The sequence below is a fragment of the Moschus berezovskii genome, chromosome 16 (assembly GCF_049115385.1).
Source record: "Moschus berezovskii isolate FMDL1 chromosome 16, NW_MosBer_1.0, whole genome shotgun sequence".
Lineage (NCBI taxonomy): Eukaryota > Metazoa > Chordata > Mammalia > Artiodactyla > Moschidae > Moschus > Moschus berezovskii.
Genome location: NC_142475.1, coordinates 85,141,615 through 85,208,160, shown reverse-complemented (window position 1 = coordinate 85,208,160; position 66,546 = coordinate 85,141,615). Strand labels below are relative to the sequence as shown.

Genomic DNA, 66,546 nt, shown 5'->3' with positions numbered 1-66,546 from the left:
CATGTACTCCAATGTTCATTGCAGCTCTGTTTATAATAGTGAGGCAACCTTGATGTCCATCTGCAGACGAATGGATAAGAAAGCTTTGGTACATATACACAGTGGAGTATTACTCAGCCATTAAAAAGTGTGCATTTGAATCAGTTCTAATGAGGTGGATGAAATTAGAACCTATTATACAGAGTGAAGTAAGCCAGAAAGAAAAACACCAATACAATATACTAACGTATATATATGGAACTTAGAAAGATGCAAATGATAACCCTGTATACGAGACAGCAAAACAGACACAGATGTATAGAACAGTCTTTGGGACTCTGTGGGAGAGGGTGAGGGTGGGATGATTGGGGAGAATGGCATTGAAACATGTATATTATCATATGTGAAACGAATCACCAGTTCAGGATCGATGCATATTACAGGTTGCTCCAGGCTGGTATGCGGGGATAACCCGGAGGGAGAATAAGGGGAGGAGGGAGGGGGAGGGGGGTTCGGGAAGGGGAACTCAGGTACACCCGGGGCGGCTTCATGTCAATGTATGGCAAAACCAACCAATATAATATTGTAAAATAATTCAGTTCAGTTCAGTTCAGTCGCTCAGTCGTGTCCGACTCACCGCGACCCCATGAATCACAGCACGCCAGGCCTCCCTGTCCATCACCAACTCCCGGAGTTCACTCAAACTCATGTCCACAGAGTCGGTGATGCCATCCATTCATCTCATTCTCTGTTGTCCCCTTCTCCTCCAGCCCCCAACCTTTCCCATCATCAGAGTCTTTTCCAGTGAGTCAACTCGTCGCATGAGGTGGCCAATAGCCTCCAAAAAAAAAAGAAACCCTGCGATGGTCCACTTTCCCAGGGGCAGAATTTCGCTGGAGTCTGGTCAAGCTATGCTCCACAAATAGAAACTCAGATCTTGGAATTAACCATTCAGTTATTTGTTCAACAAGTAAGTTCTCTTCTTGAATAGAAGAATGGCCTTACAATGACTCATTTGCCTGATAATACAGCTCAAGAATAATCAATAGGGCTTGTTCTTAGTCACCTAGCTAGCACGAGGGAAGAATTCTTCTGTCACTTCATCCAATGCTCTCTATTCTTTCAATACTATTATTAACATTGTGTCACATCTAACTGCAGGATAGTTGTCATTATAAGGGTTTTGAAAATGTTCCTTAGCTAGAAAATAAGAACCAAATTGCCTCTCAATGCATAATAATAGTATTATCAAATGACATTCTTTCAATTTAGAAATACTTAAGGCTATAGCCTTTATTGTTTTTCTATCTTCAATTCTGGGAACATATCAATTTATAATACACTTTACAGATTACAACTGGCTCATTAACAATTTAGCACATACTCGGGAATTCTCCTGAGAAGGAGTCTCTCAATTTTACTGAATGTGAACCTCACAGTTGATGAATCTATCTAGACATAAACCAGGGCAGTATTCCTCAATCTTTTTTTCACTATTGGCTTCTAAATGTGTTTTTGGGCATTCTGTTCCCTTATTTATCTGCCCTTTGAAAATAATAATCCTACAAACATATTACCTACTTATGTGGGTTATTATGTATATTCATGTGCTATATGTAAAAACAATAAGAAATTTAAAAATGGAGAAATAAATTTTTACTAAAAATTAATGACATAAACACATAAATAATATTTGGATCTATTGTGTAAGGATATTTTAGTTTAATTCCTGGAAACTATTGTCATCTAATCGGGAGAGTTATTGCCCCCATTTCAAATGAACATTTTTAAATAACCTACTTATTTTAAAAAAGGGGGAGGGCATAATGTAGTTATATAAACTCAGGCCAAACTGAAATTCTAGCTGTGCTTCAAACATTTGCACTAATCTATATCCAGTTCTTCTCTCCTGTATCAAACTCTTATAAAATGCTTTTCTTCTTACTCATTATTAACAAAATTGCACTTTTAGTTTTGCTGCTTGCTAGTTTATTATCCATCTATTCACCACTGGAATTTCAGTTCTGAACAAATATAGCCCACATTTGCATTACCCAGCTCTCTATAGTTAAGCTCTAAAAGAATTCGTATGCAATTCAAGAGACACCAGTTCGATTCCTGAGTTGGTAAAAGCCCTGGAGAAAGGATAAGCTACCCACTCCAGTATTCTTGGGCTTCCCTGGTGTCTCAGATGGTAAAGAATCCGCTTGCAATGCTGGAGAGGTGGGTTCAATCCCTGGGTTGGGAAGACCCCCTGGAAGAGGGCATGGCAACCCACTCCAGTATTCTTGTCTGGAGAATCCCCATGATCAGAGGAGCCTGGCGGGCTACAGTCCATTGGGTCGTAAAGAGTCGGACATGATAGAGCGACTAAGCACACAATATTCGATACCCATCCTTCATAAATCTTTGGCACACTGTATGGATTGAACTTATTTTTTATAAATAAGTCAAAAAAACAATGGGAAAAGCAGTATGGAAAGAGCACCTATTTAGCTCTTGAAGGTGCTACCTCATGTCCAAAATACCAGTGTCCTCAGTGACTGAGTTCTGTTTTACTGTAAACGTCTTTTTTGCCCGAGTGTCACTTCCTTTGAAATTCAACCATTTAAATTTTGTTTTTGAACCAATTCCATAGCATGAGAATATGCTATGGATGTGCATGAGGGATAAAATATCTGCAGGAAAAAAAAAAAAAAAAGAGGGTCAGATGACTTTCCCTTAACATAAGAATAATCAAGAGAGTGAAAGTAACCTAGAAAATGGGGCTAAAGGGGATAAAAGTCTCACCAGAAAAATATGGGAATAAAACCTCTAATATGTGGTCAATGATCCAATCTGTGTTTTGCCACTTTCACATCATGATAATAAGCAGTATTGTCAGGTGGGTGGTATAGAGGAAGCTGCTCTAAAAAGCTTAATATTGTTGCTTAGCTCTATTGAGTCTCATATTTTTCTTTTAGAAAATGGAGCATAAATTTCTCCAATAACATTTGCTGGTAAATGAATAAGTAATATAAAGAATCTATCAAAATATATGCCTCATAGTTCCCTCGAACAATAATGAACTCTTTCCCTTCAATTAATGCCTAATATTTTCAGTGAATTAAAAGTCCAGATTAAACCAAAATATCCTTACACAATAGAGCCAAATATTATTTATATATGTCATTAATTTTTACAAAAAAAAATTATTTACTTCTCCATTTTATAATTATCAGAAATAATCAAGTGATAGTTGATCTTCAGGACAGATTCTTGATAGGGAGTGCAAAGTAGTATCTAAACAAGCTTTAACCATACACTCAAACCAACACAATTCTATCCACTGAGAACAGCAGACTGCCTTGCATTTTCTCCTTCAGTTCTACACACTCCACGTTTCCTATTGACAGTTTATAAAGCATGTTTCATTAATCTTCTCACTCCTCCACTGAGTCCCTACTGCAGCCCCTAAGATACACTCGTTGGCTTTAGTTTCCCCTTTAAATCCTCTGTTTGGTATTAGAGTAGAAACAACATCTACTCAGTAGTTTTCCCATCCTTAGCCCTAGGTTACCCACCTCTCCTCTCTACAGCTACAAAACAAAATGAATCATATATCATTTCATCCAGATTCTGTAGAAATGTTCCATTCTCACCTACAATTGCAAACTTGAACATTTTAATAGATTAGATGCTAATTTTCATTCAGTTCAGTTCAGTTCAGTTCAGTCACTCAATCGTGTCCGACTCTCCGCGATCCCATGAATCACAGCACGCCAGGCCTCCCTGTCCATCACCAACTCCCGGAGCTCACTCAAACTCATGTCCACAGAGTCGGTGATGCCATCCAGCCATCTCATTCTCCATCGTCCCCTTCTCCTCCCGTCCCCAACCTTTCCCAGCATCAGAATCTTTTCCAGTGAGTCAACTCGTCGCATGAGGTGGCCAAAGTATTGCAGTTTCAGCTTTAGCATCAGGCCTTCCAATGAACACCCAGGATTGATCTCCTTTAGAATGGACTGGTTGGATCTCCTTGTAGTACAAGGGACTCTCAAGAGTCTTCTCCAACACCACAGTTCAAAAGCATCAATTCTTCGGTGATCAGCTTTCTTCACAGTCCAACTCTCACATCCATACGTAACCATGGGAAAAACCATTGCCTTGACTAGACGGACCTTGGTTGGCAAAGTAATGTCTCTGCTTTTTAATATACTATCAAGGTTGGTCATAAGTTTCCTTCCAAGGAGTAAGCGTCTTTTAATTTTATGGCTGCAATCAGCATGTGCAGTGATTTTGGAGCCCCAAAAAATAAAGTCTGACACTGTTTCCACTATTTTTCCATCTATTTCCCATGAAGTGATGGGACCAGATGCCATGATCTTTGTTTTCTGAATATTGAGCTTCAAGCCAACCTTTTCACTCTCCTCTTTCACTTTCATCAAGAGGCTTTTGAGTTCCTCTTCACTTTCTGCCATAAGGGTAGTGTCATCTGCATATCTGAGGTTATTGATATTTCTCCCGGCAATCTTGATTCCAGCTTGTGCTTCTTCCAGCCCAGTGTTCCTCATGATGTACTCTGCATATAAGTTAAATAAGCAAGGTGACAATATACAGCCTTGACGTACTCCTTTTCCTATTTGGAACCAGTCGGTTGTTCCATTTACAGTTCTGACCATTGCTTCCTGACCTGCATACAGGTTTCTCAAGAGACAAGTCAGGTAGTCTGGTATTCCCATCTCTTTCAGAATGTTCCACAGTTTATTGTGATCCACACAGTCAAAGGCTTTGGCATAGTCAATGAAGCAGAAATAGATGTTTTTCTGGAACTCTCTTGCTTTCTCCATGATCCAGCGGATGTTGGCAATTTGATCTCTGGTGCCTCTGCCTTTTCTAAAACCTGCTTGAACATCTGGGAGTTCACGGTTCACATTTTGAGCATGACTTTACTAGCATGTGAGATGAGTGCAATTGTGCGGTAGTTTGAGCATTCTTTGGCATTGCCTTTCTTTGGGATTTGAATGAAGACTGACGTTTTCCAGTCCTGTGGCCACTGCTGAGTTTTCCAAATGTGCTGGCGTATTGAATGAAGCACTTTTACAGCATCATCTTTCAAGATTTGAAATAGCTCAACTGGAATTCCATCACCACCACTAGCTTTGTTAGTAGTGATGTTTTCTAAGTCCCACTTGACTTCACATTCCAAGATGTCTGGCTCTAGGTCAGTGATCACGTTATCGTGACTATCTTGCTCGTGAAGATCTTTTTTGTACAGTTCTTCTGTGTATTCTTGCCACCTCTTCTTAATATCTTCTGCTCCTGTTAGGTCCCTACCATTTCTGTCCTTTATTGAGCCCATCTTTGCATGAAATGTTCCCTTGGAATCTCTAATTTTCTTGAAGAGTTCTCTTGTTTTTCCTATTCTGTTGTTTTCCTCTATTTCTTTGCATTGATAACTGAGGAAGTCTTTCTTATCTCTCCTTGCTATTCTTTAGAACTCTGCATTCAGTTGCTTATATCTTTCCTTTTCTCCTTTGCTTTTCAATTCTCTTCTTTTCACAGCTGTTTGTAAGGCCTCCTCAGACAGCCATTTTGCTTTTTTGCATTTCTTTTCCATGGGGATGGTCTTCGTCCCTGTCTCCTGTACAATGTCACGAACTTCCGTCCAGAGTTCATCAGGCACTGTATCAATCAGATCTAGTCCCTTAAATCTATTCCTCACTTCCACTGTATAATCATAAGGGATTTGATTTAGGTCATACCTGAGTGGTCTAGTGGTTTTCCCTACTTTCTTTAATTTAAGTCTGAATTTGGCAATAAGGAGTTCATGATCTGAGCCACAGTCAGCTCCTGGTCTTGTTTTTGCTAACTGTATACAGCTTCTCCATCTTTTGCTGCAAAGAATATAATCAATCTGATTTCGGTGTTGACCATCTGGTGATGTCCACGTGTAGAGTCTTCTCTTGTGTTGTTGGAAGAGGGTGTTTGCTATGACCAGTTCGTTCTCTTGACAAAACTCTATTAGCCTTTGCCCTGCTTCATTCGGTGCTCCAAGGCCAAATTTGCCTGTTACTCCAGGTGTTTCTTGACTTCCTACTTTTGCATTCCAGTCCCCTATAATGAATAATCCCAAAAAACAGCAATGCCAACGAATGTTAGAACTACCATACAATTATGCTCATTTCACATGCTAGCAAACAATGCTCAAAATCCTTCAAGCATGGTTTCACCATTACATGAACCATGGACTTCCAGAAGCTAGATTTATAAAAGGCAGAAAAATGAGGTCAAATTGCCAACACCCTCTGGATCACAGAAAAAGGATAGGAATTCCAGGAAAAGATATGTTTCATTGACTGCATGAAAGTCTTTGACGGTGTAGACCATAACAAACTCTAAAAAATTTTTAAAGAAATGAGAATACCAGACAACCTTTTCTGCTTCCTGAGAATCCTGTATGCAGATCAAGAAGTAACAGAACTGGACATTGAATGATGGACTTGTTAAAAATTGGGAAAGGAGTACATCAAGGCTGTATATTGTCACTCTGCTTATTTAAATTATATGCAGAGTACATCATGCAAAATGCTGGTCTGGATGAAACACACGCTGGAATCTGATTGCAGGGAGAAATATCAATAACTTCAGATATGCCAATGACACACTCTTATGGCAGAAAGTGAAGAACTAAAGAACCTCTTGAAGAAAGTGAAAGAGGAGAGTGAAAAAGTTGGCTTAAAACTCAACATTCAAAAAACTAAAAATCTAAGATCATGGCATCTGGACCCATCAATTCATCACAAATATATGGGGAAACAATGGAAACAGTGAGAGACTTTATATTATTGGGTTCCAAAATCACTGCAGATGGTGACTGTAGCCATGAAATTAAAAGACACTTGCTCCTTGGAAGAAAAGCTACGACCAATCTAGTCAGCATGTTAAACAGCAGAGACATTACTTTGCCGAAAAATGTCCATATAGGCAAAGCTATGATTTTTCCAGTAGTCATGTAAGGATGTGAGAGCTGGACTGTAAAGAAACCTGAGCACCAAAGAATTGATGCTTTAGAACTGTGGTGTTGGTGAAGATTCTTGAGAGTCCGTTGGACAGCAAGGAGATCCAACCAATCCATCCTAAAGGAGATCAGTCCTGAATGTTCATTAGGAGGACTGATACTGAAGCTGAAGCTCCCATACTTTAGCCAACTGATGTAGATAATTGACTCATTAGAAAAAAACCTGATGCTGGGAAAGACTGAAGACAGGACAAGAAGGGGACAACAGAGGATGAGTTGGTTGGATGGCATCACAGAATTGATGGACACGTGTTTGAGCAAACTCTGGGAGTTGCTGATGGACAGGGAGGCCTGGTGTGCTGCAGTCTATGGGGTTGCAAGGGGTTGGAACGACTGAGGAACTGAACTGAATTGAGCTCTGTACTTCATGTCTGAAGCTGGTGGATAATGCTACAGGTAACACATGAAAGGCAAGGCCTGTATCTACATAGAAGGCTATGAAACACCATAAGCAAAAAATGAAACGAGAATATTGAAAAATAGCAGAGGTATTACCAGATATTCTAAACTATATTACAAGACAAATGGATCATTTTTATGAAAATGTAATTCCAATCAAAATTGATCCACTTAAGGAGATATATTATCACCCAATTGGGAAAGTAAGTAAGATTTGATTCAGTTCAGTTGAGTTGCTCAGTCGTGTCTGAATCTTTACAACCGCATGAACCGCAGCACACCAGGCCTCCCTGTCCATCACTAACTCCCAGAGTCTACCCAAACCCATGTCCATCGAGTCAGTGATGCCATCCAACGATCTCATCCTCTGTCATCCTCTTCTCCTGCCCTCAATCTTTCCCAGCATCACGGTCTTTTCCAATGAGTCAGCTCTTTTTATCAGGTGGCCAAAGTATTGGAATTCCAGCTTCAACATCAGTCCTTCCAATGAACAAGGAGGACTGATCTTCTTTAGGATGGACTGGTTGGATCTCCTTGCAGTCCAAGGGCCTCTCAAGAGTCTTCTCCAACACCGCAGTTCAAAAGCATCAGTTCTTCTGTGCTTAGCTTTCTTTATAGTCCAAATCTCACATCTATACATGACAACTGGAAAAACTATAGCCTTGACTAGACGGACCTGTGTTGACCTGTCTCTGCTTTTTAATATGCTATCGAGGTTGGTCATAATGTTCCTTCCAAGAAGTAAGTGTCTTTTAATTTCATGGCTGCAATCACCATCTGCAGTGATTTTGGAGCCCAGAAAAATAAAGTCAGCCACTGTTTCCACTGTTTCCCCATCTATTTCCCATGAAGTGATGCGACAGGATGGCATGATCTTAGTTTTCTGAATGTTGAGCTTTAAGCCAACTTTTTCACTCTCCTCTTCCACTTTCATCAAAGGCTCTTTAATTCTTCTTCACTTTCTGCCATAAGGGTGGTGTCATCTGCATATCAGAGGATATTTCACCTGGCAGTCTTGATTCCAGCTTGTGCTCCCTCCAGCCCAGCATTTCTCATGATGTACTCTGCATATAAGTTCAATAAGCAGGGTGACAATATACAACCTTGACATACTCCTTTTCCTATTTGGAACCAGCCTGTTGTTCCATGTCCAGTTCTAACTGTTCTTCCTGACCTGCATACAGGTTTCTTGAGGCAGGTCAGGTGGTCTGGTATTCCCATCTCTTTCAGAATTTTCCACAGTTTATTGTAATCCACATAGTCAATGGCTTTGGCATAGTCAATAAATCAGAAATAAATGTTTTGTGGAACTCTCTTGCTTTTTTGGTGATCCAGCAGATGTTTGCAATTTGATCTCTGATTCCTCTGCCTTTTCTAAAACCAGCTTGAACATATGGAGTTCAAGGTTCACATATTGCTAAAGCCTGGCTTGGGGAATTTTGAGCATTATTTTACTAGCATGTGAGATGAGTGCAATTGTGCGGTAGTTTGAGCATTCTTCGGCATTGCCTTGCTTTGGGATTGGAATGAAAACTGACTTTTTCCAGTCCTGTGGCCACTCCTGAGTTTTCTAAATTTGCTGCACATTGAGTGCAGCACTTTCACAGCATCATCTTTCAGGATTTGAAATAGCTCAACTGGAATTCTATCACCTCCACTAGCATTGTTAGTAGTGATGTTTCCTAAGGCCCACTTGACTTCACGTTCCAGGATGTCTGGCTTTAGGTGAGTGGTCACACCATCACGATTATCTTGGTCATGAAGATCTTTTTTGTACAGTTCTCCTGTTTATTCTTGCCGCCTCTTCTTAATATCTTCTGCTTCTGTTATGTCCCTATCATTTCTGTCCTTTATTGAGCCCATCTTTGCATGAAATATTCCCTTTATATCTCTAATTTTCTTGAAGAGATCTCCAGTCTTTCCCCTTCTATTGTTTTCCTCTATTTCTTTGCATTGATCACTGAGGAAGGCTTTCTCATCTCTCTTTGCTATTCTTTGGAACTCTGCATTCAAATGGGTATATCTTTCCTTTTCTCCTTTGCTTTTAGCTTCCCTTTTTAACACAGCTATTTTTAAGGCCTCCTCAGACAGCCATTTTGCTTTTTTGCATTTCTTTTTCTTGAAGATGGTCTTGATCCCTGTCTCCTGTACAATGTCTTGAACCTCCACCCATAGTTCATCAGGCACTCTGTCTATCAGATCTATTCCGTTAAATTTGTTTCTCACTTCCACTGTATAAGGGATTTGATTTAGATAATACCTGAATGGTCTATTGGTTTTCTCCACTTTCTTCTGTTTCAGTCTGAACTTGGCAATAAGGAATTCATGATCCATGCCACAGTCAGCTACTCATCTTGTTTTTGCTGACTGTTTAGAGCTTCTCCATCTTTGGGTTCAAAGAATATAATCAATCTGATTTCAGTTTCCACTATCTGGTCATGTCCATGTGTAGAGTTTCCTCTTTTGTTGTTGGAAGAGGGTGTTTACTATGATCAGTGTATTCTCTTGACAGAACTCTATTAGCCTTTGCTCTGCTTCATTCTATTCTCCAAGGCCAAATTTGCCTGTTACTCCAGGTGTTTCTTGACTTCCTACTTTTGCATTCCAGTTCCCTATAATGAAAAGGACATCTATTTTGAGAGTTAGTTCTAAAAGATCTTGTAGGTCTTCATAGAACTCTTCAACTTCAGCTTCTTCAGCATTACCGGTAGGGGCATAGACTTGGATTACGTGGTATTGAATGGTTTGCCTTGGAAACGAACAGAGATCATTCTGTCGGTTTTGAGATTGCATCCAAGTACTGCATTTCGGACTCTTTTGTTGACTATGATGGCTACTCCATTTCTTCTAAGGGATTGCTGCTCACAGTAGTAGATATAATGTTATCTGAGTTAAATTCACCCATTCCAGTCCCTCTTAGTTCACTGATTCCTAGAATGTCGATGTTCACTCTTATCTCTTGTTTGACCACTTTCAATAATCAATAAGACTTGATTATTTTTCTGTAATTACACATTGTTCAGATTTTTTTTATCACGTTAGACTCTTTATAATTAATACTTAAAACTCTGAAACATCATTCTATTTTGACACCAATATGTCAAGCAATATTAACTAAATAATTTTTGTAATATTCCATGGTGCCTCAGATTGTAAAGAATCTGTCTGCAATGTGGGAGACCCATGTTTGATCCCTGAGTCGGGAAGATCCTCTGGAGAAGGGAATGGCAACCCACTCCAATATTCTTGCCTGGAGAATTCCATGGAAACAGGAGTTTGGAAGGCTACAGTCCCTGGGGTTACAAAGAGTCAGATATGACTGAGAGACAAACTCTTTCAATTAAGAAACTGATTTATAGATACAAAAGTAAGACACGTACTTCAAATATTAACATTAGCTTTCTTTCTGTACAGAGAAGTGAACAAAAAATTTATGTCATATCATGTTCAGTATTTTTCAAAATCTGTAATGTGTCCCATTAATTCCAAAACAAAATTGCACTCTTGGAAAGAGCAACGTGATAAAATTTTTAGATAAAATAAATTTACAGAATTTACCTTAACTCATCATATCAGTTCAATTCAATTCAGTTCAGTCGCTCAGTAGTGTCTGACTCTTTGCAACCCCATGAACTGCAGCATGCCAGGCCTCCTTGTCCTTCACCAACATCCAGAGTTTATTCAAACGTATGTCCATTGAGTCAGTGATGCCCTCCAACCATCTCATCCTTTGTCATCCCCTTCTCCTCCCGCCTTCAATCTTCCCCAGCATAAGAGTCTTTTCATCACATCCAACATAAATTTATAGCCTCCATAGAGGTGTATTACATTCCACAACTATACATATTTACATAAAAAACTGTAATATTCTTCAAAAGTATACTTCAAACAAAATAACAAATTTTGAACTATGAAGTTATGAACATTTTTATTGTGATCAATTGAAATATTCAAATAATAAATAAACAAATAAAAGTTTTCATCATGTTCAAGCTTCATCATGTTTCAATCCTGAATAGAAATTTAATACAGATAATCATACAAGGCTTCCCTGGAAAGAGCAATTTTTCTCTGAAAATAATTGACACATTTCCCTGCTACCTCATGTTCTTGTTCTGGTCCAGAGTTTTTTCCTGGCAGTTTTCATCTCTCCAGTTCTCAGAGTATAGATTAAAGGGTTCAACATGGGAGTGATAATGATAGAAAACACAGACAAGGATTTGTCAATGCGTAAGATACAGGGTGGTCTCACATATGTGAAAATACAGGGCACAAATAACAGAAACACCACAGTGATGTGGGACCCACAGGTGGACAAGTCTTTGTGCCTCCCTTACTGACTAACACATTTTAGGGAGCACAGAACGACCCCATAGGAGATGAGTAAGAGTGAAAAAACGACCACGGAGATTGCCCCATCATTGGCCAGCACTGTGAGGACAGTAATGTAGATGTCAGTGCAGGCAAGTTTTATCAAGGGGTACATGTCACAGATGAAATGGTCAATGACATTTGGGTCAAAATAGGGAAGGTTGTAAACAAACAGAAGATGAAGTACCCCATGCAAAAACCCACCAACCAAAGTAAGTAGCAGCAACAGAATACAAACTCATTTATTTATGATTGTCAAATAATGCAAAGGTTTGCAGATGGCCATGTAGAGGTCATAGGCCATGACCACCAGGAGTATTATATCAGCACCACCAAATAAGTGCCCTATAAAAAGTTGGATCATGCAAGCTTGAAAGGAAATAGTTTTCTCCTCACAGAGGAAGCCTATAATCAAATTTGAGGAACTGTAGTAGAATAAACACCATTGAGAAATGATAAGTAACTAGGGACATGCAGAGTTGGGCTGAACACCACAGTCAGGACAATGAGTAGGTTGCCCATCATTGTTGCCAGGTAGATGAGCAAGAAGACAACAAATAATATTCTCTGACCCTGGAGGCTCTGAGTGAGCCCCAAGAGGACAAACTCAGTTACATTGCTCCTTTGTTCCATAGTGCTTCTTTGTATCTTATGTCAGAGTTTTGGACAAAATTGCCTGTAAATATAATTATTACTAGAGACTTCCTGAAATTTAAGATAATTTGTTTACTCATCCAACTACTGAGCATTAAGCTTTATTATGATTCAGTGGTTTCAGACATTATCATATAAGGCTGATAAAAATATTGTCTTGAATCTCAAAATCTTACAGAGTGGCAAATAATTAAGATACATGTTGGAAAACGACAATTTAATTATTAGCTAACTGTGTTGCCACAAGTCTCTTTTTGTCTGGAACCTTATGAAATTGTATTTATAGTTAATACCTTATATAAAAATTTAAAAATTAATAAAGTTTTAATTAAAATATAAAGAAAGATATTCCTTATTTTATTTTCAATTTATTAAGGAGTGGAAGAATCTTTTTAAGAAATCATTGAAGTTTAAAATACATGTATTTAATGATTTGAATTTTCTCTTTAGGATTTAGGAAAAGGTACAGCAACATCAATTGAAAAAAGTAATTTGGAAATTGATTTGCATTTGGGGGATATGCATAGAATTAATAACTAAAAAAGATAAATAAATGAGAAATTTATGAATAAAAATATAAAACTATAAACAACTATTTAAAGAAAGAATGCATCTAAATAGCCAACAAACATAAAACAAGATGCTGAAGCTCACCTGTGAACAGAAAAGTAGAAATTGCAGCAACTGCTTGCTTACTAAAGTATTACCTTTGTTTATGGAAAGTAAGTAGATCAAGGTCTACAGATGCTACCTCACCTTTTCAATTTTAACAGCTTAACAAAGAATGTTTAGGGAACACAGTAATTGAAAATATAATCAGAATTGCAAATATCTGCCCACGAAAATATCCTCAAATAGTTATACTTGAAATTAGTATCTAAGACAACTTTATTTACTGAAAGAAACTTTACTTCAGAACATTAGAATGTGAAGATAGCTAAAAGAGTATTATAAAATAGTATCAATTTTCACATAGTTTAGAAGTCACAAAAGATTCCTAACACTGCTGATTATGAAAATCACAAAGGAAAACTCTTAAAAGACTGAACTCTCACACCTCCAATGTACTCTTGCAAAATAAAAAGTCTATAGTGTAGAATATTTTATACAAATGCAGGTCTGGGTTACTCGCATAAGAAGAGAGCCATTCAATCCACGTTGTGAGCTCTGGTGTTTTCTCCTTTGCCCTTCATTTCTGGTGCCAACTCTCTGAACACAAAGAGCCAAATACACGTAGCATCACTTTACCTTGAATTGTTTCCATGTGACCAACTATTCATGTGACCGACTCCTCCCATGTTTTCAGAAAATCTAATTCTCCTCAGTATTTCAGAGAAACATTACCTTCAAATTGTTCTTATTTTCAAAATGAATATTAATGTTCTGTTAGCTAATGAACGCTGACTCTTAATGTGAACGGAGGTCCTAAACATTGATAGCTGTCAGAATTTCTCCTAAACACCAACAAATGTTAACTCAACATTTTTACTGGAGAGAAATTGGAAAATTGCTTCTGAATCATTTACATGAAAATGTTGCTGCATGTATTCTACACAAATCACAGTAAAATGGTGAAGTAACATTTTTAGCATTTTGATTTTCAGTTTTAGTATCCTTTCTTCATTGTTGAACTTTGTTTTTTCTGAAGGATGGAGAATGACTCCATATACATAATTTATTATGATTTGAGTCTACTATTTAAATTCATAAAAGTCTGACATATGAGATGAGGCAAAAGATCCATAAACCCCTTATATGCATTTGAAATATGGCACATATTATTGAGTCATTTAATTGTTACATCTACAAGGATAATTCTTGACTAATTAAACTCATTGGGACATTGGTCATAATTTTGATAACACACCATTTACCTCCAGAGATGATCAAGGATAATCACCTTGTAGAATAGGACTTGGGCTTGCCTGGTGGCTCAGACAGTAAAGAATCTGCCTCTAATTCAGGAGACCTGGGTCAGAAAGATACCCTGAAGAAGGGAATGGCAACCCACTCCAGTATTCTTGCCTAGAGAATTCCACAGAAAGAGGACTCTGGCAGGCTACAGTCCATGGGGTTGCAAAGAGTCAGACATGACTGAATCACTAGCATTTACTTACTAAGAATAGGACTTAGAGAACCCTGTCCTCTAGGGGTAGAGTTATAAAAAACAACTTGAAATCATTTCACCAAGAGGGAAAAGCCTCAACAGAAATAAAATGTATGTTAATAAAAACATTCTTGTTTAAATTATGATGACAAAATAGGCAAATCTATTTAAACTTTATCTTTGAAGAAGAAATCTTTCTTGATTTCCAGAAGATGATGGATGCTAATATCAAAACAAGTCATTTAAAACCTATTTCAAATGCAGATACATCTTCCATAGAGTTTGTCACATAGTTTCATAAAGGCAAGTTGATAAAATTGGTGTTAATATGGAAGTGAGGATAAAGAAAACATTTGTGGAACTATTATTCCATTCATCTCAAAGTGTTAATCAGCCTTTCACCAAAGTAGGCTATATATTATTCCATGGCAAAATTTTAATACATTTCAGAGGAATTATATAGTGTAGGTAGATAGATGGATAAAAAGATAGCAAATACATTACATAAACGATAGATTTTAAATTATATTTTACAGATCATATTATATAAACAGTCATATTATATTATTATATACATGTTACTGTATATGCTATATATTATATATAATGTAATTAAACAAGAAAGTCTAGGAAAAGTATAATATTTTCAAATTATTTACAAATTAAACAGGATCCTCTTTAATTCTCCAACATTCTCAATCTCTCTCTCTTTCTTCTTCTTGCTTTCTCCTTCTCTCTCTTTCCTTCCCACTAAGTCTCTGGGTCTATAATACATATTATTCCACTCTCAGAGTTCTAGCTGCCTGGGTGTCATCAAATCATCAACTTCATCTTCTAAATTCAGAGATGCTATCAAAATCTTTTGAGTTAGTCCTCTTTGTACCATAGATGGAAATTCTTTATGCTCATAAACCAGAAAAAATCCTAAACAAAGCTCAACCTGTTTTTTTTAACACCTCTCAGTGATCATTGTCTTCTTTTTTTCTAATTTCTAGTGTTTTGAAAATAATTATTTTATAGTTTTCATATTAAAAAAGCAGAGACATCACTTTGCTGACAAAGGTCCCTGTAGTCAAAGCTATGCTTTTTTTAGTAGTTTTGTACAGATATGTGAGTCAGTCTATCAAGAAGGCTGAGCACTGAAGAATTGATGCTTTTGAATTCTGGTGCTGGAGAAGGCTCTTGAGAGTTCCTTGGACAGCAAGGAGATCAAACTAGTCAAAACTACACGAAATCAACCCTGAATATTCATTGGAAGGACTGATGCTGAAGCTGAAACTTCAATACGTTGGTCACCTGATATAAAGAGCTGACTCTTTGGAAAATACCTTGATGCTGCTAGAGACTGAAGGCAAAAAGAGAAGGAGGTAGAGGCAGAGGATGAGATGGTTAGATAACATCATCGACTCAATGGACATGAATCTGAAAAAATTTTGGGAGATGATGAAGGACAAGGGAATCTGGCGTGCTATACTTCATGATGTTGTAAAGACTTGTACATGAATTAGCACCTGAACCACAAAAAACCATGCAATGTAACATCAAACAATCACAGTTAGATTAATATTTCTCTCTGAGGTGACTCAGGAGCCTTCTGAAGCATCCTAAAGTTAGCAAGTCTAAAGAACTTTGAATTTGCTAAGCAGTTTGACAAAAATATATATAAAAAAATTTCAAAATGTTTGGTCATATAGAATCACTGTGAATATTTATTCACTTTAACTGAAGTAACAAAAGATTTTAAAGCAAGGTGACTCAGTGGTAAAGAATCCACCTACAGTTCTGGAGACCCAGTTCTATCCCTGGGTCTGGAAGATTCCCTTGGAAAAGGAAATAACAACCACTCCGGTATTCTTACCTGGAAAATCCTATGGACAGAGAAGCCTGGTGGGCTATAGTACATGGGTTGCAAAGAGTCAAAAATTACTGAGCAGCTAACACTAACACAGAATACCTAAAGGCAAGGAAGTTCACACAAACTGTTATCAAGAAGCATTCTAAGTACATTTGTTCTACTAACAGAGAGGAACCAATCTAGTCCTGCATGCACCATCCTACTTTTAATAACAAAATCCACTTGCTTAATTAAGTTTAATCTAATCTCAAACAAATCATACAAAATTTCTTTTTTTAAGACTCCCTTTCAATAAAACTACTGCAATTTCATGAATTCATGGAAATCTGCCCCTTATTTTTCCATTTAGGAACAATCACCTTTAGGATAAAATTATCTTTTTTGACAAACACACACACACACACACACACACACACACACACACATATATATACATGCATAGTTTTGTCTGTATATATATAAATATAAAAAATATGATAGGTGTGTGTGTGTATGTGTGTGTGTGTGTGTGTGTGTGTGTGTGTGTATACACACATACACCTATCATATTTTTTCTATCTATCCATCCACCAGAGGACATTTTATTTATTTACAAGTCTTGGCTTTGTGAATAATGCTGCAATAAACATAAGAGTACATATATTTCTTCAGATTCATAATTTCTCATTCTTGGATATATAAACAAAAGTAGGATTGCTGAATCATATGGTGGTAAATTGCTTCAGTCATGTCTGACTCTTTGCAACCCTATGGACTGTAGCTTGCCAGGCTCCTCTGTCTCTGGGATCCTCCAGGCAAGAATACTGGAGTGAGTTGCCAATTCCTTCTCCAGAATCACATGGCAGCTTTATATTTAATTTTTTGAGAAGCCTCTGTAATATTCTCCACAGTGGCTGCACAAATTTAGATTCCCCACCAATAGTATAGTAGCATTCCATTTTCACTATACCCTCACCAAAATTGTTACCTGATATATATCTCACATAGCCATCCTAACAGATATGAGGTGATATCTCATTTTGATTTTGATTTGCATTTCCCTGATGATTAGTGATACTGAGCACTTCGTTGTGTTCCCATTGGCCATTTGAATGTCTTATTTGGAAAAGAATCTATTAAAGATCTTTGCCCATTTGTAAATTGATTTATTTGCTTTTTAAAAATTAATTTGTAGAAGTTCCTTACACATTTTATGTACTAATTTGCTATGATATAAATGTTTTTTCCCATTCCATAGGTCATGTTTTCTCCTTGTTGATTTGCTTCCGTTGGTGTGAAAGAACAATCTGAATTTACAACTTGAGATCCTGGACTTCAAACTAATATCATGATAGAATGAGATTTAAAGACTTGATAGCATTTGCCTCCTCCCCGTGGGAGCCCTGAGCTGACAGTTTGCAAGGCTGACAACTTCAATGAACAGAGTTTGTCTACGTTTTCTTATATCTACACAGAGAGGAAAGTGGCCCAGAATAGTTGATCTTCTATCCTTTGGTATCAAAACACCATTTATGTAATTGAAATCATTTTGGTCACCTCTTAAACATCAAGCAATCAACTGAATACCAGAAAATGACTTCAGTCTTTGCCACACGGAACAGAAGCATTTTTCAAGTAAGTGATGCCTAAATTTCTGTATGGTGAGATACAGACCAGTGTATGACAAGATATAGCCCTGTCTATGGACAGTCTTCATTCCAGTCCCAAAGAAAGGCAATGCCAAAGAATGCTCAAACTACCACACAATTTCTCTCAACTCACACGCTAGTAAAGTCATGCTCAAAATTCTCCAAGCCAGGCTTTAGCAATGTGTGAACCGTGAACTCCCAGATGTTCAAGCAGGTTTTAGAAAAGGCAGAGGCACCAGAGATCAAATTGCCAACATCCGCTGGATCATGGAGAAAGCAAGAGAGTTCCAGAAAAACATCTATTTCTGCTTCATTGACTATGCCAAAGCTTTTGACTGTGTGGATCACAATAAACTGTGGAATATTCTGAAAGAGATGGGAATACCAGACCACCTGACCTGCCTCTTGAGAAACCTGTATGCAGGTCAGGAAGCAACGGTCAGAACTGTACATGGAACAACAGACTGGTTCCAAATAGAAAAAGGAGTACGTCAAGGTTGTATATTGTCACCTGCTTATTTGACTTATATGCAGAGTACATCATGAGGAACGCTGGGCTGGAAGAAGCACAAGCTGGAATCAAGACTGCCGGGAAAAATATCCTCTGATATGCAGATGACACCACCTTTATGGCAGAAAGTGAAGAGGAACTCAAAAGCCTCTTGATGAAAGTGAAAAAGGAGAGTGAAAATGTTGGCTTGAAGCTCAACATTCAGAAAACAAAGATCATGACATCTGGTCCCATCACTTCATGGGATATAGATGGGGAAACAGTGGAAGCAGTGTCAGACTTTTTTGGGGGGGCTCCAAAATCACTGCAGATGGTGATTGCAGCCATGAAATTAAAAGACGCTTACTCCTTGGAAGGAAAGTTATGACCAACGTAGAGAACATATTAGAAAGCAGAGACATTACTTTGCCAACCACGGTTCGTCTAGTCAAGGCTATGATTTTTCCTGTGGTCATGTACGGATGTGAGAGATGGACTTTGAAGAAAGCTGATCACCAAAGAATTGATGCTTTTGAAGTGTACTGCTGGAGAAGACTCTTGAGAGTCCCTTGGACTGCAAGGAGATCCAACCAGTCCATTCTAAAGGAGATCAATCCTGGGTGTTCATTGAAAGGACTGATGCTAAAGCTGAAACTCCAATACTTTGGCCACCTCATGCGACAAGTTGACTCACTGAAAAAGAGTCTGATGCTAGGAAGGATTGGGGGCAGGAGGAGAAGGGGAGGACAGAGAATGAGATGGCTGGATGGCATCACCGACTCAATGGACATGAGTTTGAGTGACCTCCGGGAGTTGGTAATGGACAGGGAGGCCTGGAGTGCTGTGATTCATGGGGTCACAAATAGTCAGACACGACTGAGCGACTGAACTGAACTGAGCTGATTCCCTTCTCTAGGGGATCTTCCACACCCAGGGACTGAACCTACGTCTCCTGCACTGCAGGCAGATATTTTACCATCTGAGCCATCAGGAAAGCACTTTAATTTGCACTAAATATTGTTTGAGGGAAATTCCATGGTGACCATAAAAATACTAAAGCTTGTCATGTTAGGATAATTTATCAAAAAGAGCAGAAAATCCTATGTTTAAATAAGTAAGACAGCAATTAGCCTTTTTCCAGGAAAAAGCATCTCAAGTAGCTTCTTTTCCTACTAATTTAAAGATATTATAATAGCATTCATTTGTTTACTCTTTCTTATTCTGTCATGTTAGTGTGACCAGAGCACTTGACTTAAGATTTTGAAAAACATTCCTGTATTTTCTTTCTTTCTTTTTTTTTTTTTCAATATCATTTTAAGCCTACCAAGGGCTTCCCAGGTGGTTCCATAACAAAGAGTCCACCTGCCATTACGGGAGATGCAAGAGACTCGATTTCAGTTTCTTGGTTGGGAGGATTCCTGGAGAAGGGAATGGCAACTCTAATATTCTTGCCTAAAAAATTCTATAGGCAGAAGAGACTAGCAGGCTACAGTTCATGGGCTACACAAGGAGTCGAACATGACTAAGCACCTGAGCATGCAGGAAAACACAAGTCTAAGAAAGGGCCAAAAAGGGTATAATTTTTCCCTGTAGGTGTAAAGATAATTGCACATTTTCTCCCTTCTAACATCATTAGAATAAAAATCGATCCAAGGCTGATTCTTGCTTATATAAATTCACTGTCATTTTCCACTAAAATTTAAAAGTACATGTACACCCAAAGGTACTACTAAATCACATCACAGAATTAGTATCACGTCCATGGAGAAAAAATATCTTTAGAATCATTTTGTGATTATCATCAGTCTCAATTTATATGTGAAATGAATCACCAGTCCAGCTTCGATGCATGATACAGGACGCTCTGGGCTGGTGCACTGGGATGAACCAGAGGGATGGGATGGGGAGGGAGGTGGGAGGGGGGTTCAGATGGGGAACACATGTACACCTGGGGCAGATTCATGTATGGCAAAACCAATGTAATAATGTAAAGTAATTAGCCTCCAATTAAAACAAATAAATTAATTTAAAAAAGAAAAAAATTAAGAAAAAACAGCAACAACTAGCTGTAGTCTTATTAAGTGTTTCTAGACAAATTCTAAAGGAGATCAGCCCTGGGTGTTCATTGGAAGGACTGATGCTAAAGCTGAAACTCCAATACTTTGGCCACTTCATGCGATGAGTTGACTCACTGGAAAAGACTCTGATGTTGGGAGGGATTGGGTCAGGAAGACAAAGTGACGACAGAGAATGAGATGGCTGGATGTCATCACCGACTTGATGGAGGTGAGTTTGAGTGAACTCCGGGAGTTGGTGATGGACAGAGGCCTGGTGTGCTGTGATTCATGGGGTCGCAGAGAGTTGGACATGACTGAGTGACTGAACTGAGATAAAAATAGAGGGCAGAAATAGGAGGGACAATTCTACTATGAAAAAAGTAATCATTGCAGTCCTATCCTAAAAGGTGATTGGAAGGTCAGAAAGTAGCTACCAGTGGAAGCACTGTTGCAGAGAGCAAAATTAAGTAAAAATTAATTAAATAAACATCTCGTTTCAGAGATGACCTATGTAGAAATCTCTAAAAATTTAGCAAGAATTTTCATTTGAGTACTTATGTTGCAAAGAAGTGGTATATGCACTCTTGTCTTGATTTACATTTTAATAAGAAAGCTTTCAGTCTTTCAGTGCTGAGTATCCTGTGATCTGTGAATTTGTCCTATTCAGCCTTTATGTTCAGGTATATTTTTGTGACTCATTTGCTCTAAAGGTTTTTTTTATTTTTTTAATCGTGAAACGATGTTGAATTTCTATATTTTCAATAAAGAACACAAAGGAGAAATTAAGAAAAAAATTTCCATCTGTAATAGCATCAAAGAAAATAAAATAATTAAGAGTAAAATTAATCAAGCAGCAAAAGTCTTATGTACTGAAAAGTACAAAATGTTGCTGAACAATGTTATAAATGACATTGTTCTTTTTAAATAAAAATAAATTACAAAAATTAAAAAATAAATAAATAAGAAATTTACAAGCTAGATTACTTGTTATTAAGATATCAACACTACCCAAACTGATCTACATATTCAGTGTAATCACTCTCAGAATGTTATTGCAAACAGAGGAAAATCCATCCTTATATTTATATAAAATCACAAGAGATTGCAAATAACCAAAAGTATTAAGCTTTCTGATTCTAAAATATACTATAAAACTATTGCAGTCAAGAGAAAATAGTATTGACATAAAGAGAAAATATATAGTGTGGCATGACCAAGATAGTGGAGTTCCGTACACCAGCTGACCAGCACTGGCCCTGGTACCCTGGAACTCCAAAGTCAGCTGTTTTGTGACCCAGAGCTACACAACAGTGGACCTACCACACATTCAATCAATTCCACTCCTGAGTATTTATCTTAAAAAATGGGAAATATTAATTAGAAAAGGCATGCACTCCTATGCTCATTGGAGCATTTCTTTCCCCAATAGAAACATTGTGGAAGCAACCTAAGTACCTATCAGAGAATATATGTATGTAGGTGTGTGTGTCTGCAATGAAATTTTATATACAAAGAAATATTGCCACAATAAAAATGAAATATTGCTACAACATAGTATTAAACCAGTAATAAGTGATGGACAGGGAGGCCTGGCGTGCTGTGATTCATGGGGTCGCGGAGAGTCGGACACGACTGAGCGACTGAACTGAACTGAACTGAACTGAAGTGCAACAAAGTAGAGAAAGAGAAATATTGTATGATTTTACTTACATGAGGAATCCAAACAACAAAGTAATAGAATAAACAGCTGCTTGAGGGCATGGGAGTGGCTGTGGAGAGAAATGGATGCATGAAATAAGAGAATGGAACTTTCAGGTATGAAATAAATGAGCCATGAAACGACATGCACATTATGGGGAACATAGTCAATAGTCACATTTTTGTATGTTGAAGGTCAATAATACTTCAGAAGAAAATAGACAAACTCATAGAAAAAGAGCTCAGATTTCTGGTTACCAAAGAAAACAGGAGACGGGAAAGGGGAATTGGATGAAGGCAGTCAAAAGGTACAAAATTCTAGTTATAAGATATCTAAGTACCAGGGATGAAATATACAACATGATTAATATACTTAGCATTGTTCTATGTTATATGCAAAAGTTGTTAAGCGAGTAAAGTTTAAAAATTCTAATAAAAGGTAAATTTTATTTCTATTTATTTAAGTTTATATCTATATGAGATGATGGATTTTCATTAAACCCCTTGTAATCATCATTTCATGATGTATATATGTCAAAACATTATGCTATACATCTTTAAACTTATATAGTTCAGTTCAGTCGCTCAGTCGTGTCAGACTTTCCACGACCCTATGAATCACAGCAAGCCGGGCCTCCCTGTCCATCACCAACTTCCGGAGTTCACTCAAACTCATGTCCACAGAGTTGGTGATGCCATCCAGCCATCTCATTCTCTGTCGTCCCCTTCTCCTCCCGCCCCCAATCCCTCCCAGCATCAGAGTCTTTTCCAGTGAGTCAACTCGCCGCATGAGGTGGCCACAGTATTGCAGTTTCAGCTTTAGCATCAGTCCTTCCAATGAACACCCAGGATTGATCTCCCTTATAAAGGACTGGTTGGATCTCCTTGCAGTCCAAGGGACTCTCAAGAGTCTTCTCCAACACCACAGTTCAAAAGCATCAATTCTTCGGTGATCAGCTTTCTTCACAGTCCAACTCTCACATCCATACATGACCACGGGAAAAACCATAGCCTTGACTAGACGGACCTTGGTTGGCAAAGTAATGTCTCTGCTTTTTAATGTACTATCAAGGTTGGTCATAACTTTCCTTCCAAGGAGTAAGCGTCTTTTAATTTCATGGCTGCAATCAGCATCTGCAGTGATTTTGGAGCCCACCAAAATAAAGTCTGACACTGTTTCCACTGTTTTTCCATCTATTTCCCATGAAGTGATGGGACCAGATGCCATGATCTTTGTTATCTGAATGTTGAGCTTCAAGCCAACATTTTCACTCTCCTCTTTCACTTTCATCAAGAGGCTTTTGAGTTCCTCTTCACTTTCTGCCATAAGGGAGGTGTCATCTGCATATCTGAGGTTATTGATATTTCTCCCAGCAATCTTGATTCCAGCTTGTGCTTCTTCCAGCCCAGCGTTCCTCATGATGTACTCTGTATATAAGTTAAATAAGCAAGGTGACAATATACAACCTTGACGTACTCTTTTTCCTATTTGGAACCAGTCTGTTGTTCCATGTACAGTTCTGACTGTTGCTTCCTGACCTGCATACAGGTTTCTCAAGAGGCAGGTCAGGTGGTCTGGTATTCCCATCTCTTTCAGAATATTCCACAGTTTATTGTGATCCACACAGTCAAAGGCTTTGGCATAGTCAATGAAGCAGAAATAGATGTTTTTTGGAACTCTCTTGCTTTCTCCATGATCCAGCGGATGTTGGCAATTTGATCTCTGGTGCCTCTGCCTTTTCTAAAACCTGCTTGAACATCTGGAAGTTCACAGTTCACATATTGCTGGAGCCTGGCTTGGAGAATTTTGAGCATGACTTTACTAGCATGTGAGATGAGTGCAATTGTGCGGTAGTTTGAGCATTCTTTGGCATTGCCTTTCTTTGGGATTGGAATGAAGACTGACCTTTTCCAGTCCTGTGGCCACTGCTCAGTTTTCCAAATTTGCTGGCATATTGAGTGCAGCACTTTCAGTACCCTATGGCAATTATATTTCAGTAAAACTGGAATGAAAAATAACATTGTTGTCATGCTCAGTTGCTCAGTCATTTCCATCTCTTTGCTACTCTCATGGACTGTAGCCCACGAAGCTCCTCTCTCCAAGGAATTTTCCAGGCAAGAATACTAGAGTAGGTTGTCATTTCCTCCTCCAGAGGATCTTCCAGGAATTGAACCTGTCTCCTGCAACTCCTGAATTGGCAGGCAGATTCTTTACCACTGAGCCATATGGGCTTCAATGAAATAAAATAGAAAACCTAGAAATAAACCTGTGTATATGTGTTCAAATGATTTTTAGCAAGGGTAGCCAAAGCATTCAATTAGGAAAGGACATCCTTTTCAACAAATGGTGCTATGAAAGCCTTATATTCACAAAGGAGTGAAACTGAACCCTTACCTTACACCATATGCAAAAAACAAATCAAAGTTCATCAAAGAGACTTAAAATAGTGGGCTTCCCAGGTAGACCTGGTGGTAAAGAATCTATCTGCTAATGCAGATAGATGCAACATTTAGTAGAAAACATATAAGTTCATAACTCTGCAGTTAGTGATTATTTCTTGAGCATGACACAAAAGCACAGGTAAGAAAGGAAAAAATAATAAACTGTACTTTATCAAATTTTAACTTTTTTGTATCAAAGACACTATTAACAGAGGCCAACAGCAGTCCACGAAATTGGATAAAATATTTACAAATATACCTGATAAGAAATCAATATCAGAATACATAAAGATCTATATATCAACAACGATACAAAACCAAACTGCCGGGAGCCAGCGAGGGAAATCCTACCCGTGGCAAAGGTCAATTGGGGAAGAGACCTGACAGGCAAAGGCTAATCAGGACTCAAGGAACCCCCTGGACTTACCTGAGCATCTACCCCAAAAAAAACCAGAGTCTGACTGCTTTACTATCTTACGCCTCTTACAAAGTCCTCTAATACTTACGGGGACTTCCCCCCAACCACCTTTCTCTGAAAACATTAATTCAGAGCTGTAGTTTAAAAGTTCTCCTTGGCTTAATAGGAGTGTTCCAATCCAAGCCCCTCTGATAGCACTGCAATAGCCTCGTGACATGTCTCCCCACTTTTCTTCTGGCCTCCAACAGTTTGTTCTCCTGAAACATCTCAAACGATACTTTTTAAAACTACTTTCAGTTATGTCACTCATTACAACCATGAATGTGACTGTTTACAGGCTCCCAGCCATACAAGGACAGAAAGCCTAATATTCTAAGATACAGGAATTTGTTGAAGAAGTTAAAATCATTAGAATAGTACTAAAAGACATTTCATTGTTGAATCAATGCTTGCTGCAAAGTTTCCATATTTTCTATCTATTGTATCCTTGGAAATATATTAATCACATATAGAGAAAATAAGTAGTAGCCTTTGATTTAACCACATCAGATCTTAAGTTAATAAATTCTTTTCTTGTAGCTCACTACACCCTTGCCTTATAGGAATGTAATCTTGTCATGTGTCTTTGGAGAATAGCGCCTGACTTTAGGAAAATCACCTTGAAAGAATATAAGCCTTTTTCTAGCTAACTAACCTTTGTTAGGAGAGAGGGCCATAAACTGTTAGCAGGCCCCCTGGCCAGAAGAGGATGTAAGCCACCTAAAACTTTTATCACGAGACACACAAAAATAAGCCCTGATCCTGATAAGGGTCAAGATTGCTGACCCCGAATGATTTTGGCTTGACTCTATACCTCCCTTTCTCTATTTTTTATGTGCACAACTTAGGGTATAAAAGCAGCACTGGAAAATAAAGTTTTGGGCCTTGCTCACTGAAGCTTGGTCTCCCCATGTCATTTTTTCTCCTTTTCTCTATTCTCCTTTTTCCAGTTGTGATCCTTGAAGCGCTGGGCCCTCTGTGTTTACTTATCTGCCTGGGCTTCTAAGACCCACTCAAGGGGGTGCCCTGGTGGGGTGTCTCCAGTGATTCAAGAGGGCGCCTGTGGCCTACGTAAACAGAGCAAACCCTGTGCTGGGATTTTATTGGTTTCCTGCGTAAACCAAGGAATCATCAGTCCCTGTCTCTCTCTCTTTCTCACTGACACCAACGCTGTTCATCCCATGGATACCCTGGGTCCATATCAAGGCAGGTCCCCGATACTGGTTGTACTAGTTTGCATAAAACACACTCAATGATTTGTCAATTGGGAAGGTTGTTCAGTTCAGTTCAGTCTCTCAGTTGTGTCCGACTCTCCACGACCCCATGAATCACAGCACGCCAGGCCTCCCTGTCCATCACCAACTCCAGAAGTTCACTCAAAGTAGCTGGTCTTAAATATATGTAAATACAGGGAACAAAGAAGCAGACAACCACAGTGATGTGGGAACCACATGTCTGGAGGGCTTTCTGCCTCCCTTCTTGACTCAGGTTCTTCAAAGAGTGCAGGACAACTCCACAGGAGACGAGTAAGAGCAGAAAAATGATAAAGCAGATCAGTCCTCCATTGGCCAGCACTAAGATGACACTAAGGTGTCAGTACAGAAGAGTTTCAATAAGAGGTACATGTCACATGTAAAATGATCAATGACATTGGGGCCACAGAATGGGAGCCCATAAATATTGCTAAGTTGAACTACCGAGTGCAGAAAACCTCCAATAAAAGACACCACCAGCAGCACAACACACACCCTCTGCCTCATGATCACCAAATAATGCAAGGGCTTGCAGATGGCCACATAGCTGTCATAGGCCATTGTTAAAAGAAGAAAGACTTCTAATCCACCAAAAAAATGATCAATAAACATCTGAGTAATACAGGATTGAAAGGTTATGATATTTTCCCCAAAGAGTAAGTCTGAAATCAGTCTTGGTGTTATAGAAGAGGAATAAGTGGCATCCATAAATGATAAGCTGGCAAGAAAAAAATACAGTGGTGAGTTCAGGGTCTTACTGACAGTTATAGTCACAATAATGACCAAGTTGCCCACCACTGTCAAAATGTAGAAAAGCAAGAACATAACAAAAAGGATTTTCTGTTCCTTTGGATTCTGTGTGAGGTCCAGGAGAACAAAGTAAGTTACATTATTTCTTGGTTCCATCTATTCTGGACAGGAGCTAACTTCACATATTAGAAGCAGTTTACCTAAAAAACAAAGGGGAAAAGTTTTAAATGTACTAAAATTCTGTCTTCTATTTATCCTTTCAATTAAAAAATGTTCATACAGAATCTGCTTGTGTCCAGTGGGTCATAGACATTATGATGTCTGGTTGAATCACTCATAGTTCCTTAGATTCAGTGATCTGACACAAAGTGAGGAATCAGAAAATTGCAGACACACATAATAGGTACCATGATAGAGATACTCTCACAATGCTAAATATCACAGAGGAGAAATACATCAATCAGACTAGAATCAGAGACGTCTTCCCAGAAGAAGCAGTGATTTAGCTGGGTTTTAAAGGGAACGTGAAATAACAAAAAAAAGATGGGAAAGGAATTCCAGGAAAAGTATATCATTTGTAAAGTCACAAAAGTATAACACTGGAAACCCACTGAAGTTAACATAGTCATTGTGAGTAGATCAAACTATGAATATAAAATTACTGCCCAGAATTGTCTCAAAACTTTCTGAGACTAGTTTTTAGCTAGATATTCCTTCTAAACAATGAATACTGAGGCAGTCCAATTTTGTGTCTCCAGCTCCTATCTCTATCCTCATTTTAACTTAAGCAGCACTTCCAATTTTGAATATTTGCAGTTAGACATCAATTTAGCACATATAACGCAAAATTTTCTACAACATAAAAGATGTCCCCCATCTTGCTAAAAGGTATCACCGTTCAGTGTAATTGTTCAGACAAAGCTTTGCACAGTGTTATCATTCTCTTTTTGCTCTCATATTATTTACTGATAACTGTATCAAATATAACTATACTTTCAAAATATGTCACAAATGTGATCATTCCCTTCCCTTCATTTTTCCTGGTCCAGAACAGTAACCTATTGCTACTTTTCTCCATTTTTGGAGGGGAGGGTGGTGGAGAGGGTTGTCCATCAATTTGTTCTGTTGAAGCAGCTGAGATTATATTCTTTAAATCTTGTTCCACTTATATCACTCAACTGCTCAAAATTCTTATTCTATCAAATATAATGTATAACAATTAATATTTACGGTAACAAACACATAATCACATTTTCCCAGTTGATGAAACTAAGGCTAAGAATATTCCTTTAATTTTCTTAAGGGTACACATTTCTACATGATAAAACAAGAATTGGAAACTAAGTTTGATATCTTTCAAAACAGCTTAAATTCTTGCATAATAAAGTACATAATTGTGAGTCATGTTTCCCAACATTTACTGTTAATCTTACCTTGTTGGAGCGTATTCAAAACCAGAAGGAAAAGCATTAAAATCATTCCTAAAGACCTTGATCTGTTTCTTTAATCCAATATGACAAAAGAAGGCAAAAGGTCGCAATATTACTTGAAGATATATTTGATTTCATTCAGCTGTCTGTTCATTTCTTCCATGGATTCTTCCACTTATTCAGAAGAATGTTTTTATTTGCACTTTAGATTGTTTAAAAGAAATTCCATGGTACCCCAAAAATAAAAGTTTACCATGTTAAGATAATTTTCAGAAAGCTATGCAAATTCTAGGTTTATATAGGAAGAACAACAAGGTATTTCCAGCAAAATTTGTTTCTAGTAAAATTTTTCTTAACTTCAAGATAGAAAAAATCAGTGAATTGCTTAACACTTCTCACTCTGTCACATTGGTACAGCCAAACTAGCTGACTTAAGATTTTGATAAAAATTCTTCTGCTGTCCTTCATATATTTTAGTGCAATATTTTAAGCTTAACAAATGACCTCCTGAAACTTTTACATCAGTTCCTAAAAGAACATCATCTATTTTCCCAAAAGAGACAAACATCACTTTTATCCCTTATAACCACATTTAACATTATGTCTTTGAAGTGGAATGTATCTGATATTGATTATTTCTTAATTAAATTCACTGGGACTTTCCATTAAATTTTAAAAATACATTTGTGTGTAAAGATGTGTGATGAGAGTTGTGTCCGTCTTCTTTGTGACCAAATGAACTCCTCTGCCCGTGGGGATTCTCTGGCAAGAATACTGGAGTGGGTTGGCATGCCCTCCTCCAGGTGATCTTTCCACACCAGGGATAGAAACCAGGTCTCCCACATTGCAAGCAGATTCTCTACCATCTGAGCCACCAGGGAAGCCCCTATGCAAAGATACTACTAACAAAAGACAGATATTTAGGGTGGAGCAGCAGCAGCAGCAGCAAACGTGGTACAATAGAAAGACCCTGAGTTCATGTCTTCCCATGGGAACATTGAAATTCCGACTATTTACAGATTGACCATTTTTGAGAATGACCTGATGAGTGGCAGAAAATTTCCACTATTAATAAAGATATAAAAGGGCTATTGCAGGTTAGGTAGGAGTGGCAAATATAGCCTATAGGCAACTCCCATATCTTGGGTAGGCAATATAAAAATGAGAGGATAATCCAGTTGAAGAGGCTCCCCAAAGGAGCAAAGGGGTCTGAGCCCCATATTAAGCTACCCATACCAGAGGTCCTGCACTAGGAAGATGTGCCCCCAAAACATTTGACATTGAAAGCCAGTGGGGTTAACTTTGGTGAGAACCAGAGGCCTTGAGAAATAGAGACTCCAGATTTAAAGGTCACACACAGACAAGACTTCTTTTACGAATAGCTATTTGAATGGAGACTGAGTCAGATGTACTTGAAGACCTTCCCAGAGGGGTAAGAGGAAGTTGGGATTCATATTGGGGATATAGATGTTGGCAGCACCAATTTGGGGGAGGGAGCCCATCAAAAGAACACTGCTAACGGTAAACACCCTGTGGAGATACTCCCTCTGTCTTTTTAGTGCTGGGGGCAGGCCCAGCCAGCAGTCAGGTAGAACAAACCTTAGGAAGCTCCAGGCCAAGCAGCTAGCTGGGCAAGAATATAACCATGCATCAACAGGCTGGCTATCAGAGGGCTCCTTGAACCCCTAGCTGAGATGAGACCCAAGAACAGACACCAGTTAGCCAGCACCAGGACCATCCTCATCCACCAGGGTACCAACCTGGGACAATGTGGGCTTGTCTCTGTCCATCTGTGGGCCAAAACCAGATGAGGACCCCTAGGCCCAGATAGATTGTCTAGGACACTGCTCCACTCACCACTGGATTGGTGACAGCCACAGAAAGCAATGTGTCATGTCCATGAATGTAGGGTATATTCATGATGAAGAAAGATTCTGCATATTGATAAATGATGGTGATTACACAACTGTATGTATTTTGTCAAAACCTTCAGGATGTAGACTAAAATGATGAATGATGTACTGTGAAAATTATTTACTATGTAAAGAAGAGTTTGGGTAAACTCCAGGAGTTGGTGATAGGGATGCCTGGCATGCTGCGATTCATGGGGTCACAAAGAGTTGGACATGACTGAGTGACTGAAAAGAACTGCACTGAAAGATGAAAAACAAAAATATTTCCTATATAGAAATAACAGACACTTAGAAAATGTAATTAAGGTCAATACTATTTATAATATCATCTAAAAATAAAAATGACTACATTTACAATGAAACAAACTAGATCTATATGAACATAAAAGAAGACTTAAATGAAAAGACAGATACAGTATGTAAGAATTCTCAATTATTCAAAGACAAAAAATTTTGTAAAGCAATTCTCATAGAAAACACTAAATTTCCTTAGCTTAGCTTATTGAAATTCAATTTTAAAATATGAACATGCAAGAGTAAACATAGTTCTGTTAAAGAATAGTAATGGAGAAGTCTTAACCTAATTCAGTATCAAAGTATATTTTAAATCAAATACAATTGCATCATGTTAAATAGCACATGAATAGAGATTAAAGGATAATAATAGCAATTTGAATTGGATTCAAGCACATACTCTATTTTAGACTATAAAGTTGGGATATCAAAGACATTGGGAAAATAATTATGTATTGATAAAAATAGCCATCCACAAAAATAATTAAAATTTGGTCACTATTTAACTCCTTATATAAAATTAATGTGTAGATGGTTCAAAAATTGAAATGAAAAACATAAAACAAGAAGACTTCACAAATTGTGTTGAAAACTGTGGAACAATATTTTGGTAAAACTGAAATAGGAAAACTATTTCTAAACAAGGCATAAAATCCAAAGAAAATATTGATAGATTTGACTATGCAAATGTGAAAATATTTCTAGAGGACCAAAATATTCTGCGCAGTATAAATACATCAAGAATAATCACAAGATAGAAATGCAATAATTACAAATACATGGTAAAAGGTATAATTTCTTTAATATAAAATTAAATCATAAAAATCAGTATGGAAAATATCAGCAATCATATCAAATATATAATATTTATTAATAAGCAAATGTTTAAAAAAGGAAATAACTTTAAACAGTTTAAGAGATTCCAAAATTCAATTATATTTGCATATTTATGATTAAAGTATACAAGTGAAACATGACTCCTTTAATCAGATGTGCATGTTTGCATGTGTGCTCCGTCATGTCCTACTCTTTGTAACCCCATGGATTGCAGCCCGCCAGGCTCCTCTGTTCATGGTATTTTTCCAGGCAAGAGTACTGGGGTGGATTGCCATTTCCTCCTCCAGGGGATCTTCCCAGCCCAAGAATCAAACCCATTTCTCCTGCATCTCCTGCTTTGAAAGGCAGATTCTTTATCACTGAACCACTTGGGAAGCCAATCAGATGTCATATACACACAAGTTTATCAAGCCCTGGTTGTTCAGAATGTGGTAAAATGTATTTTTCAGAACTAGGGGCTTCCCTGGTGGCTCAGAGGTTAAAGCATCTGCCTCCAATGCAGGAGACCCGGGTTCGATCCCTGGGTCGGGAAGATTCCCTGGAGAAGGAAATGGTAACTCACTCCAGTATTCTTGCCTGGAGAATCCCATGGACGGAGAAGCCTAGTAGGCTACAGTCCACGGGGTCGCAAAGAGGCGGACACGACTGAGCGACGGAATGAATGGAGGGGAGTAGTGGGTTTGGTACAAGCACGTGGATGGCATTTTGGCAATAACTATGAGCATCAGCATTTTGAATAAATATGCCAAATGAACTAACAATTCTACTTCTAGGTTTCATACTTACAAAATCTCAAAAAAAAATTCATTCTAGAGTTATACATCGTAGAAAAAGATGGGAAAAACCTGAAAATGACTGGATACCTGGATTTTAGTGTTTTTTATGAAGTTAAGCAGTACCATGAAAGTAGAATGAGTTAGCTCTACATCGTCTTGTATGTAAAGATCTTCTGGAGGCTCAGAAGTAAAACAGAAAATTTATACACAGAGACATGAACACACACATGTATGAAATCATGTTTGCATTTGTAGTATTATTTGTTGAAGAATCTCAGGAGTGACTAGAGTAGTATAGTGACTAGATCTGAAAGAAATGGAAGACTCCAATGTGGCAAGTATAGGATTTTATTTTGCACTATTCCATTTTCATTAATTCTAAAGTCTCTTATTATGCATCATAATTTAAATTTTTGTGGTGGATTCATGTCAATATATGGCAAAACCAATATAATATCGTAAAGTAATTAGCCTCCAGTTAAAATAAATAAATTAAACAAACAAAAAGCAAACAAACAGAAAACTTAAAACATGACATTAAAATTTCATCAGTAAAGCAAATGAAATTGAATACAGAGAACAGCCTACATACAAATATTTTAATCAGAATAATAAGAAAAGATACAAGATTCTGACATAAAATCAAACTAAGAATATTAAATTAAATACAAAAATTACTTAAAAATTAGTGTGATTCTATGAAATTTTATTTTCTAATTAATTACAAGTTCTCTACTGACTACTTACTATGATATTCTGGTTCAGTGATAAGCCATCCATTATATAGTTTACATTCTAGTAGGGTAACTGTCACAGAGAACATGAACATATAGTTCACCCTTTAATTATAAAAACTTAATTGTTTAAGAAGAAAATTTGCATCAGATTCATGAAGACTTACATTCTGAGGACTAGCTCTAATGTTAATTTTTCATGATGAATAATGCATTTATTTAATATTTGATCTAACTTTTTTTTCTCCAGAGCTTCTTCGTATCATTTGTTATCTCAGAATTTCTTAGACTATAGATTAACAAATTCAGCATAGGTGTTATGATTGTATAAAACACACTTAGTGATTGTCAATAGAGACGGTGGTAGAGGGTCTTGCATATATGAAAATACAGAGGACAAAGAAGCAGACAACCACAGTGATGTGGGAACCACAGGTCTGGAGGACTTTCCTCCTCCCTTCCTGACTCAGGTTCTTCAGAGAGTGCAGGATGACTCCATATGAGACATGTAAGAGCAGAAACACTACAGAGCAGATCAGTCTTCCACTGGCCACAACTTAGATGTCAATGACGTAGGTGTCAGTACAAACGAGTTTCAATAAGGGGTGCATGTCACATGTAAAGTGATCAATGACATTGGGGCCACAGAATGGGAGCCTGTAAATAGTGCTAAGTTGAATTAGTGAGTGCAGAAAACCTCCTGTGCAGGACACCACCAGCAGCACAACACACACCCTCTGCCTCATGATCACCAAATAATGCAAGGGCTTACAGATAGATGGCAACATATTGGTCATAGGCCATTGCTAAAAGAGGAAAGACCTCTGATCCACCAAAAATGTGCTGTATAAACAGCTGAATCATGCAGTATTCAAAGGATATAATATTTTCTGCAAAGAGCAAGTCTGATATCAATCTGGGTGTAATAGAAAAGGAAAATGTGACATCCATAAATGATAGATAAGCAAGAAAAAAATACATTGGTGAGTTCAGGGTCTTACTGAAAGTTATAGTCACAATAATGAGCAGGTTGCCCACTACTGTCAAAATGAAGAAGAGCAAGAACATAATAAAAAAGACTTTCTGCTCCTTTGGATTCTGTGTGAGGCCCAGGAGGACAAAGCAGATTACATTGTTCCTTGGTTCCATCTATTCTAGACAGGAGCTGAGTTCACTTATTATGAAGCAGTTTACCTAGAAAACAAGGAAGGGAAACTTTTAAAACAGACTTAAATTTTGCTTTTTATTTATACATTCAAATGAAAGAAGGTGTATGGAATATCTATTTGTGTACAGTAGGTCATAGACAATATTGTGATACCCTAGTTGATTAAGTAATAGTTCCCTACATTCAATGATAAGTATCAGAAAATTCCAGATCAGTTTCTTAAGTGCTATAAGAATACTGACACAATGCTAAATATCACAGTATAAGAATATCACAATTAAACCGTAATCAGAGAATTCTTACCAGGAATAACAGTGCTTTATTAAGTTTTAAAGGAAAAGCTAAAGGACAGGAAAAGATTGGAAGATCATTGTATGTAAATTTCTAAAATACCATTTATAAAGTCAATATGCATAATACTTGAGACTAGTTAAATAGATATACATCTTTCCTGTGGGTAGATGAGTCTATGAAGAGAGGGTCACTGTCCTAGATTGTGTTAGAATTTACTGAGAAGTCTTTCTGTGTGTCTTTATTTCGATGTCTCCAGTTTCCTGCCCTATAAATGCTAATGTCATCCAATGTTGTGTCTCCAGCCCCTACCTCCACCCTTTTGTTGACACTTGTATGAGCAATATATCCAACTTTGGATATCTGGATCTGGATATCTATTTAGTATATATAACAAAACTTTTTGAAGGTTTTCCTCATTATTGGTACCTCCTTCAAAAAATCTCACAGTGCTCATCACTCCACTTTTGTACTCATATTACAACTTTCTTCCGTTAACAAATCCTGTTGTCTCTACTTTCATATTGTTTCACAAACCTGATCACTTCCTATCTCCCCATTTCCTTTCTAGCCCACAGCACTAGCTTTCTGCCAAGTCTTTCCACTTTTATTCTGCCCTCCAACAACTTGCTTTCCTGAAACAGTTCAAATTACGCTCTTTACATCTTGTTCTGCTTATATCACTCAACTGCTCAAAATAGTTTTAGTGGATTCCAATCATGCTTTTACAATTTAGTGTATCATAATTAGTATTTACAATAACAAGTACCGTAATTACTTATTACTTTTCCATAGCTAATGAAAATGAGGTTCATAATATCTCATGAATTTTCTCAAGGGCACACATTTTTAAGTGATAAAACTAGAATCGGAAACTAAGTTTGATATATTTCAAAATGATTTAGTTCCTTACATTGTAAAGGTCACACAATTGTGAACCCTGGTTCCCACTATTCATTACTAATCTTACCTTGTGGAAGCTTTTTCATAATCTGAAGAAAGACTTTTTAAGTTGCTCATAAAATCCTGGAATTCTTGCATCCAGTATGGCAATATAGATTGAAAGCCTGCATTATTACATGAAGAAATATTTTCTTTTTATTCGTCTGGTCATTTATTCCATGGAGTTTTCAGATTATTTGAAACATTGTTTTTATCTGCATTAGAAATAGTTTAAAAGAAATTCCACAGTGCACACAAAATAACAAAAATTTATTATATTAGGGAAATTTATCAAAAAGACAAGCAAACTCTAAGTTTACATAGAAAAATAGAAGCTAGCCATTTCCAGGAGAATTTGTCTTAAGTAACTACTTTTCCTATTAACTTAAAAATTTTAAAAAAAGTACCACTTAATTCTTTAACCCCATCTGATTCTACCATGTTAATGGTGCCAGACTAGTTGACTTGCAATTTTGAGAGACTTTCTTGTGTTGCTGCCACTGTTGTTGTTTTCATGGATTGCTTTAAGTCTATAAAGGATCTTCCTGAGACATTTATGTCAGTTCTTAAAAGACTATCGACTTTTTTCTTCAATACAATCAAAGAACACTGGACTTATTAACCTTCTAGCCACATTTATCATTGTCTTAGACTTGGAATGTGTCCAAGACTGATTCTTCCTTAATTAAATTTGCTAGGATTTTCCACTAAATTTTATTAATGCATCTGTATGTAAAGATACTACTGGACCACATCACAGAATTAATTAGGGTTAGAAATATGAAACATGGAGGAAACAAAAAGTTTGAGAACCATAATAAGACTATTGCCAGTCAAGAACAAAATATTGACCCAATCATTTTGTTTCAGTGAAGATTAATTCATCATGTATTTCCCCTTTTGCTATAGAAAAATTTTCTATCTTTTTATTGAGAGCTCAATTTATATTGCCTCGATGTTTGATCAAATATAGAAAAATTTTATCACCAAATCAGGTATAATAACTAATTTTATCCCATTATTAACTTTCTTTTAATGTAGAATACCTACATTTTACACAAACTATCCTAAGGGTAAAGATACAGCAATTAATAAAACAGGAGAAAATAACGTGTAAAATTTCCTTCCTGCATGGATCTTATATTCTTAAGATGGAGTAGGACAATATAGGAGACAATTTAATAAAGAAGTTGTAGTAAGCAAGGTGACAATATACAACCTTGACGTACACCTTTTCCTATTTGAAACCAGTCTGTTGTTCCATGTCCAGTTCTAACTGTTGCTTCCTGACCTGCATACAGGTTTCTCAAGAGGCAGGTCAGGTGGTCTGGGATTCCCATCTCTTTCAGAATGTTCCACAGTTTATTCTGATCCACACAGTCAAAGGCTTTGGCATAGTCAATGAAGCAGAAATAGATGTTTTTCTGGAACTCTCTTGCTTTCTCCATGATCCAGCGGATGTTGGCAATTTGATCTCTGGTGCCTCTGCCTTTTCTAAAACCTGCTTGAACATCTGGAAGTTCACGGTTTACATACTGCTGAAGCCTGGCTTGGAGAATTTTGAGCATGACTTTACTAGCGTGTGAGATGAGTGCAATTGTCCGGTAGTTTGAGAATGTGCTACTGGAGTATAAAGGCATGGGCAGGCAACAGTCCATGGGGTTGCAGAGGTAGGCACAATTGAGTGACTGTGCTCACACACCTACACATTGTCATATGTAGACAACCATAAAAAGATACAGGATGGCATGCTCAAAATAGTACTATAGAAGGACTGTGAGCTCATGTCTACACATGGGAGCACCAAAATTACAACTATTTACAGAGCAGCTATTGATGAGAATGACCTGAAGACCAATAGAAAAGACCCTCTATTACTAAGGAAGAAATCACAACAAATAGGGAGGAATAGCTGATACAGGGTATAGTCTAGTCCCATACTATGGGTAGGCAACAATCAAACAAGAGGATCATACAGGTACAGAGGTTCTCCCAAAGGAGCAATGGGATGTGAGCTTCACATAAAGCTACTGAGACCAGGGGTCCTGCACTAAGAATATAAGCCCGCAAATGTTTGGCTTTTAAAGTCAATGGGATATCTCTTGGGGTGAGCCAGAGGCGTTGAGAAATAGAGGTTCTAGTTCTAAAGGTCACACACAGTATAAGACCCATGACAGAAGAGTCATTTCAGCAGACAAATGGATAAGAAAGCTGTGGTACAATGGAGTATTACTCAGCCAGTTCTAATGAGGTGGATGAAACTGGGGCTTATTACACAGAGTGAAGTAGGCCAGAAAGAAAAACACCAATACAGTATACTAATGCATATATATGGAATTTTAAAAGATGTTAATGATAACCCTGTATGCGAGACAGCAGAAGAGACACAGATGTATAGAACAGTCTTTTGGACTCTGTGGGAGAGGGTGAGGGTGGGATGATTTGGGAGAATGGCATTGGAACACGTATATTATCGTACGTGAAATGAATTGCCAGTCCAGGTTTGATACATGATACAGGATGCTCTCTCAGGACTGGTGCACTGGGATGACCCAGAGGGATGGCATGGGGAGGGAGGTGGGAGGGGGGTTCTAATGGGGAACACATGTACACCCGGGGTGGATTCATGTCAAAGTATGGCAAAACCAATACAATACTGTAAAATAATTAGCTTCCAATTAAAATTTAAAAAATAAATTAAAAAAAAAAAGAAGACTGAGTCAGACACACCTGTTGATCTTGGAGAACATGCCAGAGAGTTGGGAAGAAATTAGGACTCACCTTGGGGACATAGATGCAGGCATCAGCCATTTTGTACAGCTATCCCTTGGCAAGGACACTGATGCTGGCAAGGACCATATTGGAATCCTCCTTCTAGCTTTTCAGTAGTGGGATTCAGCACTACCCAAGACAAGGTAGCACAAATCTTGGGAAGCCCCAGGTCAAACAACTGACTGGGCAAGGCACAGTCCCATCAATAATCAGGCTGGCTACTATAGATCCCTTTAGCATCCACCTGACCTGTGACTCAGGCCTCTCCATCAGCTGGTCAGCACCAACCCCAGCACCAGACTCCCACACCAAGAGGAGTGGTACCAGTCCCAAGGCAACTTAGACCTAGTCTCCACCCACTTTCGCACCAAAACTAGCAACAGGACCCACTTCCATTCACTAATGGGTTGGCACTAGCCCCAGGGCCCATTGGTTTATAGCCCTGAACATTGCCACACAGACACCAGTCCTAGGACCAGAATGGACTCTCAGCTAGTTATGTCCCAATGCAGCCCACTCACCAGTGAGATAGCAGCAGCCCCAGGATCCCCTGGGCACTAGTTGGGAGCTGACACCAGCTCTGGGGTCCTTGTTCTAAAGCTAGAGACCCCAGGACGTTGTTCAGCTCAGCAGTGGGCTAGTAGTTACCTAGGGGCCTGGCCTGAGTAAGCCTTGGGTTCCATCCACTGGGCGACAGCCCTATTCAACAACAGCAGACACTTGCTTCAGAAGCACCAATATTCTTCAGCCAGCCTTGTCAGAGACAGTCTACCCTCCAGCATACCAGCACCACACCAGTACAACTTGGCTCAGCTTTGCTACCAGTATGATACAGGGTCCAGTCCAGTACACACGGAGGCCCTGAGCCAGCCTACCTGGAACTGGATTCTGCCCAGAAGTTGGTAAGAACAAACCTGAGGCTCCATGGCCAGTTTCCTTCCAATCCACACTACCCACCATGGGCCTGCACTAGGACTGGGATTTCTTGGTTAAGCAACCAACAATGCCAGTACCTGGTTCATCCACCAGCAGTGGAGAAACATTGGACAAGGCATGTCTATTCAAACAGTGGGAACTGGGACCACCCATGCAGTGTTCCCACGATACTGAGCCCACAACAATAGTTGATCGTGAAGCCGCATTATGGACATTGCGGGAGCATATACCTCTGGTGACCAGTGGGGTGTGTGCTTATGGAACATTTTCCACATAAGGCCACTTCTTCAAGACTAAAAAAATGAAAGCACCAATTATGTAGAAATAAAATTAAAATTAGGCAAAATTAGATGACTGAATGATATGTTCCAAATGAGCAAACACAATAAAAACCCCAAAAGAAGAGCTAAAGAAAGTGGAGATAAGAACTCTACCTGATAGAGTTTAAGGTAATGATCATAAAAATTTCCAAAGAATTCGGAAGACTAGGTGAACAGAGGAAGAATTTGAAAGTTTTCACAGTATTGGCTGATATAAAGATTAACCAGAGATGAAGAATACAGTAATTGAAACACATGCACACACTACAAAGAATCGACAGTAGATCATATGATACAGAGGAGTGGACCAGTGAGCTGAAACACAGAGTAATTTGAATCAATAATGCTGAATAGAAAAAAAAATTTTTTAAATGAGGAGAGTTTAAGAGACCTCTAGGCAGCATCAAGCATTATAATATTCACATTATAGAGGTCCCACAGGAAGAGAGAGAGAGGAAAGGGCAGAGAAACAGCTGAAGACAGAGTAGCTAACCTTTTCCATACCTGGGCAAAGACACAGACAAGAATATCTAGACAGCATAGAGAGCCCCTAGCAGGATTAAACCAAAGATGATGCTAACAAGTTTTGTAATTATAGTGAAGAAAGTTAAAGACAGAATATTTAATAAAGCATGGTAAGAGCAATAAGTGAGACCAAAAGTTTTATAGACAAAGAAAAGCTCAAGATGTTGAGCACCGCATAACTGGCTTTACACACACACACACAAATTGTCAAAGGAACTTCTATAAACAAAAAGGAAAGGTCATAACTAGAAATTTAGAAATCATGAACAGAAAGATATCAATGGAAAAGGCAAAAACAGATTACAGATATTAGTAAAAAATAAAAACTTATAAAGCTAGTAAGAAAGTTAGCAGAAAAAAGTAGTAAAACAATCTAGCAATATATGCACAGTAAGTAGTTAACCAGACCACCTGACCTGCCGCTTGAGAAATCTGTATACAGGTCAGGAAGCAACAGTTAGAACAGGACATGGAACAGACTGGTTCCAAATAGGGAAAGAAGTATGTCAAGGCTGTATATTGTCACCTTGCTTATTTAACTTGTATGCAGAGTACATCATGAGAAACTCTGGGCAGGATGAAACACAAGCTGGAATCAAGATTGCTGGGAGAAATATCAATAACCTCAGATATGCACATGACACCACTCTTATGACAGACTGTGAAGAAGAACTAAAGAGCCTCTTGATGAAAGTGAAAAAGAGTGAAAAAGTTGGCTTAAAGCTCAACATTCAGAAAACTAAGATCATGGCACCCGATCCGATCACTTCAGGGCAAATAGATGGGGAAAAAGTGGAAACAGTGGCTGACTTTATATTTTTGAGGTTCAAAATCACTGCAGATGGTGATTGCAGCCATGAAATTAAAAGACGCTTACTCTTTGGGAGGAAAGTTATGACCAACTTAGATAGCATATTAAAAAGTAGAAACATTATTTTGCCAACAAAAGTCCATCTAGTCAAGGCTATGGTTTTTCCAGTAGTCAGGTATGGATGTGAGAGTTGGACTGGAAAGAAAGTTGAGGGCCGAAGAATTGATGTTTTTGAACTGTGGTGTTGGAGAAGACTTTTGAGAGTCTCTTGGGCTACAAGGAGATCCAACCAGTCCATCGTAAAGGAGCTCAGTCCTGAATATTCATTGAAAGGACTGATGCTGAATCTGAATCTCCAATAATTTGGCCACCTGATGTAAAGAACTAACTCATTTGAAAAGACCCTGATGCTGGGAAAGATTGAAGGTAGGAAGAGAAGGGGATGACAGAGGATGAGATGATTGGATCGCATCACTGACTCAATGGACATGAGTTTGGATAAAATCCAGGAGCTGGTGATGGACAGCGAGGCCTGCTGTTCTGTAGTCCGTGGGGTCGCAGAGAGTTGGACACGACTGAGTGATGGAACTGAACTGAACTGAACTGAAATAGTTAAGGGATGTTGTTGTTCAGTTGCTAGATCAGGTCCAACTCTTTGTTACTGCAACATGCCAGGCTTTTCCGTCCTTCACTATATCCCAGAATTTGCTCAGACTCATTTCCATTGAGTCAATGATGCTATCCAACCATCTCGTCCTCTGTCATTCCCTTCTCCTCCAGCCCTCAATCTTTCCCAGCATCAGGATCTTTTCCAATGAGTCGGCTCTTCACATCAGGTGGTCAAAGTATTGGAGCTTCAGTTTCAGAATCAGTCTTTCCAATGAGTATTCAGGGTTGACTTCTTTTAGGATGGACTGTTTTGGTCTCACTGCTGTCCAAGGGACTCTCAAGAGTCTTCTCCACCACTACATTTCAAAAGCATCAATTATTTGGCACTCAGCCCTCTTTAAGGTCCAACTCTCACATCCATACATAACTTTTGGAAAAAACCATAGCTTTGACTCTTAAGAACCTTGTTAGAAAAGTGATGGCTCTTCTTTTTCATACACTCTCTAGGTTTATCACAGCTTTCCTTCCAAGGAGCAATCTTCTTCTAGTTTCATGGCTACAGTCACCATCTGCAGTGATTTTGGAGTCCAGGAATGAATGAAATGAAATGAAATCTGTCATGATTTCACTTTTTCTCTTTCTGTCTGCCATGAAGTGATGGGACTAGATGTCATGATCTTAGTTTTTTTTTTGTTTTTTTTTTTTTAATGTTGAATTTAAAGCAAGGTTTTTCATTCTCATCTTTTACCCTTATCAAAAGGCTCCTTAGTTGAAGGATATGCAAAATAAAAGATACAACTATGAAGTCAAAAGAAAAAGTAAACATGGAGAAGGAGGATGAAAAATTTAGTCTTATTAAAATGTGTTTCAACTTAAGAGATCGGCAATTTAAAGTAATCAAGTGTACATATGTTACCACATATAAACTTCATGGTAACCACACACAAAAAAAAATCTTAATAATTATACACACTCATAAAAGAAAAGACAAAGTCACCCAAAAAGATAGTCATCAGGGACTTCCCTGGTGGTCCAGCGGTTAAGAATTTGCCTTGTAATATAGGGGACATGGTTTTGATCCCTGGTCTGGAAACTAAGATCCCACATGCCATGGAGCAAATGAGCCACAACTAGGAGAGCTGTGCACCTCACAATAAAAGATATTGCATGGGGTGATGGAGATCCCATGTGCCACAACTAAGACCCAACTTGACCAAATAAATCAATAATATCTTTAAAAAAGACAGACAGCCATCAAATCATAAGGGAAGAAAGTAAACAAAGAATAAAGGAACAAGATGAGCTACAAATATTAAATAATATCTACAAGTTTCTCATTCAGTGTTTTCCTATTTAAAATTCAAAACTTCCTCAGAGAAAGCAGAGCACAGTGTCAAATAATGGTTGCTCCAGAGCTGTACTGTCTGTGTTGGAATCCCAGCATCACCACTTGCTATCTAGGGGACCTTGGGCAACTAAATAAATTTCTCAGTTTCTTCATTATTAAAGTGGGGAAGCCAATAGTGCCTGTCTCTTAGGGTTATTTCTGTATTGCAAGTAAATTACCTAAAATTTAGGAGATTGGCATCTCCTAAAGGTCAATAAATAACGTTGATAATTAACATTTTGGAATGCTTCACATGAACACTGCAACAAATTTTGCCAATTTGATCATTGTTATACATCTAGTCAAGGATAGAAAAGAATATTATGCCTATAACTCATGGATCCCTATTTGGATTGTCTGCCTTAAGAATTATTTCATTATACATGAGTATATTATTTATCTGTGATAGAATGTATTTTGACCTACAGCAAGCAGAATGAAAGATTTAAAAGGTACAAAATGAAAGAAAAGAAGGAAAACAGAGTACATTTTAATAAAGCAGAGAAAATAAAATTCAGAAAGAAAAAAAAAAATTGTTTCCTCAGAGATCCTTTGTCTGATGGTAAGAATGATGCTAAACAAAAGAAAATAATCATACCATGATAGATACAGACCCAAACTTTTGAATCATTCACTGCTGTGGAATTACAGAATCATTAAACCTCACATGTAGCCAGGATGATTCCATCCACATAATTTTGGTGAGAAATGGGGGTTGGAAAGACAGGTACCAGAAAATTTGCACTTTTTTAGAAGCTAGATGTAATGAACATTCTGCATACTATATTCACATTATTGCTACTATTTGATTAAAGATCCAATCACTGTTGAAGCTATAGATTGATAAGGCCCATCTGTCAAAGACCATGAGGGCATTAGGTGGTCTGTATCTGGCTACTGGAGATAGCAAGAGTAAACATCTCAGAAGGAGGGGAGGGTGACAGAGGATGAGATAGTTGGATAGTATCACCAATTCAATGGACATGAACTTGAGTAAACTCCAGGAGATGGTGAGGGGCAGGGAGTCCTGGTGTGCTGTAGTCCATGTGGTCGCAGAGAGTTGGACATGGTTTGGCAACTGAACAACAACAACATCCAACTACTTTATTCACACCTTATTTTCTGTAAGGTCCACTCAATAATTATCCATGTTGGATTATACCAGAATAAATCACCTACTAGTTGAATATTTTGCATTTAAAAATTAGATACATGAACTATTCTCTATCTTTCAAGGCATCAAAATTTTGTTACTATAAAACTTGAAAGATCATACAGCTAGATTTTCAACTTAATCCAGTCAGCTAACATTTCCTTATTAAAATATATATATATATAATTTAAGTGTTACTTACTGTGCATGTGTTCAGTCCCTTCAGTCTTATCTGATTCTGTGTGACCCTACAGGACTGTAGCCCTCCAGGCTCCTCTGTTCATGAAATTCCCCCGGAAAGAATACCAAAGTGGGTTGCCATGCCCTCCTCCAGTGCATCTTCCCAACTCAGGGATTGAATTCACCTCCTGCATTTCAGGTGGACTGTTTACTGTGTAAGCCACCAGGGAAGCCCCACTTAAGAAAATGAGATTTTCCAGGCAAGAATACTGGAATAGGTTGTCATTTCTTTCTCCAAGGGATCTTCCTGACCCAAGGATTGAACTCAGGTCTCCTGCATTGCAGGTAGACTCTTTACTATCTGAAGCACCACGGTTGCAATTACACTTTTATGGTAAGCAAGGTACATTCTTGAACACGGGTTTCTAAACGCATAGGTAAAAACATGGTTGTTGTCATAATTTTAAAAGAGCCACACATAAAGACTCATATCAAGTTATCAGAACAGAATAAGCATATATTTCTTAATATGTTTACAAACTTGGTATGATACATAAATTTAAATTATCTAATTTAAAGATCCAAAAGTGATTGTAAAAATTAACATATCCATTAAAATATCCACTAACCAAGATTACCAGTCATTAGTTTATTTGCAATATATTACGTTTTTCCTTTTTATTTGGCAAACTGGACAATGAACATCTTTCAAGTGTTAATCATAAGCCAAATACATTTTGTGTATTTTAGTAAGTTTCTGTGTTTTGTTAGCTTAATTTTATCAATTCAGACTTCCTTCAGTAAAATTATATGCTATTTTAGACCTTAGCTATGTTTAAATATACCACATGAATTTTAAATGAGTATCCCTTGTTGAATGTCTCAAGAACTTACCTGTTGGAGTTTTTCCTTTGTCTTTAAAAAGCATTGGTTCTTTCACTAAGGGTAAATGAGGATTACCTTCACAGTGGAAACAGTGACAAGCTTTACTTTCTTAGGCTCAAAATCACTATGGACAGTGACAGCATCCATGAAATTCAAGATGCTTGCTCCTTGGAAGGAAAGCTATGACAAAACTGTACAGATGTGAGAGCTGATCCATAAAGAAAACTGAGCACCAAAGAATTGATGCTTTCGAATTATGGTGCTAAAGAAGACTTGGACAGAAAGAGATCAAATCAGTCTATCTTAAAGGAAATTAACCCCAAATATTCATTGAAAGGACTGATGCTGAAACTGAACCTCCAGTACTTTGGCTACCTTATGCGAAGAGCCAACTCATTGGAAAACACCCTGAAGCTGGGAAAGATGATGGCAAAAGGAGACCAGGGCAGCAGAGGATGAAATCTTTATATATCATCACTGACTAAATGGTCATGAAGCAGAAAAAACTTATCTGGGATATAGTGAGGGGTAGGGAAACGTGGTGGGCTCTATTCAATGGGTTCACAAAGAGTAGGCATGACTTGTGACTGAACAACAGTAACAACTGTGGCTACTTCAATAATCTATGTGTGACCACAGAATACATAATAAAACATGGCTGAGCTGTAAATCTAGAAATAGTTTCAAGTGGCCAAATGTTCTGTATTTCCTCATGGACTATCCATCACCTCAGTCTTTCACATAAATGTGGAAGTACCTGACCTCAATGGCTAGAATTTGAAGACTTAAATGCAACATAAATATTTCCTTGCAAAGATAGCTGAATATTATCATCCACTATAAAAATCCTACCTGTAAACTTAATTTTGGGCTATACTTATGCTCTTCCATTTCAATGGGGAGAGAAATGGCCTAAGTTATGGATTTACAATGACTCATGGACAGTGAAAACAAGTTTGATAAACTATTGAAGGAAAGGGAAAAGTGGAAGAACAGATGAAAGAGCAATCCAAAGAAGTGGTATGTGGATGGGTGGCACAGAATGGACCAAAAGCAAAGGTGTCTGTTTATCATATACAGTTTCTATCAGAGACAATCCACCCAAGAGAAAACGCTTTAAAATCTGGTTGACAAGATGACCTGTCTTATATATTTGTTAGTGTTTTTATCCAATTTTGTGGTCCCGGTGGGAGAGATGAATGCTCTACATAGGCCCAGGGTGCAATAGGATTTACCTTTCACCAATCTAGATCTGGCACTATCTTTGCTAAATGTCCAAAATTCCATTAGTAAAGGCCATCAATGACCCCTTAATAGGGCACAGTTCTCTAGAGAAATCAGTCAAAATCCTGTGGCAGCTTACTCTTTTGAAATTCCTCAACTTGGAGAAGAAGCTTCTTGTCATCACATACTTGCAGTAAATATACATCTTTTCTACTTGCAATGAATCAGTTGACTTTGTTATTCATGGAATAGAATCTGTGGTCCTATATCATGGTACTTCACTCATCATCATTTCTAACCAGGACACAGGGTTTTATGGTAAATAAATAAAGCAAATCACTCACCCTCATAGAATTCACTGATGTGATCATGTTATCCATCACCTAAAAGCATTAGCTGAATAGAATAGTGGCATTGCCGACTGAAGACTAAGTTACAGTGCACCTGGGAGACTATCCGGAAAGTTTGGAAGGTATTTTTTTTTTTAATGTTTAGCATATATTATGTGCTCAGTAAACCTTACTTATCTTATATATTATGCTAAGGAGATCCAGCCAGTCCATTCCAAAGGAGATCAATCCTGGGTGTTCATTGGAAGGACTGATGCTAAAGCTGAAACTCCAATACTTTGGCCACCTCATGTGATGAGTTGACTCGCTGGAAAAGACTCTGATGCTAGGAGGGATTGGGGGCAGGAGAAGAAGGGGATGACAGAGAATGAGATGGCTGAATGGCATCACTGACTTGATGGACATGAGTCTGATTGAACTCTGGGAGTTGGTGATGGACAGGGAGGCCTGGCGTGTTGTGATTCATGGGGTCGCAAAGAGTTGGACACGACTGAGCGACCGAACTGAACTGAACTGAACTGATTCATGGGAAAATATGCAATATATGTCTTATTCAGAATAGAAAAACAAGATCTTGAAACGTCATTTTCATCAAGATAAATATGTGGAATCACAATATTCTAATTATATACTTTATGAGAAGCATTAAAATTTGACAAAGGATGCTAACAATTTGTAATTAAATGGAAATATCTAGAAACTGCATCTTTTCAAGTGGAACAGCTTCATTTGGTGTTATATTTTCATAAATGTGATGTATTCACTTTCCAGATAGTTCAGAATATCTTACCATACTTCTGCTATTTTTCATTATTCACATCTCCAACTTTGCTTATTGTGTTTCGTTATGTCTGTGTATATATCTCATTCATTCAGATTATTTTTATATACTCATCCTCCTCATAATTAATATTGTAACTCTGAAATATTCTTCTTCTTAAACACTAACATGCTAAACATATGGACAAAATAATATAACTATCTTCAGATAAAAAATAAGACATATACCTCAAATATTAATATGAACAGTCTTTTTGTGGGGAAGAGTAATCCAAGTTTTTTTCTTATTTTATTTTTCCCAAATTTGCATTGAGTCCTACAATTCTGAAAGATTACATTGTTGGACAGAAAAGCATAAGAATATCTTCCACTAAAAATTCAATTTACAGTTTTAATTACAACTTAACTCAAAATATGGAGAAGGAAATGGCAACCCACTCCTGTGTTCTTGCCTGGAAAATCCCAGGGACGGGGGAGCCTGGTGGGCTGCCGTCTATGGGGTCGCGCAGAGTCGGACACGACTGAAGCGACTTAGCAGCAGTAGCAGTAGCAGCAACTCATCATAAGAACATAAGTCTATACTCTCAATAGAGAGATTTTACACCAAAAGCTAAATACATTTCCTAAGAAATTTTACGAACATAGAAATATATTTTAAACAAAACAGTTTGAACCAGGAAATTATGAAAATCTTAAAAGTGTGCTTTGATCATTGGACGCATTCACAGAATAAATACTTTCAACGTGTCCAATGTATTAGAACTGTGGAGAAATTTACTACAGCTAAAGAGTCACACATGGCTTTCCTGGAAAGAGCAAATCTTCAGGGAAAATAGGTAATATGTTTCCCTTGTGCCTGCCTTATTTTCGTTTTCTGATCCAGAGCTTTTTCATGGCAATTTGAAACTCTCCATTTCTTAGAGTGTAGATTAGATGGTTCAGCATAGGGGTCATAATGCTGTAAAACATGGCCAAGGATTTATCAATGGGTAAGATGGAAGGAGATCTCATACATAAAAATAGAGGGCACAAAGAAGAAGAGCACCACAGTAATGTGGGAGCCACAGGTGGATAAGGTTTTGCATCTTCCTTTCTGGCTAAGATTCTTCAAGGAGCGCAGAATGACCCCATAGGAGATGAATAAGAGCACAAAAATGACCACACAGATTGCTCCGTCATTGAAAACCACAATGAGGCTATAATGTAGGAGTCAGTGCAGACAAGTTTTAACAAGGGGTACACGTCACAGATGAAGTGGTCAATGACATTTGGGCACAGAAGGGAATGTTGTAAACTAAGAGCAGTTGAACTACAGCAAGTAAAAACTCACCAACCCAGGCCAACAACAGTAGCAGAACACACCGCCGCTGATTCATGATTGTCAAATAATGCAAGGGTTTGCAGATGGCCACGTACCGGTCATAGGCCATGACCACCAGGAGTAAAATCTCAGCACCACCAAATAAGTGCTCTGTTAAAAGCTGGGCCATGCATGCTTCAAAAGAAATGGTTTTCTTCTCACACACTAAGTCTATAATCATATTTGGCGTGATCGTAGTTGAATAAACAACATCCACAAATGATAAGTAGCCAAGAAAGAAGTACATAGGGGCATCCAGGGTTGCACTGAACATGACAGCCATGACAATGAGTCGGTTGCCCACCATTGTCACAATGTAGATGAGCAAGAACACCACAAACAATATTTTCTGACCCTGGGGGTTCTGAGTGAGTCCTACGAGGACAAACTCAGTTACACTGATCCTTCGTTCCATAGGTTCTTCTTCATTTTATTTTAGAGTTTAGGACAGAATTACTTGTAAATATAATTATTGCTAGCAACTTCTTGAAATCTTAAGATAATTTGTTTATTCATTCAAGCAATTGTTATCATGCTCCAGTACTTTAAGACATCATAAGATGAGACTGATTAAAACATCCATAGCCTCAACAATCTTATACACTAAAGGAGAGGCAAGTCATTAAGAGACATGTGTGGGAAAATAACTCATAATTAAATGAATTACCACAACTACCTTCCCATCTAGAAGCTAATAAAATTGTATGTATAATTAATACCTTACTTGAAAACAAAAATTGATAAAAATATAATAAGAAAATTAAGGCACAATTTATTCCATGTTTACATTCTGGTTAATAAAGGAAATTACTTTCTACATTCCCAGGATGGAGGATGCTGCTTAAGCAATCACTGAAATCCCAAATAGATAGATTTGACAATTTCAAAATTTTTTAAGGATTTAGGAAGATACCGTAATGTAGACAGATGAAGGCAACTTGTGGAAATGATTTATATTTTAGAGTATATACACAGAGGTAATACCTAAAATAGATGGATCTCTAATCAATTGACAAATAAAGTATATAAATAAAATATTAAAGAAAAATATAAACATTTGGAGAAGAATACATTTAAATGGCCAACAAATATATGATAGGATGCTGAAACTCACCTGTGAACAGAAAAAATAGGAATTGAAGTAACTCTGTTCTTACTACAATATTATCTTGAAGTTGTGAAGACCACTCAAGGTCTAAAGATGCTACATCATCCTCTAATTTTTAAGCAATTAATAAATAATGCTTAGAGGACATACCAGTTAAACCTATCATGAGACTTAGAGATAACCGCCCAATAAAATATCCCCAGATAGATACACTCAAAATGAATTTATAAGAATATTTGATGTTAGAGAAGGTAAATTTATTTTGATTCTTTATGATATGAAAATATCCAAATGAGTTTTACAGTATTAAATCAATCTCCACATATTTTAGTAGTCGCAAAGGATCCCTAAAATGGCTGATTAAGACAATGACATAGAAAACATTTTAAATGACTGAATTCTCACATTGCCAGTGAACTCTTGTAAAATGTAAAGCCTAATTCAGAGACTAGTTCATAAATACACTTCCTGGGTTACCTGCATGAGTTCTTCATTTGATTTACCTTCTGTTCTCTGATGCTTTCTCTCTTGTCCTTCAGGCACTGATTCCATCACCAAGAAGAAAGAATGACAAACGCAGCATCTCTGGACATTGATTGTTTCCATTAGGCAAACTGTTTCATGCTTGTAGGAAATCCAATTCAACTCAGTCATTCAGAAAAATACTACCTTTCAAATTGTTGCAAATTTGAAAATGCATATGAATATTGTATTACATAAGGAACTCTGAATCTTGACTGTGAATAGAAAACCAAAATACTCATTGTTCACAGGATTTGTCCGGATAACAAATGAAAGTAAAATCAACATTTTGGTTTTAGAAAAAGCTCCAAATTGTGTATGATTGTTTACATTAAAATGTTGCTCTTTGTGTTTTATACAATTAAAATTGAAATAGTGAAACTGACTTTACAACACTTAGATTTTTAATCAGTTATTCTGTTCTATCTTCATATAGTATTATTAACATATGGGTTTCCTGAAAGATAAAGAACAATTTCACATACATACTTTATTATATGTTGAGTCCATCATTTCAATCTGTGAAGAAGTCTGTCATGTGATTAGTGGTAGAGACAAATAACTTCTGGGTAAAAGCAAATGTCTGCAAGTACTTTTATCTACATTTAATTGCAGCACATATTATTAAGTCATTCATTTGATCCATCTCTAAGGGTTATTCTTATCCGATTAAATCTTTGGAAATTTCATCATAATTTAGAGAGTAAACTATCTCCAGAGATGCCACCAGGATAGTCACCATGCAGAATGGGACTTACAGAACCCTGTTCTCTGGAGGAAAATCCCTGAAGAATAACTTGATGTCAAGTAACCAAAAGGGAAAAGTTCAAACTGGACGGAAATAAAAGGAGTATATACACAGAGTAAGCGTATATACAAGGAAAAAGTGACTCTTAATTTTGTGGCTGCAATCACCATCTGCAGTGATTTTGGAGCCCCAAAACATAAAGTCTGCCACTGTTTCCACTGTTTCCCCATCTATTTGCCATGAAGTGATGGGACCAGATGCCATGATCTTAGTTTTCTGAATGTTGAGCTTTAAGCCAACTTTTCACTCTCCTCTTTCACTTTCATCGAGAGGTTCTTTAGTTATTCACTTTCTGCCATAAGGGTGGTGTTATCTGCATATCTGAGGTTACTGATATTTTTCCCAGAAATCTTGATTCCAGCTTGTGATTCATCCAGCCCAGCATTTCTCATGATGTACTCTGCATATAAGTTAAATAAGCAGGGTGACAATATTCAGCCTTGACATATTCCATTTCCTATTTGGAACCAGTCTGTTGTTCCATGTACAGTTCTAACTGTTGCTTCCTGACCTGCTTATAGGTTTCTCAAGAGGCAGATCAGGTGGTCTGGTATTCCCATCTCTTTCAGAATTTTCCACAGTTTATTCTAATCCACACAGTCAAAGGTTGTAGCATAGTCAATAAAGCAGAAATAGATGTTTTTCTGGAACTCTCTTGCTTTTTCGATCATCCAGAGGATGTTGACAACTTGATCTCTGGTTCCTCTGCCTTTTCTAAAACCAGTTTGAACATCTGGAAGTTCACAATTCACGTATTGCTGAAGCCTGTCTTGGAGAATTTTGAGATTACTTTAGCGTGTGAGAAGAGTGCAATTGTGTGGTAATTTGAGCATTCTTTAGCATTTCCTTTCTTTGGGATTGGAATGAATACTGACCTTTTCCAGTCCTGTGAACACTGCTATGCTATGTCCACAGACTATGCTATGGGTAGAGACACAGCAATTAATAAAACAGGACGATACACCATGTAAAGGCTCCTTTCCACATAGATCTTAATTCTCAGAATGGAGTCAGACGAGATAAAAGGTAACAATTTAATACTCAAGTTGTAATCCTATTTAGCACTTATACAACAAAAAATAGAGTACTGTGACAGAAATAAGAGGGAGAATTCTGCTATGAATAACATAATCAGAGAAGGCATTTCCTAAAAGGTTATGTTGAATGATGTTGTAACTTCTTTTATGTCTAATTTTATTGATTTGGTTTTTCCTCCCTTCTTTTCTTGATGAGTCTGGCAACTGGTTTATTTAGTTTTATTGATCTTTGCTATGCTTGCTTCATTTCTTTTTCATTTATTTCTGCTCTATTTTTCATTATTTTTTCCCTTCTACTAACTTTGAGGATTTTTAAACTGTAATTGTTTGCAGATGACGTGATCCTATACATAGAAAACCCAAAAGATGCCACCAGAAAGCTACTAGAGCTAATCATTGAATTTAGTAAAGCCACAGAATACAAAATTAATACACAATGATCTCTTATATTGCTATATACTAACAATGGAAAATCAGAGACAGGAATTAAAGAAACAATATGTTCACTACTGCAACAACAACAGCAATAACAAAAATAAAATACAATGAAGTGTCTAGGAATAAATTACCTAAAGAGACAAAAGACCTTATGCATAAAAATATGACACTGATGAAAAAAATCAAAGATGACACAAACAGATGGAGAGATATATCATGTTCTTGTGAAAATAACCCTGTGTGCAAGACAGCAAAAGAGACACAGATGTATAGAATAGTCTTTTGGACTCTGTGGGAGAAGGCGAGGGTGGGATGATTTGGGAGAATGGCATTGAAACATGTATATGATCATATGTGAAATGAATCGCCAGTCCAGATTCAATGCATGATACAGGATACTTGGGGCTGGTGCACAAGGATGACCCAAAGGGATGATACAGGGAGGGAAGTGGGAGGGGGGTTCAAGATGGAGAACACATGTTCACCAGGGGCGGATTCATGTCATTCTATGGCAAAACCAATACAATATTGTAAGTGAAAATAAAAGAAAATAGCTATGCTACCCAAAGAAATCTTCAGATTCAGTTCAATCCCTGTGAAATGAAAAATGACATTTTCTTCATAACTATAAAAAAAATGTACAATATGAATGCAAACACAAAAGATCACAAATAGCCAAAGAATCTTGAGAAAGAAAGACAGCTGGAGGAATCAGGCTCCCTGAATTCAGGCTAGACTACAAAGCTACAGTAATCAAGACAATATGGTATTGGCCCAAAAACAGAAATACAGTTCAATGGAACATATAGAAAATCCAGAGATAAACCCACATATCTAAAGACACCTTATCTTCAACAAAGGAAGAATAAAGGAAAGAGAAAAGGCAGACTCTTCAATAAGTGATGCTGGGAAAACTGGACATCTATCTATTAAAGAATGGAATTAGAATACTTCCTAACACCATACATGCACACACACAAACTCAAAATGGATCAAAGACATAAATATAAGGACAGACACTATAAAACTCTTAGAGGAAAACATAAGCAGAACAGTCTTTGACATAAATCTCAGCGAAATTCTCTTTGACCCACCTCCTAGAGTAACATAAACAAAAACAAATGAATGGGGCCTAAATAAACTCAAAAGCTTTTGTACAGCAAAAACAAACTATAAATAAGATGAAAAGACAACCCTCAGAATGGGAGAAAATAATTGCAAGTGAGGCAACTGACAAAGGATTAATCTCTAAAATATACAAGCAGTTCATACAGCTCAGTATCAGAAAAACAAACAACCTAATTAAAAAATGGGTAAAAGACATAAACAGACATTTCTGCAAAGAAGAAATACAGATAGCCAACAAACACATGTAAAGGTGCTCAACATCGCTCATTATTAGAGACATGCAAATGAAAATTACAATGAGGTATCGCCTCACACTGGTCAGAATGGCCGTCACTATAAATCTATTCATGTGGGATAAGGGTTCACTGTTCCAGAACAACTAAAGCATCTGTGAAAACAACTAAAGCATCTGGTCTCTGTGAAAACATCCCAGAGAGAACAACGCTTCACTGAGTTTCAAAGGAGAAATGAGGAAACAAGAGAAGATAAAAAACGATTCCATTTAAAAATGCCCCATGTATAGTCACAAAAGTGTAATACCTGATTGAAGAATCATCTCAGTTTCATTCAAAGCAAGCCTAAAATTTTTTTAATTCATCTGTATTCAGCTTTTTTTTTTCTTTCTTTCTTTTTTTTTTTTTTTTTGTTAGTTCTAGAAGGTCTTGTAGGTCTTCATATAACCATTTGATTACAGCTTCTTCGGCATTAGTGGTTGGGGCATAGACTTGGATTATTGTAATGTTGAATGGTTTGCCTTGGAAACTAATAGAGATCATCTGTGGTTTTTGAGATTGCACCCAAGTACTGTCTTTCAGACTCTTGTTGACTATGGTTACTCCATTTCTCCTAAGGGATTCTTACCCACAGTAGTAGGTATAGTGAAGTCGCTCAGTCATGTCTGACTCTTTGCAACCACATGGACTGTAGCATACAAGTCTCCTCTCTCCATGGGATTTCCCAGGCAAGGGTACTGGACTGGGTTGCCATTTCTTTCTCCAAAAGATCTTCCCGACCCAGGGATCAAACCTGAGTCTCCCATATTGCAGGCAGACACCACCACCTGAGCCACCAGGGAAGTGGCCATCTAAATTAAACTTGCCCACTCCATCCATTTGAGCTCATTGATCCCTAAGACGTTGATGTTCACTCTTCCCATCACCTATTTAACCATGCTACCTAATTCATATCTCCAAATATTTATCAATTTAACATTTATTAAAATTATTTTTAAAATTTCGCAAATAATATTATTCCTTCCTAGATGTTCTCCATCTCAATATATGGCAAAAAATGTTTAATTAAAGAAAATATTATCATTGCAAGAACACCTATCATTTATTATGCAAAATTGTATGCAGAAACTGTATCCATATGACATTAATTTTATATATATGCATTTTTAGATATACCTATATACATCCATACACACACACACACACACACACATATAATCTCATTTAATGTATAGCATTCTTTCAGTAACAAGTATTATCATCCTTATGATATAACTGAAGAGACAACAGAATATTTAATTTTCTAAAAATCACACATTTCTGAGGGAATAATTAAAAACTATTTGACTTCAAAACCCCTGTGATTCCAGAAGTTTGTCAGCTTTTATAAACTTGAGTTTAAAATAATTTCCTACATGATGAAGCAACTTACACATTTGAAAAGCTTTTCTTCTATTATTAACTATTATAAATTTGCCTTTCAGAGACTTGTAAACAGCAAAAATGGCTCTTCAATCTGAATATGACCATCAGAGACAGAAATCTGCATTGTTTCTTTTTTCTTATTGGAGGCTAATCTTGAGAGTCCCTTATACTGCAAGGAGATCCAACCAGTCCATTCTAAAGGAGATCAATCCTGGATGTTCATTGGAGGGACTGATGCTAAAGCTGAAACTGCAATACTTTGGCCACCTCATGCGACGAGTTGACTCACTGGAAAAGACTCTGATTCTGGGAAAGGTTGGGGGCGGGAGGAGAAGGGGACGACGGAGAATGAGATGGCTGGATGGCATCACCGACTCTGTGGACATGAGTTTGAGTGAACTCCGGGAGTTGGTGATGGACAGGGAGGCCTGGCGTGCTGTGATTCATGGGGTCGCGGAGAGTCGGACATGACTGAGAGACTGAACTGAACTGAACTGAATTATTTTACAATATTATATTGGTTGGTTTTGCCATACATTGACATGAATCCGCCCCGGGTGCACATGAGTTCCCCCTCCTGAACCCCCCTCCCACCTCCCTTTATCCTCCCTCTGGGTCATCCCCACACACCAGCCCCGAGCATCCTGTAACATGCATCGACACTGAATTGGCGATTCGTTTCACATATGAAAACATACATGTTTCAAAAAAGACATACTTGATGTCAGATGAATATGTCCGTCCATTACAAAGTGTTTCAAATATTAAAAAAAAAACCCAATTATTATTATCATGGTAGCTAAAGGAATTCTATGATTTAAAAAGAAAAAAATATTCCACATTAGAGTAACCCATCAAAAAGGCAAAGCTACATCACAAAAGAGGTTAGTGACTATTTAAAAGGAGAATTATTCCCTGTAATTAACTTATTTTGTAGCAACTTCAAAAAGGAAAATTTTCCACTTTTTTTCTGTCTATCTCATTATTCTGGGAAAATATGGCAAAACTAACTGCACTGAGCTTTTGAGAGGTATACTTGAAACAGTTATGGCAGTTCTGAAGAGTACACCATCTTCTCCCTGAAAGAAACAAAGACCACGGGACACTTTATATCTTCCATCCAGATGCGTCATCAAGTCACACATTCAGAGTCCACTCAAAGCTGGTTCTTGCTTCATTATACTTAATGTGCTTTTCCACCAAATTTAATAATGACATCTGCATGTGATGATGCTATTAGACTAATCATATAGTTAGGGACAGAAAGATGTAACAAAGGGAAAAAACAAAGCTTCAGAACCATTATGGAACATTTGCTGACAGAGAATAAACTATTAGTCCTGTCATTTTGTTCCAAGGTAAATGAATTTATCACTTATTTTCCCACTCAGCTATAAAAATATTTCCTTTCCTTTCATCTAATCCTTGTTTCTGCCTATAACTCTGGGGTAAACCTTTTTTTTTTTTTTTTTTAGTTAAAGAAAGCAACCATTTCATAAATATCTCAAAATTAAGGAGTGTGTGTGTGTGTGTTTGTGTGTTAGTCACTCAGTCATATCTGACTCTTTGTGACCCCATAGACTGGAGCCCACCCTGTTTCTTCTGTCTATGGAATTCCCCAAGCAAGAATATTGCAGTGGGTTGCCATTCCCTTCTCCAGGAGTTCTTCCAAACCAAGGGACTAAATGCTGGTCGCCTGCATCTCAGATTCTTTACCATCTGAGCCATCAGAGAAGATGATACCACATCATACAAGGTAATATCTCAAAATTAGTTCCTTGAGGAAGACTATCAAATCATGTGCTACAAGATGCTAGTGCCAGGAGGTAAAGGATTATTCTATCCATTTGTGTTTATATGTCAGCAATGAACAGAGTTACCACACAGCAGGTATTCAGTAAAAATTATGACTATATGAATAACTGTTTATGGTATCTATAACTTTCCTCTCTTGAAACTCTGCATGGTTCCTTATTTCTACTTTTCTACTTGTGTGTAAGGTAGAAACATGGACATTCTGAAATTTTCTAGGAATGAAGCGCTATCTCTGAGACAAATAAATCCCATTTTATGAGACCCAATCCCCAACTTCCCAGTAGTCACGTACAGTTGTGAAAGCTGGACCATAAAGAAGGCAGAATGCCAAAGAATTTATGCCTTCAAACTCTGGCTGGAGAATACTCTTGAAAGTCCTTTGGACAGCAAGGGAATCAAACCAGTCATTCTTAAGGGAAATCAACCCTGAATATTCACTGGAAGGACTGATACTGAAACTGAAGCTCCAGTACTTTGGCCACTTGACGTGAAGAGCTGACTCATTTGAAAAGGCCCTGATGCTGGGAAAGACTGAGGGCAGGAGGAGAAGGGGACGACAGAGGATGAGATGGCTGGATGGCATCACCGACTTGATGGACATCAGTTTGAGTAAACTTTGGGAGTTGGTGGTGGACAGGGAGGTCTGGCGTGCTGCAGTCCATGGGGTCCCAAAGAGTTGGACATGACTGAGCAACTGAACTGAACTGAATTTGAGTGGCTATTAGAAATCTTAAGCTAAGTAATTCTGAGAATCTGAGTGGTTCTGCGGGTGCTCAAAAATAGGACTTCAGCACCCAGATTCCAAAATCCAGCACACTTAAGGGAAAAATCCAAACTTGGTGTGGGCAGGCATGTAACTGTGTCATTTTCTATATGTCTCAATCTGCTCACTGGGGGAAAAAAAAAGGTGCGGGGAAGGATAGAGTTAGATTCAGAACCCTCTCAATTCTATCTGTGATACTTTTTGTGCATCCTTGCTTTTTTCTATTTTATTGACATTTTGCTTTTTCCCTCATATTTTTATAATTAAATAAAAATTTTCAAGCATATTACTGCTACTTGGAAAACATAACCCAGTGGTAAGAGAATTGGATAATTACAGGGACCAAATTGTCACTACAAATTTCTCGGTCAGTGTGCTTCTATTTAAGATTCAAAACATCCTTGGAGAGAGAGCAGAACAAAGTGGTGGACAATGTTTGCTCTGGAAATTGATGGTCTGTGTTCAATTCCAGCACCACCATTTATTATCTAGGTGGCCTTGGTCAACTTAAGAAACATCTCTGTGCCTCAGTTACATCGTTATTAGGATGAGGATACTAATAGTGTCTTTGGATTTTCCAGGTGGTGCAGTTGTAAAGGATATGGCTTCCAATGCAGGAGACCCAAGAGACGTGAGTTCAATCCCTGGGTCAAGAAGATTCCCTGGAGTAGGAAAGTGGCAATCCACTCCAGTATTCTTGCCTGGAAAATACCATGGCTGGAGAAGTCTGGTGGGCTACATTCCATGGGGTCAAAAAGACTTGAAAACGACCGAGCAACCGAGCACACACAGAAGCACTAATAGTGTCTACCTCTTAGGATTGTTGATTTATTGAAAATAAAGTACCTAAAAATTTCCTTGACATCTCAAAAAGGTTGATAAATGATGTTGATAATTAACCTTTTGGAGTGTTTCACTATGAAACAAAAGGTTTGGATTTTGTTAATTTAATAATTAGCATTATTAAATATTAATAACAAAGCTAGTGGAGGTGATGGAATTCCAGTAGAGCTATTTCAAATTCTCAAAGATGATGCTCTGAAAGTGTTGCACTCAATATGCCAGCAAATTTGGAAAATACAGCAGTGGCCACAGGACTGGAAAAGGTCAGTCTTCATTCTAATCCCAAAGAAAGGCAATGCCAAAGAATGTTCAAACTACCACACAACTGCACTCATCTAGTACAGTAAGTAAAGTCATGCTCAAAATTCTCCAAGCCAGGCTTGAACAATACTTGAGCTGTGAACTTCCAGATGTTCAAGCTAGTTTTAGAAAAGGCAGAGGAACCAGAGATCAAATTGACAACATCCGTTAGATTACTGAAAAAGCCAGAAAAGCCCAGGAAAACATATATTTCTGATTTATTGATTATGCCAAAGCCTTTGTCTGTGTGGATCAACACAAACTGTGGAAAATTCTGAAAGAGATGGGAATAGCAGACCACCTGATTTGCTTCTTGAGAAATCTGTCTTGCTTTTTGAGAAATCTGTATGCGGGTGAGAAAGCAATAGTTAGAACTGGACACAGAACAACAGACTGTTTCCAAATAGGGAAATGAGTACATCAAGTCTGTTTACTGTAACCCTTCTTATTTAACTTATATTCAGAGTACATCATGAGAAATATTGGGCTATATGAAGCACAAGCTGGAATCAAGATTTCTGGGAGAAATATCAATAACCCCAGATATGCAGATCACACGACACTTACACAGAAAGCGAAGAACTAAAGAAACTCTTGATGAAAGTGAAAGAGGAGAGTGAAAAAGTTGGCTTACAGCTCAACATTCAGAAAACAAAGATCATGGCATCTGGTCCCATAACTTCATGGTAAATACATGAGAAAACAGTGGAAACAGTGGCAGATTTTATTTTTTTGGCCTCCAAAATCACTGCAGATGGTGACTGCACCCATGAAATTAAAAGACGCCTGTTCCTTTGAAGAAAAGTTATGACCAACCTAGACAGTCTCTATATTAAAAAGCAGAGACATCACTTTGCCAACAAAGGTCCATTTAGTCAAGGCTATGATTTTCCAGGAGTCATGTATGTACATGAGAGTTGGACTATAAAGAAAGCTGAGGGCTGAAGAATCTATTCTTTTGAACTGTGGTATTGGAGAAGACTCTGGCGAGTCCTTTGGACTGCAAGGAGATCCAATCTGTCCATCCTACAGATCAGTCCTGAATATTCATTGGAAGGACTGATGTTGAAGCTGAAATACTGATGAAGCTCCAATACTTTGGCCACCTGGTGTGAAGAACTGACTCATTTGAAAAGGCCCTGATGCTGGGAGAGATTGAAGGCAGGAGGAGAAGGGGATGACGGAGGATGAGATGGTTGAGTGGCATCAGCTACTCGATGGATTGAGTTTGAGTAAACTCCGGGAGTTTGTGATGGACAGGAAGGTCTGGCATGCTGCAGTCCATGGGGTTGCAAATAGTTGGACACGACCGAGTGACTGACCTGAACTGAACTGAACTGAATAATTAGTATACACAATGTCAAGGATAGAAGAGAATATTATGTTTACAACTCACAAATCGCTATTTGGGCATAGGATAAGATTGTCTGCCTTAGGAATTGTTTTATTATACAAGAGTATAATATTTACCTGTGGGAAAATATTTTGACCTATAGCCAGCAGAAAAAGAGATTAAAAAGTACAAAATGAAAGAAAAGAATGAAAACACAGAGCACATTATAGTAAAGCAAAGAAAAGAAAATTCAAAAAGAAAACAAAGCATTGATTCCTCAGAGATCCATTATCTGATATTAAGAATAAAGTGAAACAAGAGAAAGGAATCATACTGTGACAAATACAGAACCAAACTTTCAAGTGTTAATAATTAATTTCCTGGGAAATTATAGAATTATTAGACAGACCTTTGTGAGTAAAGAAATGTCTCTGCTTTTTAATATGTTATCTAGGTTGATCATAGCTTTTCTTTCAAGGAACAAACATGTTTTAATTACATGGCTTCAGTCGCCTTTTGCAGTGATTTTGGAGCCCCCCAAAATAAAGTCTCTCACTGTTTCCATTCTTTCCCCATCTATTTTCCATGAAGTGATGGGAATGGATTCCACGATCTTAGTTTTTTGCATATTACAACTCTGACATCAACATTTTTCAATATTAACAAACTAAGCAATATGGGCAAAATTATATAAGCATCTGGCAGATAAAAAAACAAGACATACACTTTAAATGTTAATTTGAGTCATCCCTAAGTGAGGAAGAGTAAACCAAGATTTTATGTCTTATTACTTGCTTTAGTTTTCTGAAATGTCTATGAGTACTAAATTCTGAAAGATTACATTAATTGAGAGAGAATCATAAGAATATCTTTCACTAAAAAATAAATGTAACAATTTGCTAGTAGCTTAACTCAATATTTAGAACATAAATATATTGTCTCAATAGAGATATTTTACACCAAGAACTAAATGTATTCTCCTAAGAAATTGTGACGTTTGAAAATATACATCAAACAAAATACAGCATAGGAAATTATGAAAATCTTAAAAATATACTTGGATCATTGAAAGTATTCACATAATAAATGTTTTTATAATGCCTAAGGTATTAATTCTGAGGATACATTTAATACACTTACGTAATTAAACATAGCTTTCCTGAAAAGAGAAATTCTTCATTAAAAATGGATCATACATTTCCATGCTGCCTCATTTTCTTTTTCTGATCCAGAGCTTTATCATGGCATTTTGCATCTCTCCATTTCTCAGAGTGTAGATTAGAGGGTTCAGCATAGGGGTCATAATGGTGTAAAACACGGCCAAGGATTTATCAATGGGTAAGATGGAAGGAGGTCTCACATACATAAATATGCAGGGCACAAAGAAGAGGAGCACCACAGTAATGTGGGAGCCACAGGTGGATAAGGCTTTGCGTCTTCCTTCCTGGCTAAGATTCTTCAAGGAGCACAGAATGACCCCATAGGAGATGAATAAGAGCACAAAAATGACCACACAGATTGCTCCATCATTGAAAACCACAATGAGGCCAATAATGTAGGTGTCAGTGCAGGCCAGTTTTAACAAAGGGTACATGTCACAGATGAAGTGGTCAATGACATTGGGGCCACAGAAGGGAAGGTTGTAAGCTAAGAGCAGTTGAACTACAGCATGTAAAAACCCACCAACCCAGGCCAACAACAGTAGTAGAACACACCGCCGCTGATTCATGATTGTCAAATAATGCAAGGGTTTGCAGATGGCCACGTACCGGTCATAGGCCATGACCACCAGGAGTAAAATCTCAGCACCACCAAATAAGTGCTCTGTAAAAAGCTGGGCCATGCACGCTTCAAAAGAAATGGTTTTCTTCTCCCACACTAAGTCTATAATCATATTTGGCGTGATCGTAGTAGAATAAACAGCATCCATAAATGATAAGTAGCCAAGAAAGAAGTACATAGGGGCATCCAGGGTTGCACTGAACATGACAGTCATGACAATGAGTCGGTTGCCCACCATTGTCACAATGTAGATGAGCAAGAACACCACAAACAATATTTTCTGACCCTGGGGGTTCTGAGTGAGTCCTACGAGGACAAACTCAGTTACATTGATCCTTTGTTCCATAGGTTCTTCTTCATTTTATTTTAGAGTTTAGGACAGAATTATTTGTAAATATAATTATTGCTAGCAACTTCTTGAAATCTTAAGATAATTTGTTTATTCATTCAAGCAATTGTTATCATGCTCCAGTACTTTAAGACATCATAAGATGAGACTGATTAAAACATCCATAGCCTCAACAATCTTATACACTAAAGGAGAGGCAAGTCATTAAGAGACATGTGTGGGAAAAGAGCACATAATTAAGTAAACGAGTTGCCACAACTATCTTCCCATCTTGAAGCTAATAAAATTGCACATGTAATTCCGTTCCGTCGCTCAGTCGTGTCCGACTCTTTGCGACCCCGTGGACTGTAGCCTACCAGGCTTCTCCGTCCATGGGAGTCTCCAGGCAAGAATACTGGAGTGGGTTACCGTTTCCTTCTCCAGGGGATCTTCCCGACCCAGGGATCGAACCCGGGTCTCCCGCATTGGAGGCAGACGCTTTAACCTCTGAGCCACCAGGAAGCACATGTAATTACTAACATATAAAAACAAAAATTCATAAAAGTTTAACAAGAAAATTAAAGCACAATGTGTTGCATATTTACATTCTGGTCAATAAAGGAAATGACTTTCTACATTCTCGTGATGAGCATGCTTCTTAACCAATCATTGAAATCCCAAATAGATATATTTTGACAATTTCAAATTTTTTAAGGATTTAGGAAGATGCCATTATGTCAATAGATGGAAGTAGCTTGTAGAAATAATTTATATTTTAGAGAGTATATGCAGAGTTAATATCTAAAATAGACAAATATATCTAATAAATTAACAAATAAAAGACGTAAATATTTAAGAAAAATATAAACAAATAATTAAGGAAGAACATATTTAAATTGCCAACTAACACATGATAGGGTGCTGAAACCCACTTGTGAATAGAAAAATATGAATTGAAGTAACAACTTGCTTACTATAGTATTATCTTGAGGTTGTGAAAGCCACTCAGTCAAGTTCTACAGATGTTACGTCATCCTCTAATTTTTAAGCGATTAGTAAATGTTTAGAGAACATATCATTTAAACCTAACATGAGACTAGAAATATCTGTTCATTAAAATATCCTCAGACAGACAATTTCTTAGACTACTTCATGTTAGAGCTCTGAGGGAAGCCCTGATGTTAGAGAGGGTAAATTTATCTTGGATCTTTATAATATGAAAATACACAGATGAGCATTACAGTATTGAATCAATCTCCACATATTTCAGTAGTCACAAAGGATCCCTAAAATTGTTCATTAAAAGAATCACACAGAAGAAATTTTGAATGTCTTGAATTCACACACCACCAGTGAATGCATGAAAAGTGTAAAGCTTAATTCAGAAACAAGCATATAAATGCACTTCCTGGATTACCTGCATGAGACCTTCATGTGATCCATACTCTTTTCTGTGATTCCTTCTCTTTTGTTCTTCAGGCACTGGTTATAGCTCCAAGGACAAAGAAAGACAGTTATATGTGGTATCATGGGATATTGAACTTTCTCCTTTAGACAAGCTCTTTTGATGCTTGCAGGAAGTTCAATTTCTCTCAGTCATTTCGAAAAATATTACTTTTCAAATTGCTGAGATTTTCAAAATGAATATGAATATTTTATTATACAAAGAACTCTGAATCTTGATTGTGAACAAAAAATAAAAATATTCAGTATTGGCAGGTTTTGTCCTGATGACAAGCAAAAGTTAAATCAGCATTTTGGTTGAAAAGAAAACTCCAAATTGTATATGAATACTTACAGTTTAATTTTGCTAAATTTCATGCAATTAAAATTGAAATGGTGAAATAGCCTTTACAACATTTTGATTTTCAATCAGTTATACTGTCCTCGGAGGAGGCAATGGCAAGCCACTCCAGTACTCTTGTCTAGAAAATCCCATGGATGCAGGAGCCTGGTAGGGTGCAGTCCACTGGGTCGCTACGAGTCGAACACGACTGAGCAACTTCACTTTCACTTTTCACTTTCACACGTTGGAAAAGGAAATGGCAACCCACTCCAGTGTTCTTGCCTGGAGAATCCCAGGGACGGGGGAGCCTGGTGGGCTGCCGTCTATGGGGTCGCACAGAGTCGGAAAGGACTGAAGTGACTTAGCAGCAGCAGCATAGTGCCCTATTTTCATATGGTATTGTTGACTTCTGGGTTTCCTGCAGGGTAAAGAATAATTTCATAAACATACTTCATTATATTATTGAACCTATTATTTCAATCTGTGAAGAAGTCTGCCATGTGATTAGTGGTACAGACAAATAACCTCTGAGTAAAGGCAAAGGTCTACAAACACTTATCTACATCTAACTGCAACGCATATTATTGAGTCATTCAGCTGGTCCATCTCCAAGGTTGATTCTTCTCTAATTAAATCTTTGGGACCTTACTCATAACTTTGAGAATTGACTCTTTACCTCCAGAGATGCCACGAGGATAATAACCACCGAAGAACATGACTTGCAGATCCCTGTCCTCTGGGAGAAGTATCATCTTGAGCTACCATCTCCAAGAAAAAAACCAAAATAAATCCAGAAACCCTTGTAGAATGGAAATAATAAATAGAAAACAGAAGTCACAGAAGTAAAAGTAATTGAAAAACTGAGAAAATACATAAGACCAAAAATTAGTTCTTTTACAATTTAATAAAATTGATAACATCTTAGCAAAACAGACTAAGAAAAATTAAGCACAAATTCCCAGTATCAAGAATAGAGACGGTGGGGTTCTTGTGCTCGCTGCCCCGGTCGGAGGCCAGAGCGAGCGTCCGGCGGACGGGGAAGGAGGATGGCAGCGGAGTCGCACCTTACCCGGGAGGGAATCAAGGAGGAGCCAGAGAAAGCATAGAACCAGGGAAGACCTGCCAGCTGCTCCTGCACGGCTTCACCACTGACAACGGCCACCACCACCACATGGATGAGTTTTCCCGCAGAAACGTGCCTTCCACGAGCTGCAGATCTACACTTGGATGGATGCAACCTTGAAAGAATTGACTAGTTTGGTAAACGAAGTCTACCCAGAAGCCAGATAAAAAGGCACAAGCTTCAATTCTGCAGTTGTCTTTACAGATCTTAAAAGTCCTGGCCATCGAGTAAAGGAGATTGGCAGCACCGTGTCTGAGAGAAAGGGGACTGATGACCCTATGACCCTGCAGTCACAGAAGTTCCAAATGGAGACTCTCTGGACATAGTGATCACCCCTGCACATTGGGCACCACCTGCCTCCTTCAGGGTGCATGAGGCCCCATGAAATTGTACTTACTCTTCCCAGTCAATTCTGTAAAATAAACTTTCACTTCTTCCTCTCCTCCTTATTACCATTAAGCCTTTAAACTCTATAAACAAATCGTAATGCATCTATTTAGAAATTAGATTTGGTTTTTCTATGGTATGAATATTAATAGAAAGTCCATATGTTTCAAGTTCTGTAAAATATGAAAAGTGCTCTTAGCATTCTATGTAAAACTGTCATGTTAAATATATCTTGCAATCACCCTTAGTGTGAAAGTTAATGTGGCCTGGGTTCCGGGTTTAATATAGTACTGGTTGTTTAGGTTAAAAAATGGAGTTGGTATGTTTCGGCCCAAATGGGGCAGAACAAGAAAGCCATATTATGTTAAATAGAACAGGGATTCACCACCTAGAAGCTTGTATGGACTTGGGAAGAGGACCTGTGGGAATGAGGGGGTGCAGCTGGGGTATTTTGGAACAGTCTGAGCTGATGCAAGAAGCTGTGTTTAAAGAGAGTGGCCTGCCTGAATC

The 66,546-nt window shown here is 37.7% G+C and overlaps 1 protein-coding gene and 5 pseudogenes across 1 annotated transcript; 1 reads left to right on the top strand and 5 right to left on the bottom strand.

Annotated features, from left to right (window-relative positions):
- Nucleotides 1-11,540: 11,540 nt before the first annotated feature.
- On the bottom strand, nucleotides 11,541-12,442 carry LOC129560341 (olfactory receptor 4A15-like; annotated as a pseudogene).
- Nucleotides 12,443-21,931: 9,489 nt separating this feature from the next.
- Nucleotides 21,932-27,356, bottom strand: LOC129560064 (olfactory receptor 4A47-like; annotated as a pseudogene).
- Nucleotides 27,357-33,458: 6,102 nt separating this feature from the next.
- On the bottom strand, nucleotides 33,459-34,333 carry LOC129560063 (olfactory receptor 4A47-like; annotated as a pseudogene).
- Nucleotides 34,334-48,378: 14,045 nt separating this feature from the next.
- Nucleotides 48,379-49,292, bottom strand: LOC129560505 (olfactory receptor 4A47-like; annotated as a pseudogene).
- Nucleotides 49,293-61,840: 12,548 nt separating this feature from the next.
- LOC129559961 (olfactory receptor 4A47-like) lies at nucleotides 61,841-62,758 on the bottom strand. Its single transcript, XM_055431932.2, has one exon. The coding sequence runs from the start codon at nucleotides 62,756-62,758 to the stop codon at nucleotides 61,841-61,843; it is 918 nt and encodes a 305-aa protein (XP_055287907.2).
- A 2,575-nt stretch (nucleotides 62,759-65,333) lies between these two features.
- On the top strand, nucleotides 65,334-66,034 carry LOC129560062 (histone deacetylase complex subunit SAP18 pseudogene; annotated as a pseudogene).
- The last annotated feature ends 512 nt before the right edge of the window (nucleotides 66,035-66,546 follow it).

Coding starts and splice junctions, on each gene's coding strand:
- LOC129559961 (XM_055431932.2), bottom strand. CDS start 62,758: ATGGAACAAAGGATCAATGTAACTGAGTTTGTCCTCGTAGGACTCACT.